Source organism: Erinaceus europaeus, chromosome 9 (assembly GCF_950295315.1).
Source record: "Erinaceus europaeus chromosome 9, mEriEur2.1, whole genome shotgun sequence".
Classification (NCBI taxonomy): Eukaryota; Metazoa; Chordata; class Mammalia; order Eulipotyphla; family Erinaceidae; genus Erinaceus; species Erinaceus europaeus.
In genome coordinates this window covers 21,911,805-21,983,360 of record NC_080170.1, presented here as the reverse complement: position 1 = coordinate 21,983,360, position 71,556 = coordinate 21,911,805, and the positions used below count along the sequence as shown (strand labels likewise).

The window sequence follows — 71,556 nt, the reverse complement described above, 5'->3', positions numbered from 1 at the left end:
TTTCTTCTTCCCCACCCCCCCCCCCCCTTTTACCAGAGCACTGCTCAGTCCTGGTTTATGGTGGTGATGGGATTGAACCTGGGGCCTTTGGTGCCTCAGGCATGAAAGTCTTTTTGCATAATGGTTATGCTGTCTTCCCAGCCCCCTTCTCTTCCTTTCTGAAGTTACACCTACACCTGTGACTACTTCAGAATGTCTGGAAAGAACAAATTTTTTTCCTCTCCAGGGTTATCGTTGGGGCTCATGAATCTACTGCTCCTGGAGGCCATTTTTTCCTTCATTTTATTGGCTAGGACAGAGGGAAATTGAGAAGGGGAAGGGGTGATAGAAAGAGGGAGAGATTTTCTGAGCTGTGAGAAAAAGGGAAAAAAAGGAAAGGGGGAGAGAAAGGTGACACCTGCAGATGGGGAGCTCGGGACTCAAACCGGAGTCCTTGAGGGAATCCCTGCATTTCCTACTAAGCGCACTTAACCTGGTGCACCACCGCCTGGCCCCGAAAGAATAATCTTTATGAGAAACTGGACCTTTTAGTCCAGTTCCCACTGGAGGTGGTCTAGAGAACATGTTAATCACCTGAGGCCAATGATTTACCAACCATGCCTGTGTAATACAGTCCCTAAACATAATCCTAACCAGTGAGATTTGGGAAGCTTCCAGATCGATGAGCACAGCTATGGGCCAGGAAGGCAGCTCACCCCCTCCCCGAGGGCCTGGGGACCCTTCTGGACCTCATCCTGTGTACTTCTGCATCTGACTGTTAGCATTATGATAGACCTCTTATTTTGGATTTAATTCGCTCTTATTGAGTTTCCTAAGGTTGAAATCTACATGATCAGCTTTAAAAAGCTTTCTTTCTATTCCAGACCACTTTATTGGGGGGGGGGGTACTGATTTTCAGACTGTTGTTGTCTGAGGTGTACAGTTTCACGTCTTCATTATAGGTGTCAGCACCACACCCTCCACCAAGTTGCCAATTCCTCCCCATAATCTCTCCACCCCTACCCTCTACTCTCCTGGGATCTGCTGCAATGGACCATAGCTGATTCACTCTGTATTTTCGTTGTCTTTAAGTCCCAGGAAGTGACAGTTCATCATTTTCTTTAATGAACAAGACCCTTCTATTTTATTTTATTTATTTATTTATTTATTTGTTTGTTTGTTTTGCCTCCAGGGTTATTGCTGGGGCTCACTGTCTACACTGTGAATCCACTGCTCCTGGAGGCCATTTTTTCCATTTTGTTGCCCTTGTTGTTATTGTTGTTGTTGGATAGGACAGAGAGAAATCAAGAGAGGAGGGAAAGATAGAGAGGGGGAAGGGGAAGAGAAAGAGAAAGGGGGAAGAGAAAGAGAAAGGGGGAAGAGAAAGAGAAAGGGGGAAGACCTGCTTCACCTCTTGTGAAGTGACCCCCTGTAGGTGGGGAGCCAGGGGCTTGAACCGGGATCCTTAACACCCATCCTTGCACTTCGCGCCATGTGTGCTTAGCCCACTGTGCTACCTCCCAGTCCCTTCATTTTATTTTGTTAGAGGGTGAGAGACAGAAAGAAAGACACCTGCAGTACCGCTTCTGCTCTGACATTTTTCCCCTCAGGTAGGGACTGGGGGCTTGAACCCAGGTCCTAGTACATGGTAAAATGTTCAGTCTACCAGGGGGGATGCCATCACTGGACCTCTCTCTCATCAAATTTTTCACTTCAACTTGACCTGTTTTGCATTGCCTCTTGTCTTGTTTTAGAGGAGATAAAATAAAGAGCTGGGTAGCACTAAACAATAGTCAAGTAAGGCGTTCAGTGCTTTTCTTCTCAGATTTGGTCCAAATTTGTTAACACTACCCAAGTCCACCTTGAATTTCTTGCCACAGGCCCGTGGGCCCTCTTGTGTTCATAGGCTCTTGTGGTTTTGTAATACTTGGTGCTTCCTCCCACAACTGTACATCATCCAGTTTTCTATGGAACTAAGAAAGCCCCTTCTCAGACAGCAGAGTTCACTCTCAGGTGCATAATTCTAGGAACCAGATACAAAGTTGGGCTAAAAAGTCCAAAGGCAGACAAAATTAGCAGATGCTCTGAGTAACGAACAAGGTGTGGAATGCGTTTTCATAATGGCCGCCTCCGGAGCGTATAAATAGGAATGTCTCTTCCCTCCGGCCTCCCCTCGCCATCTGTTATCTGTGCCAGGCAGTCAGTAATTGCTGTATGTGACCCTTGTTGTGGGTAACAGGGACGACACTGTGCCTTGCAGCTTTCTCTGCTTTCTCCGGTCTTCTGGAAGCTGTGGCTGCAAGGTTTGTATAGATCCCAAGATGGCAGAGCAGGATTTCCCTGGCTCTTGTAACTAAATACAAACAAATCACTCTCCCTCCCTATTGGGAAATAAAGTTATAAATAACAAGTGGGAGCAGTCCTTCATCAGAGAGGCTGTGGTTACTAGGAAACAGGCCCTGCAGACTGGCTCTCTGTTGTCATTGCGTATCCATATGGTACTGAGTAGATGCTCTGGTTGTCTGTCTTTGGCCTCTCAAATAGTAGATCTCAGGTATACAGTCCTGGCTTGTGAAAGTCTCCTGTTTCTGTGCATTTTAAAGGGCCAAGACTTGGATGCTGATTTGACAGCTTTGTCTTCGACTTGCTCTGTGTCTTCAGGTGAATTACTTCATTTCTCTGGTCCTCAGTTTAATTCTCAGCAGTAGATGAGAAGGCTGGGTTGTATAGACCAGCTGTAACTGACAGGCCAGCAAATACAGCCTGCCCTCTGCTTATGTACAATCTACAAACTAAGAATGACTTGTACATTACAAAAATGTATAAGGGGGCCAGGCAGTAGCATACTGGGTTAAGCGCACATAGTGCGAAGCACAAGGACATATGCAAGGATCTCAGTTCAAGCCGTTGGCTCCCCACTTGGAGTGGTGTTGCTTCACAAGTGGTGAAGCAGGTCTGTAGGTGTTTGTCCTTCTCTCGCCCTCTCTTTCTCCCCTTTTCCCTCTCTATTCTCTCTGTCCTATCTAACAACAGCAACAATAACAGCAACAACAATGGGGAAAAAATGATGGCCACCAGGAGCAGTGGATTTGTGGTGCAGGCACTGAGTCTCAGCAATAACCCTGGATGCAAAAAAAAAAACAAAACATACGTGTTTACTTTAAAAGATTTATTAATTTTAATTCAAGAGAGATGAGAGAGCTGAACATTACTCCACTTTGACAGATGGCAGTACCAGGAACTGAACCCAGACCCTAGAGGCTCCAAGTATGTTTGAGTGTACTATCACTGCACAATCCTCCATGTCATGGACTGTCTTATAAAATACCATGAACATTCTGAGAGTATGGATCGACCAGTCAACGCCCATGTTCAGCAGGGAAGCAATTACAGAAGCCAGACCTTCCACCTTCTGCCTCCTACAATGACCTTGGGTCCATACTCCCAGACGGATAGAGAATGGGAAAGCTATCAGGGGAAGGGATGGGGTACAGAGTTCTGGTGGTGGGAATTGTGTGGAGTTGTACCCCTCTTGTCCTATGGTTTTGTTAATGTCTCCTTTTTTAAATAAATAAATAAATAAATAAATACCATGGACATTACATGGCATTCAACTTTTGGTCTTTAGAGTTTTATTAGAACTTTTTAATTTAATTTTTTTTACATCTTTATTTTGTTTATTGAATAGAGACAGCCAGAAATTAAGAGGGAAAGAGGTGATAGAGAGGGAGAGACAGAGAGATACCTGTAGCCCTGCTTCACCACTCACAAAGCTTTCCCCCTGCAGGTGGGGATTGGGGGCTTGAACCAGGACCTTGTGCATTGTAACATGTGCGCTCAACCAGGTGCAGCACCACCCAGCCCAAGACATTTATTTGTTAAAGTGCTATTTGTTTTGAGCACTTGACCAGCGATATCCATAATGACTACCATTTGATCCTTTATAGAAGATCTTTGCCAACCCTCAAGCTTGACCATCTCTGAGACACCTGTAATTCTGTTTTATAAGAGGACTAGTTCTTTACATAGTTCTTTCTTTTTCTTTTTTGAAATATTTTTATTTATTTATTATTGGATAGAAACAGAGAGAAATTGAGAGGGGAGAGGAAGATAGAGAGAGACAGACACATGCAGACCTGCTTTATCACTTGTGAAGCTTTCCCTCCTGCAGGTGGGGACCAGGGGCTTGAACCTGAGCCTTTGTACACTGCAATGTGTGAGCTTAACCAGGTGTGCCCCCGACTGTCTGGCCCCATACATAGTTCTTTATCTAAACTTAAAAAAAAATCTTAATAATTAATTAATTAATTAATTTCTTGACAGATATTGAGAGGGAAGAGGGAGACAGACAGGAAGAAAAAGAAATACCTGTGACACTGCCCTACTGTTTATGCAACTTCCTCCCTGAAGGTGAGGACCAGGAGTTTGAACCTGGGTCCTTGCACATGGTCAAGTGTGCACTTTATCAGATATGCCACCACCATGCCTCAGTTCCTTAAAAAAAAAGTAAGATGGGCCAGGTGGGGGCACACCTGGTTGAGACCATGTGTTACAATGTGCAAGGACCCAGGTTCAGACTCCCAGTCCCAACCTGCCGGGGGGAAAGCTTTGCGAGTGGTGAAGCAGTGCTGCAGGTGTCTCTCTGTCTCTTCTCCTCTCTGTCTCCCTTTGCTCTCTCAATTTCTGGCTGTCTCTATCCAATAAATAAATAAAGATAATTTTAAAAAGGTAAGATCTTTTTATTGAGGTAATGTTGATTCCTAAGACTGTTGTCACAGGATGACAGTTTCCCATATTCCTAAGATAGGTGTCAGCACACTTCACTTTCCAACATCTCATCTTCCCCCATTATAGATCCCCAACGCACTTTATTTTTTAAAAATATTTTTATTGTTAATAAGAGTTTGTTACAAGATGCTAAGAACACAATGTGTAGAGAGTCGGGCGGTAGCACAGGGGGTTAAGCGCACGTGGCGAAAAGTACAAGGACTGGCGGAAGGATCCCGGTTCGAGCCTCTGTCTCCCCACCTGCAGGGGAGTCCCTTCACAGGTGGTGAAGCAGGTCTGCAGGTGTCTATCTTCTCTCCCTTCTCTGTCTTCCCCTCCTCTCTCCATTTCTCTCTGACTAACAACGACGACACCAATAACAACAACAATAATAACTACAACAACAATAAAAAGACAAAAAGGGCAACAAAAGGGAAAATAATAAAATAAAGTAAAGTAAAAGAAAAAAGAACACAATGTGTAGTTCCACACTACACCCACCACCAGAGTTCTGTATCCCTCCCTCCCACCTCCCAAAGGTAACCACCACAGTTCTCACAAGTCTTACAAATAGTTTGCTTGCTTCTGATCTGTTTGGATTTTTTTTGACAAGTTTATGTAAATCAGATTTCTAGATGCCACACAAGAGTGAAACCATCTGGTAGACCTCTTTGCTTGTTTTGCTAAGCACAGTCACTTCCAGTTCTGTCCATTTTGTCCCAAAGGACACAATATCATTTTTTTTATTATTGCAGAGTAGAATTCTATGAAATATATATCTCATAACTTCCTTTTGTTTTACCCCCAGGGTTATCGCTGGGGCTTTGTGCCAGCATTGTGAATCCACTGCTCCTGGAGGCTATTTTTTTTCCTTTTGTTGCCCTTGTTGCCGTAACTTCTTTAGCCAGTCATCTGATGATGGGCATTTAGGCTTCCACTATTTGACTACTGTGGATAATGCAGCTATGAACATGAGAGTGCATATATGACTTCTAATTAGTGCTTGAGTGTCGGTTAGGCATATGCCTAAGCATGATGTTGCTGGGTCATAAGGTAATTACAGTTTTATTATTTTAAGGATATGGAGTCTTCCCAAGGGTGTGTGTGTGCCAGTCTGCATTCCCACCAGCAGTGTAGCAGAGTTCCCTTTTCTCCACAGTCTCTCCAACACCTGTCACTTCCTGGTGTGTTGACGCAAGCCGTTCTCTCAGGTGTGAGGCAGTATCTCAGTGTAGTTTTCATTTCCACTTCTCTGATGATAAGTGAAGTGGAGCATTTCTCCATGTGTATCTCTTTTCTGGAAAACTGTCTGTTTAGTTCTTTGACCCACTTTTTTATTGGGCTACTTATGCTTCTTTTGTAGATCTGTGCCAGTTGTGTATAGATGTTTGATATCAGTCGCTTATCTGATGTGTGATGTATAAATATCTTCTCCCATTTACTGGGTTGCCTGGTTATCCTTGTAGTTTGCTTTCAATGTGTAGAAGCTTTTTAGTCTCATGTAATCTCATTTATTTATTCTTGCTTTCATTCCCCATGCCCAGGGGGTTGAGTTTCCAAATACATTTTTGATGTGAAGGTCCTGCAAAGTTTCATAGAATTTTTTTCTTCTATAAATTTTAGAGTTTCTGGTCTAATATCTAGACCTTTAACCCACTTTGATTTGACCCTGGTGTGTGGTGTTAGGTGCTGGTCTAGTCTGACTTTTCTACATGTGGCTGGCCAATTTTCCCAGCATCATCTGTTGAAGTGGCCTTCTTTACCACATTGAATGGTTTTGACCCTTTGTCATATCTTAGGTGGCTGTATATGTGTGGGCTCATTTCTGGGCTTTTAATTCTGCTCCATTGATCAAAGTGTCCATTTTTATTTCAGTACTATGCTGTTTTGATTACTACTTCTTTGTAGTATAAACTGAAATTTGGGAGTGTGATACCTCCATATTTCCCCTCTTTTTTCTCAGAAGTGCCATGGCAGTTCATGGCCTTTTGACAAGTTGTTAAATTTGCATGAAAAATGCCAGTGGAATTTTGACAGGTATTGCATTGAAATTGTAGATTGCTTTTGGTAGAATGGCCATTTTAATGATGTTTATTTTTCCAATCCAGGAGCAAGGAATGTGCTTCTACTTCTGTGAGTCCTCTATTTCTCTTAGAAATGTCCTATAGTTGTTTTTTTTTTTTTTCCTCCAGGGTTATCACTGGGACTCGGTTCTGGCACTACAAATCCACTGCTCCTGGAGGCCATTTTTTTCATTTTATTAGATAGGTAGGATAGAGAGAAATTGAGAGTGGGAGGGGGAGAAAGAGAGGGAGAGTGACAGAGAGACACTTGCAGACCTGTTTCGCCACTTGTAAAGTTACACCCTTCACCCTACTCCTGGCAGGTGGGAAGCCAGGAGCTCAAACCGGGATCCTTGCAAGTGTCCTTGCGTGTGTCCTTGCACTTAGTACTATGTGCACTTAATCTGGTGCAACACTGCCCAGCCCCTGAAATGTCATATAGTTTTCATCGTAAAGGTCTTTTTTTACCTCTTTTGTGAGATTCACCCAAGGTATTTTATCTTTTTGGGTTTGATTGTAAATGGAATTGAGTCTTTAATTTCCCTTTCCTCTGACTCCTTGCTTGTATATAGAAATGCCACAGATTTATGTGTATTGATTTTGTATCTTGCTACTCTCCTGAATCTGTTATTTCTAGTAGTTTAGGGGGCTCTCTAGGTATAACATCATGTCATCAGCAAATAGCGATAGATTGATTTATTCTTTTCTAATCTGTATGCCTCTGATATCTCTTTCTTGTCTGATTGTGGTGGTTAGAACTTCCAGAACTATGTTGAATAACAATGGAGATAGTGGACATCCTTGTCTATTTCTCGATTTTAGGGGGAAAGCTTTTAGCTTTCCCCCATTGAGAATGATGTTAGCTGTGGGTCTGTCATAAATGGTTTTTATTATGTTGAGGAATTGTCGTTTTATCCCCAGTTTCTAGGGGGCCTTTATCATAATATTCATGTATGGTTCTTTGTATCTCCCCATCTTCAGATGTAATTTCATATCTTTCTTTCCTGATTGCTTTGTGAGTCTAGCCAGTGGTTTATCTGTTTTATTTATCATTTCAAAGAACGAGCTATTGACTTCATTAATATTTTGGATTATCTTTCTGGATTCTATTGCATTAATTTCTGCTCTGATTTTGACTGTTTCCTTCTTCCAGCTGGACTTTGTTGCTCCTTTTTTGAGTTGACTCAGTTGTGATGGTAGGTAGCTTACTTGAGATCTTTGCTGTTTTTTAAATATGGGCCTGTGTGTTGCTATATAAGTCCCTGTTAGGACAGCTTTTGCTGCATCCCACAGGCCCTGATAGTTGGTTTCTTCATTTTCATTGTTCTCCAAGTAATTTTAATTTCTCTTTTGATTTCTTCAGTGACCCATGTATTACTCAGAAGTGTATTGTTCAGTTTCAATAGTTTGGGAGTATTTCTTTGTTTCTTTTTCTGGGTGATTTCTAACCTCACTGCCTCATGGTCAGAAAAGATACTTTTTATGATTTTAATATCCACATATTATTAAGGCTGTCTTTGTGCTCCAACACATGGCCAATACTTGAGAATGTTCCATGGGCACTTGAAAAGAATGTATATTCTTTTTTGGTGGGACGAAGGGTTCCAGCTGTGTCTGTTAAGTTCATCTTATCTATGACTTCATTTAAGGCCTCCATTTTTTTAATGACTTTTTGTCCTGATGATCTGTCCCTTGCTGTGAGTGGTGTGTTGAGGTTTCCAGATAATACTATGCTGCTGTTGATATCTCCCTTAAGGTCAGTAAGTACTTTCCTTACATATTTGGGTGCACACATATTGGGAACATGTATATTGACGATGGTTATGTCTTCCTGTTGAATTGATCCTTTGACCAATATGTAGTGTCCGTATTTGTCGCTTTTCATCTTCTTTGCTGGAAGTATGGTGGTTATGTCTTCTAGAATTGATATTCTCTTCTCCACCTGATTAAGTCTACTCCCAAGGCCTCTTACCTCAACCTCAACTGTAGTCAAAGTGTCCTGTAGGCCCTGCAGTTCGGTTTGGATCTTTTCCCCCTGTACTTTGGAATTCTTTGCTAAAATGATCACTGAGTTCTTGATTTTTAACTTTAGTTTCTTGAAATGACCTCAAAGTGAGTTTTCTGAACTGTCTTCATCATTTTTTTTTTTTTCTAGATCTGTGCCTGCCTGGTCCTTTGGGCTTTCTGTCATTGCTGTCTTGTGTATTTCTCAGTTTTCACATTTAATGTGGCTTTTGTAGTTGTGCCAGCAGGAGGTGCTGTGGCTAAGGTGTTCAATTTCCATGTTTTTATGTCCTGGTGATGGGGAGGAGATTTTACGGAGTCACCAGGCTGGGTCATTGTCCTAGATGTCAATACACAGGGTGAGGGAGCTATTCACAGGACTAAGAAGCCATGTTCAGGGACAGCAGGCACCAAAGTGGTAGATTGGCAGTTGAGGTGCTTCCCTTCTGAGTTTAAGCAACAAAAAACTGTTAGAAAAAAATATCACCAATTGACAACTGTATCTACTTGAGTTTCCAATGCTGTTGCCCCACGGACGCTGGAATAGCAGCAGGGAGACCCTGCATTTCTATATGGAATTTATGTGGATCCTTCCGGAAAAAAAATGCTCCTGAGGTAATTGGGAGAATTTAAACACTGTCTGTGTGGTAGCAATAAAGAATTAGGTGTGATAATGGCATTATGATTATGTACATATTTTAAAAGTCCTCATCCTGAGATGCATATTTCAATGTCTACCACTGAAATGATGGAATATCTGGGATCTGCTTAAAAAAATAAAATATGTGAGGTGAGTCTGTAGTGAAGGAGGCCAAGCAGAGGAGACAGAATTGGTTAGGAGTTGGGGGCTGAAGATATGTCAGAGCAGAGAGGGCTTCATCATATTACTTTCTCTAAGCCTGCATATATTTGAGATTTTCCATAATAAAAAGTTTAAAAAGTTAAAAATATTTAATGTTTGTAATCAGTGATTAAAAATGGATACTTTAAAGAAATTTGGTCCATGAAAAAAATCTTGCATAAGTGCCAAAAATATATAATTACAGTAATTTTAGCTGTGCTCAGGAAATACCTGGGAGAAAGTTTCCCTGTGAGAAAAGAAAAAAATCTTTGAAGAGGAGTGGCTCTGTTAAAAGTTCCAAGCTTTTGGAAAATTTTTACCAACCGTTTTATTGTTGGTGCACAATACATTGAACATTTTTAAGTAGAGAAATAAAGGCGGAATAAGAATGGCAATGACTAGCAGAGACACACCTTGCTATGCACAAGGACCAGGTTTAAGCTACTGGCATGGCATGGGAGCACCATGCACAGAGGAAGCTTCATGAATAGTAGGACAGTGCTGTATTGTCTCCCCTCCCCTCCCTTCCCTCCTCCCCTCCCTTCCCCTCCTCTCCTCTCCCTCTCTCTTTTTGCCTCTAGGGTCGTGGATGAGGCTTGGGGCTGGCATTATGAATCCACCTCTCCAGATGACTATGCTTTTTCCTTCCTTCCTTCCTTCCTTCCTTCCTTCCTTCCTTCCTTCCTTCCTTCCTTTCTTCTTTCCTCCCTCCCTCCCTCCATTCTTTCTTTTGTTCTTTCTTTCTTCCCCACTTTTCCCAACAGGATAGAGAGAATTGAAAGGGAAGGGGGAGATAGAGAAGGAGATAGACACCTGCAGACCTATTTCCCTTCCTTCCTTCCTTCCTTCCTTCCTTCCTTCCTTCCTCCCTTCCTTCCTCCCTTCCTTCCTTCCTTCCTCCCTTCCTTCCTCCCTTCCTTCCTTCCTTCCTTCCTTCTTTCCTCCCTTCCTTCCTTTCTCCCTTCCTTCTTTCCCTCCTTCCCTCCCTCCTTTCTTTCCTCCTTTCTTTCCCCCCCATTTTATTTAATAGAATAGAGAGAAATTGAGAGGGAAGACGGAATAGAGGAGAGAGATAGACAGCTGCAGACCTGCTTCACTACTTGTGAAGAACCCCCCCTGCAGGGGGGCAGCCAGGGGTTTAAACCTAGATCCTTGTGCAGGTCCTTGCACTTAGTACTATGTGCTTTTAACTGAGTATGCCACACCCAGCCCCCTCTCCTCTTCTCTCTATCTCTCCTCCATTTATTTCTGAGAGAGGCGGGGTGGGGAGGGGGTACACCACTAATTCCCATAAAATACACTGACTTTTTCTTTTATGCTTTTAGCCTGTATATCAGTCCTGGAGACATTGAGCATTTTCTGGCACTTGCTATGATACTGTGTACAATGCATTTTCTCTGGGGCTCAAGCCCCAGTCCTTTTGCATGGTCATGTGTGTGCTCAACCAAGTGCACCACTGCCCTGCCCCAGGACAGTATCTCTAAAAGGAAGTCACAGAATTTACGCATACCACTTTTTTTTTTGCCTCCACGGTTATCGTTGGGCTTGGTGCCTGCAATAGAAATCCATTGCTCCTGGAGGACTCCCCCCCCCATTTTTGTTGCCCTTGTTGTTGTATTTATTGTTATTGTTGTCATTGCTGCTGTTGGGTGGGGCAGAGAGAAATGGAGAGAGGAGGGGACGACAGAGAGGGGGAGAAGAAGACAGACACCTGCAGACCTGCTTTGCCGCTTGTGAAGCGACCCCGCTGCAGGTGGGGAGCCAGGGGCTCGAACTGGGATCCTTGCGCAGGTCTGTGCGCTTTGTGCCATGTGCGCTTAGCCAGCTGCGCTACCGCCAGGCCCCTGCATACCACTTTTATTCACATCTCATAGGCCAGAATTATGAAGTGTCTAGTTTGATGGGGGCTGGAAATGTAGCCCCTAACCATTCTGCCATTCATTCTACTGAGAATGTTTTTGCAGTCTAGTGTGTGTCTGTGTGTGTGGGGGGGCAGTTGGGGAGATACTGGGCAGCTCTTGCCAGGGGTGCCTTATAGTATTGTTAGTCTGAGGATTCCAGGATTCCAGCACAGCTTCCTTTTGTTCCAATCCGTTTCTTGTCTTTCCCTCTTCTCTTGCAGTCTTCCTCTTTTCCTTACTTCCTTATCAGAAGCTTCCTCGTGGTTCTATCCAGACACCCACTCACCTGTTGTTGACACATTCCTAGTCATGCAACTACTTGTCCCTGCCCCACTTACACCATGCATTTGGGTTTGTTATTCAAAAAGCACAGGGCCTGAGTCCTGCCTCCTTTATTCCATCTGTGACCTGAGGCAAGTTATCCCAGCTTTGCGGGGGGGGGGGGGAGCAAATACAGAAGCCCGACCTCCCACCTTCTGCACCCCATAATGATCCTGGGTCCATACTCCCAAAGGAATAAATAGGAAAGCTATCAGGGGAGGGGAGGGGATGGGATACGGAGTTCTGGTGGTGGGAATTGTGAGTTGTACCCCTCTTAACCTATGGTCTTTTTTTATATATAAAAAAAGACTCATCTTCCTCACTTGGATGAAGGGCCCACTCTGTAAAAACTATGAGACTCCACAGAGAGTCGTGTGGAAGGGCTCTGACCTCCAACAACTGTCAGATGTGGTACCACAGGTCGAGCCACAGACTGTACCTGCTCAACCACTCTGCTGGTTACCTGGCTGTAATTTATTGACTACTCTTCATATACCCCTGTAGTTCTAGAATGACAACAAGGCTTGTAGTTCTAGAATGACAGCAAGGTTGTTTAGTTAGTTATGCAGTGACAGAATGAACCCAAAGCCTCATGCATATGCTTCAGTGCGTTGCTTCTCTAACCCAATTTTGTTGTTCTGTGTTTTCTTAGAGACAGGGTGGGGGAGAGACACCAATATGTCACTTCACCATCCCTGGAACTTCCTGTGTCTGTGTTCCCATATGGTGCTGGGGTCCAAACCCAGGCTCTCACACATTGTAAAGTTTAGATTCCACCTCACTCTAAAAAGCTTTAAGTAAGTTGTAAAATAGTCTATAATTTCTGAAGTAGAAGACACAGGGAAACAAGTCTTTAACACTGTAAAAGCATCAGCATGGCCAGTCTAGCCAGGAGTAAGGCTAGTTGTGATGCCACATGCACCTTTGAAATCCTAGATATGGAGAGTGGGCAGTGATGCTCAGTAGAGCACACATGTTACTAATCATAAGGACCTAAGTTCAAGTCCCTGCTCCCCTCCTGTGGGGGTGGGGGGTAGGAGGCTTCATGAGTGGTGAAGCAGTGCTGTAGATGTTTCTCTTTCTCTCCCTCCCTACCACCCCTTCCTCTCAATTCTGTTCTCCCCCACCCCTTCTCCCCCCCTATATATACATATATATGTGTATATATATATATTTAAACCAGAAGAGGTAGATTCCTTTTGTAGGCACCAAGCTCCAACAATAATCCAGGTGGAAATAAACAAATATTTTGTTTTTGTTTTAATGTACATGGATGAAGGAGCATTGCTCAAATCAACCTTTTTGCTATGGAGAAATTTTATACAGGTAAGAGGAGGAGTTAGAAAGGTGGGTTTTAGAATGAACCAGGTTGAGTCTTAAGAAGATCTTAAGTTACTGTTTGTCCTAAAGGCAAAAGACAGGCAGGTAACAGTAGGTGTGAGTCTTACATCAAATCGTGTGTGAGGTCATAAAATCATCTGTCCTTCTCAGTCAGTGTCTTGCTGCCATATTAGGAGCCCTGTCCTTTTGTGGACATGGTTCCAGAGACCAGATAATGGGGTGACAGTACCCTCTACTGAAACAACCAACAGCAGTTCTCTGGAAGAAGAGTGCATCCTAATACTAAGACCCAAGGGAAATTTCTCTAGGAATCCGCCCTGGATGCTCTGTTGTTAGAATACAGGCCTACATCCCAAAACACCTTTCAAATGAGGCTGTGACCTTGCATTCCAGTGGTCCAGCCTTTGTTAGTTCATTTCCATTTCCAGGAATAACTCGGGGGCGAGGATGCCCATGGAAAAGTCAATCCCTGAAGCTTTATTCTGCAAAGATATTAAACACACAGTAAGGTGTGGCTATTGATCCTGCAGGTGTCTGGTGAGATAAAGAACTTTAATGCGCTTTACAGAGTAGCTGAAAGCAAGGCAGGAGGGAGATAAGAAGGCTTGATGTCAGCCTCTTGTAGAGAAGTGTGTTTGTCAACCTGATCAGAACAACCTCAGCACAGACCATTTGCCTTACACAGCCTCTTACGTGCTTTGGGGTTGACCACATGACTGGTGAGGAAAACCAGAGGAAGTGTGGAAATATTATATCATATTCGAGTAGGATAATTAAGCCCTGAAACATAACTAGTTTGCTTACTCAATCAAAATCCTCTAGAGCCTCTGCTCCACCCCCCCACCCTTTGCTTTTTAATTTAATTTAATTTAATATTTGCAATATTTGATTTTGCTGTTTGTTTTCTTTTCCCACCAGAGTTACTACTGGGGCTTGGTACCTGCTTGACCTCACTGATCCTGGCAGGATCTTTTTCCCTTTTTCTTTTTTGATAGAAGGTGAGATATATAGAGAGATAGAGAAAGAGAGAGGAGAGGGAGACAGGACGCCTGCAGTATTGCTCCATCACTTGTGAAGCACACCCCTTCTGGTGGGGACCAAGGGCTTGAACCTAGATCCCTGAGTATAGCAGGGTGTGCTCTCTATGGGTGATCCACCACTGAGTCTTACTTGTTTATTTTTAAGGAATGACTGGTCAACTGGGAGATCTGAGAAGGAGATATAAAGAAAAGAAACTAAGTTGTGTTTTCATGCTTTTACTTACTGCATTTCAATTTAGTTCTCTGATTTTAGAAAGCAGTGCACTGGGTTAGAAGGTAAAAGGAAATTTGGTTAGTTATTATAAGGAAAATAAAAAGCGGGCCAAGCGGTAGCGCAGTGAGTTAAGTACAGATACCGCCAAGCATAAGGACTAGCGTGAGGATCCAGTTCGATCCCCGGGCTCCCCACCTGCAGGTGGTGAAGCAGGTCTTCCCCTCCTCTTTCAATTTCTCTCTGTCCTATCCAACAACAATGACAGCAATGACAATAATAATGACAATAACAATAAACAACAAGGGCAACAAAATGGGGAAAAAATGGCCTCCAGGAGCAGTGGATTTGTAGTGCAGGCACCGAGCCTCAGGAGGCAATAAATAAATAAATAAATAAATAAATAAATAACCTAGAACAAAAAAACCTTTGAAGTAAAAATTAATATGTAGGATAGAAAGTCATATATATTTTTTAAGATTTGTATTAGTGAGAGAGAGAGACTAGGAGAAAGCTATCAGAACACTGCTCAGTGCTGGCTTAACAGTGTTGCTAGAGATTGAACCTGAGACCTCTGGGGACTCAGGCATGAAAGGCTAGGATGCTAAGGGCTTTGTTGTCTTCCTGGTCACAAGAATCAAATGATATTTTTTTTTTAGCCATGATAGGCAGTTTTGAGGTGTTTGCCAAGTCCACAGCTTCTGCTGTCAACTCTCCTGCTACATACACCACATACATATATTCACAAATACTAACACACAATACACCACTTAACACACCTCAAACCATGCCCACCACACCCTCATCGTCCGCATGCAGCCATGCCCCACAGCCAGTAACCACACTGTCAGGTGTGTGGAACAAGAAGGAACATCTTTTTTAAAAAAAGTTATTTAAGATTCTGAGATTATTTATTCTGCCTCTATAGGGTTATCTCTCTGGGGCTCAGTACCTGCACTATGAATCCACTGCTTCTGATAGCCTTTTTTTTTTTTTTTTAATAGGAAAGAGAAATTGAGAGAGGAAGGGGGATAGACAGGGAGAAAGATACCTGCAGACCTGCTTCACCACTTATGAAGTGCCCCCCCCCTCCCCCCCGCAGGTGGGGAGCCAGGGGCTCAAACCAGGATCTTTGCATGGGTCCTTGCAATTTGCACTATGGGCACTTAACATGGTGCCCCACTGCCCGGCCCCCTAAGGAGGAACATCTGACCAAGGGAGGCAGATGCTGCTGAGGCTGCCCACAGCATCTTCTCTCTCTTTACTTCTCGTGCATTTATACTCCCACTTTTGCATTTTGCTTAAGTGGGTTTTGGTTTCCTCTAATTAAATGTTTCCTGACCAAGACATTAAGAAAATGGAAATTAAGAAAATGGGCATTAAGAAAATTACCGGGAGTCGGCCGGTAAGCGCACATGGCGCAAAGCATAGGGACCAGTGTAAAGATCCTGGCTGGAACCTGGGCTCCCCAGCTGCAGGGGAGTCGCTTCACAGGCGGTGAAGCAGGTCTGCAGGTGTCTGTCTTTCTCTCCCCCTCTCTGTGTTCCCCTCCTCTCTCCATTTCTCTCTGTCCTATCCAACAAGGACGACATCAACAATAACAACAATAACTACAATGATAAAACAAGGGCAACAAAATAAATAAATAAATATTTAAAAAATATTAAAAATTATTTATTAAAAAAAGAAAATGGAAAGCCTTTCTCTTCTCTGAGGTAAAAGGAAAGAAGACCAGTTGATATAGCACAAATACATTTTATGCTTTTGTGTATTTATGTATTTACAGAAGGAACTGTTTTGGGGGGAAGGGGGAGCCCATATTTGTTTCCCCAGCATTTAAAGTTTGTCAGGCATTATCTCAACAAAGAATTGAGAGAGCATGATTTTCAGGAATTTTAAAACTTATTTGAGAAAATTAAGAACATTCACATGTTAGAACATGAGAGAGAGAGAAGCCGAGTTGCTACTTACATGATGATCTGAACAGAAAAAGAGAGTGAGAAAAGACCACATATCTCCTTTTTTTTAAAATTACTTATAAAATGGAAATATTGACAAGACTATAGGATAAGAGGGGTACATTTCCACACTATGCCCACCCCCAAAACTCCATATCCAATCCCCTCCCTTGATAGCTTCGCTGTTCTTTATTCCTCTGGGAGTATGGACCCAGGATCATTGTGGAGTGCAGAAGGTGGGAGGTCTCCTTTTTAAAACCCAAGTCCCACCTCCACTTTTCCAAGCCACACCTGTCATTTTCTGGGTGGTAGCCTCCAGGTATCTCAGGTTCCTCAACAGAACTAGTAGACATGTTTTATGAGAAAGAGGATTGTTAAAGAGAAAAAAAAAAAAAAAAACAGAGCAGGGAGATAGCATAATGATAGCAAAAAAAGACTCTTGCCTGAGGTTTCTTTGAGTTCCCAGGTTCACTCCCCAGCACCACCATAAGCCCGAGCTGAGCAGTGCCCTGGGGAAAACAAAACAAAACCCAAAGCACAAAGTTTCCAGTTTGGTACTAACAAGTGATGCTGGCTGCCACCCCCAGGCCTCTTTCTTTTTCTTTTTGTTCCCTTGTACTTGAGAGACATCTGCCTGGTCTGTGTGTGGGTGGGGTGGGGTGGGGTGTGTGTGTGGGGGGAGGAAATGAGGCACTATAGTGAACTTCAGACTGATGCCAAGTTTGTTTTTTACTGACTAGGTTAGGTGTAAACTGGAATCCGATTCACTATGACAAAATAATTTCATTTTGACTCCAGTTAGGAAGTTTCTGGAGCTGGAGGTGGGTGGGTGGTTGGTCCTAGTCTCTGGGGCGGGGGGGGGGGGGGGACGGCTCACCTGAGTGAGCACACGACTTGCTGTGCATGAGGTTCTGAGTTCAGTTCCTAGCATCACATGGAAGCACCATGGGGGAGATTCACAGAGGATGGTGTGATGCCTTAGTCTTCCTCTCCTTCTGCATTCCTCTTCTTTCTCTCTCCCGAAAGAAAGAAAGAAAATACAAAAGGAAGAAAGGACCAAAAAAAAGAAAAAAGATAGAAAAAAGAAAAGAGTGAAAAAAAGAAAAAGATAGAAAAAAGAAAAGAGTGAGAGAGAGAGAGAAAGAAAGAAAGAAAGAAAGAAAGAAAGAAAGAAAGAAAGAAAGGAAGGGAGAAAGAAAGAAATGACTGTTCAGTGTCATGAGGCCCTGGGTTTATCTCTGCTAAACAAAACAAACAAACAAACAAACAGAAGCCCATTCTCATCTTTCTCCAGAGCCAAAGACTGCTGGCGCCCAGCTTTCCTCGTTGCCCACAAGACACAGCCCAAGCAGCCAGCAGAGAGCACATCTGTCAGCTCCAATATTTTGCTCAGACTTTGAGCAAAGAAGGGAGAAAACAGTGGTGCAGGAGGGGCCTGACAGCTGGGCATTCCACAACCTGGGCAGGGCTGGGGGTTTTCTCTCCCTCCCTCTCCTGTGCAGCTCTTTCAGATACATCCAAAACATTCCTAGCTTCATTTCTGTACTTATTCGTTTATTTATTTATTCACTTTTGTTGCCCTTGTTGTTTTATTGTTGTAGTTATTATTGTTATTGATGTCATCATTGTTGGAGGGGGAGAGAAAGATAGACTCCTGTTGGGAAATTGTGCAGATGTGGTTGACGTTGGCAGGGCTCACAAAGCACCCTACATTCCCTGATACTACGGCTAGTCCTTTTATTATCTACGTATCAATCTTCTGCTTTGTCTTACAAAGTTTCCTTCCTAATTCCCCGCAGGGTATTGCTAATCCTGCCAGTTGAACCCCTAGCAACAGTTGCTGGGGAGGTTCATACCATTCCCAGCCCCTTTCTCCACCCCTCTCCTAACCGTGTATGGTATTGTCAAGCCACTTCCGGTGGTTCTCTTTTGGGGTCCCGAGCTGGAGGAGGGCGGGCAGGCAGACAGGGAAGCTGACGCCGGCCATTGTGGTTGGCACCATGTGGCTTAACCAGGTGTGCCATTGCCCAACTCTGGGGTGTTTGCATGAATGAAGATTTGCGTTGCTTTGCTGCCACAAGCTTAGTCCCTAGGTCATCTCTCTCTCACACCTCGCTAGCCCGACAGACACCTGCAGACCTGCTTCACCACCTGTGAAGCGACTCCCCTGCAGGTGGGGATCCGGGGGCTCCAACCAGGATCCTTACAAGGTCCTTGCACTTTGTGCCACATGCGCTTAACATGCTGCGCTACCACTGGACTCCCTTATTCATTTATTTTACCAGAGCACTTCTCAGCTCTGGTTTATGGTGGTATAGGGGGTTGAACCTAGGATTTTGGAGCCTCAGTTATGAAAGTCTTTTTGCATAACCACTATTCAAGAAGGCAAATTAATTAATTAATTAATTATAAAAGCAGCACTTCACATGTGTGATTTCTTCTCTGGACTATTTTTTCATTAATATGCATATATGTGATTGTTGGAAAAGTCATGGCATAGTTTTCTGTGCAAAAATACTACACACGCACACACACATATTGAAAGAGAGAGACATTATAGCACTGGGGCTTCCTCTGTTGCAGTAGCTCTTCCCATGTGCTGTTGGGGCTTGAACTTGGGTTGTGCACACGGCAAGGCACCATCCTACCTAGTGAGCTGCATCTCTGGCCCAACTGGCATTGTTTAAGTACACAATTTTGTGGAAATTAGAACTCTAGGGTAATCATTGATCTTTTAGCAATTTATATGGTTTAGGAATCTTGATGAATCTGGCAAACATTTCAAACTCTGTTTTTAGTAATAAATTGGAGCTTTGAAAAGAAAATCAGAGTGGGGGTGGGGTGTGGGCTGGACCAACATATTACCATGCACAAAGATCCGGGTTCCAGCCTCCACTCCCCACCTGTAGGGAGGATGCCTCATGAGTAGTGAAGCAGGTCTGCAGACATGTGTCCTTCTCTCTCCCTCTCTGTCTCCCCTTCCCTCTCAACTTCTCTCTTTCTTTTCTCTCTTTCTTTCTTTCTTTTTTTTTTTTTTTTTTGCCTACAGAGTTATTGCTGGGGGCTCAGTGCTTACACTATGAATCTACCACTTCTGGAGGCCAATTTTTTTAAAAATAATTTTTATTTATAAAAAGGAAACACCGATAAAAACCATAGGATAAGAGGGGTAAAACTCCACACAATTCCCACCACCAGAACTCCGTATCTCATCCCCTCCCCTGATAGCTTTCCTATTCTTTTTCCTATTCTTTAGTCCTCTGGGAGCATGGACTAAAGGACATTATGAGATGCAGAAGGCGGAAGGTCTGGCTTCTGTAATTCTTCCCCACTGAACATGGGCGTTGACAGGTCAATCCATACTCTCAACCTGCCTCTCTCTTTCCCTGGTGGGGCGGGTCTCTGGGGAAGTAGGGCTCCAGGACACATTGGTGGGGTCGTCTGCCCAGGGAATTCCTTTTGGCATCCTGATAGCCTCTAGAACCTGGTGGCTGAAAAGAGAGTTAACATATAAAGTCAAACAAATTGTTGACTAATCATGAACCGAAAGGCTGGAATAGTGCAGATGAAGATTTTGGGGGTTCCGTTTTGTAGATAGTTAGTGGGCATATTTTAGTTACATTCCAAAGGGCCCATGACTTTACTAGTGGTTTTTTTATTTTTAAGTTTTTTGCCTGATCCTGACATCTTATACGCAGGTGGACCCAAGTTATTGTCTGGAGAGATGATGTTATGGCTGGAAAAAGGACCAGAAGGCTGGATCAGGGAAGAGAGTAGCTCTCAAATATGGGAAAGGTGTATAAATAAAATATTGTTGACTGTAGACCCTATAGATTTGATCTGATCTGGTGGAGATCAATTTTTTAACCATTTTATTATACAGGACAGAGAGGAACTGAGGGGGGAGGAAGAGATAGAGAGGGAGAGAGACAGAGAGACACCTGCATCCCTGCTTCACCACTTGTGAAGTTTTACCCCTGCAGGTGGGGAGCCCAGGGCTTGAACTGGGATCCTTGCATGTGGCCTTGAGCTTTGTACTATGTGCTCTTAACCCAGTGCGCTACTGCCCAGCCCCCCCCCCCCCCCCTCCAATTTCTCTCTGTCCTGTCAAATAAAAAAGTAGAAGGGAAAACAAAGGAAAATGGTCACCAGGAGCTATGGATCTGTAGTGCCGGCACTGAGCCCCTGCAATAACTAGACAGACAGACAGATAGATCGATAGATAGATAGATCGATCAAGAGAGTCCTGAAAAATGTTCTTCTCTACTCTCAACCGAAGCTCGGGAATTTTTTTTTCCTCGACTCAGTTTTCTGCAAAACATTCTCACCCCCAGCCTAGGTCCCTCTTCACCGTCGTGCACCTGATGGTGAACCCGAAAGCCTCCCCCCTCCCCTCCAGAGTCCTTTACTTTGATGCAATACACCAAACAAGTCCAGGTTCTACTTGTGTTTCCCTTTTCTGTTTTCATTTCTCAACTTCTGTCTATGAGTGAGATCACCCCATATTCATCCTTCCTTTATTTTTATTGGGGGATTAATGTTTTACAGTCTCCAATAAATACAATAGTTTGTACATGCATAACATTTCTCAGTTTTACACATAACAGTACAACCCCCAACTAGGTCCTCTGTCATCCTTTTCCAGGACCCGAACTCTCCCCTCCTTCCTCTTTTTGGTTTATCTCACTTAACATGATTCCTTCAAGTTCCATTTGAAATGAGGTAAAGAAGGTGAATTCATCATTCTTTTTTGTTTTTCTTTTCCTCCAGGGTTATTGCTGGGGTTTGGTGCCTGTACTGTGAATGCACTGCTCCTGTGGCTATCTTTTCAATTTTTTGGATAGGGCAGAGAGAAACTGAGAGGGAGAGGGGGGATAGAGAAGGAGAGAGACAGAGAGACACCTGCATCCCTGCTTCACCGCTTGTGAGGAGACTCCCCTGCAGGTGGGGAGCCAGGGGCTTGAACTGGAATCCTAGCATGGGTCCTTGTGCCTCATGCTGCTATGTGTGTTTAACCCAGTGCTCCACCCCCAGTCCCTTGAATCCATCATTATTTATAGCTGAGCAGTGTTCCATTGTGTGTATATACCATAACTTTCTTAGATACTCATCTATTGCTGGACACCTAGGTTGCTTCCAGGTTTTGGCTATTCTAAATTGTGCTGATAGGAATATAGGTGTACACCAGAACTGGCCTCTCTGTGAGCCCTCACAGAAGCCATGACAAAGAGGGTGGGGTGTAACGCCAGATCAAACACTGAGCACCCTACAGCACAGACTCCAGAATGCCTCCAGAGAAGCCACTGTGACCAAAGCAGGTAGAAGCACCAGGCAAGCAGTGTGGGGCTGGTCTTGAAGCAGCCTTTCTGTAACAACTCAGACTGGATAGAGTTGGAAGAAGGTTGTTAAGGAAGACAGAAATTAAGACTAAAGCCCCTCCTGGGTTCTAGTTCAAGGGCACAGTGGTGTTGGGTAGATGGGACCCTGGGGCAGAGAACCTTGGTGACGTGTAGCGTACACAGAGGTGTGGGCCTCCCTCTTGCAAGCCTTGCTCCCTCTGCACTTGTCTCCTTTTATTTCCGCTGCCCCAGGAGTGTGGCTTGCAGGCTTCCCACAGGGAGGGTGCACCTCCAAGGCCTTAGGATGGTTTTTCTGACACTCTTTTTGCCAGTTTTCCCCCCTGCTTTAGGGAGCCCTCACGTTCTCTGAGCCTATACCACTTGGAAATGGGCAACCAACCGTGACCTTGTGCTTGCTGCCCCAAGCCAGCAGGGGGCGCCAAGTCCCTGGGGGACTGTAGACTGCCCCTTGGGAGTAGTAAAGGCTGCGTGAAGAATGTTCCCTGAGGTCTTTGGTCCCCAGAGAGCAAGCCACATAAGGACTTCCTGGTCACATGGTTCTTTAAAAATTACTCTTAGGGGAGTCGGGTGGTAGCGCAGTGGGTTAAGCACATGTGGCGCAAAGTGCAAGGACCGGAGTAAGGATTCTGGTTCGAGCCCCGACTCCCCACCTGCAGGGGAGTCACTTCACAGGTGGTGAAGCAGGTCTGCAGGTGTCTATCTTTCTCTCCCACTCTCTGTCTTCCCCTCCTCTCTCCATTTCTCTCTGTCCTATCCAATAACAACAATAACTACAACAATAAAAAAACAAGGGCAACAAAAGGGAAAATAAATAAATAAAATAAAATAAAATTTAAAAATTACTCTTAGGTCTTTGTGACAGGAGAGGGGTCACCACTGGGCCCTCCTCCCACACCCCAGGTTGTGCCTCCTTTGATTTCTGTGTGCGATAGTGTTGGCAGTGACCTGCATCCCTGCCAGGACTTCCTATTCCAGGAAGCATTGAGCGTTGTCCATTGGCCTGCTATGTTCTCAGATTTTTCAGAAAGCATTCCAGGTTGCCTTTCTTCTACAGAACAGAGAACAACCAGAGGCTTGATTCCTAAAGAAAGCAAGATGGTCTTAGAAGGAATTTTACAACCCTGGGGGGGGGGGATGTGTCAATGGAGAACTGCAGGCCAGTCACAACCCCCCCCCCCCATGGTGGACCTGGCTGCTCAGCTCCCTTCTCAGCACCAGTGCTTCTGCATTTAACCCTTTCAGCTGAAGACCTTCTGAACAGGGCAGGTGTGGCCCACTCCCAAATCAAACATTGCCCTTATCCTTAGGCCCTCGATCTTCTAGAAACTCACCGCGTGTTTTCTTGGAGGAAAGTGGAAGCAGCAGTCTGGAATTTGAGGGACTATTCTAATGTCAGGATGTGAGCTCAGATTACCGTCAGAGCAAGTGTTTCTCTGGTACAAAGCATCTGCTGATCCAAGAGGAAAGGTGTGTGTGTGTGTGTGTGTGTGTGTGTGTGTGTGTGTGTGTGTGTGTGTGTGTGTGTGTGTGTGTATTTTTCAAGTGAGTGCTTTCAAGGACCTTATATGGGAGGATTCTGTTGTTTTCTGCTTCTTGAGCGTTTTCACTGGGCAGCAGGCGGAGAGGGGAAAGTTCATTTGCAAGGCCAGTCATGCCCTATGGTCAGCTGCAGGTCAGTTTCACGAATAATTGGGAAAAAGTGGACTTGAGCTATGCTTTGTGATAGCCAGATCAAAACCCCAGATGACACAGCGAGGCCATCATAATCCCAGAATGTAACATCATTTCCATAATTGGAAATTAATGCCTGAATCTCTAAACTTAGAAACAACAGCCCCAGGAAGTCGTTTTGCATCCAGTTTACTAGAAAGAGTCATTTTTCATGATTTCTCAGTGATCCCAGCCACTGTGACCTTTGCAAGTGTTGCATTTTTTCCTTTTTCGTCTTAAGAGATTTGCAAATGTTGACCAACAGGTGTGGACAGCAAGCCTGTGATTTCAAGGAACGTTTGTAGAAAGTTACGTGGATATGTTTTTATCAGTGCTCACTTAACATCCTGTCCCTTCTGGAAGGTGAGTCCACCCTTTTCCTGGTATCTGGCAGTCAGCTTCTGGAGAAAGTAGGCATACTATTTGCTTGTATTGAAATACATTCCACATGCCTCTCAACTCATTGCTAGAGGAGACATTTGTGTTTTGATATGTTTATGGAGTTATAGCCTATTTATTCCAGTCAATTCCTGGGCTCCCCAGGTTAAACATTTTTGTATCAGGTAGAATGACCTTCTAGAGTCTTCCCTCTGTCCTTCCTTTTCAGTTGCTACCAGTACATAAACATTTATGTCCTAGACATTATTATGTCCAAACATTTGTAAACATTATTGTGAGGGTGTGAATGCTTTAACCTGTGCATCTAAGAGGAAGGGCAGAATTATCCATGTCCATGTGATCAGAGCAAGTTCATGCCCTTACTTGGGAATTTGCAGAAACGTTTGCCTTTTAGTACATTAGATCTGCAGCTACATTGCTTGTCTCCGTGTCTTTAGATTTTACAAAAGGGAACTGGAAGCCAGCAAGTCGTATTAGGAGCCCATTCAGAAAATGAACAAAAAAGCAAATGAAAACAACCCAGAATGAAGTGGTGTATTTTTCACTTTGTGTTTTGTAGGCGTAAGTCCCTTCTTTATAATTGGCAATTTTTTCTGAGAGGTGGTGGATTTTCACCTCCGAGGCAAACAATACCATGACAAGACAGCCACAGGAGCCTGCAAGAGAGGGGGACAGATAATCACTGATTGGAAGGCACAGGGATGGGGGTCAGTGTGCACACAAGAACACATCTTTACTATCACGCTCATTTGCATCCCTCTGCAAAAATAGATCGCATCAAATTCATTGTCTTGAGCCTGCTTTTCCAACTGATGGTTGGACTTTGCTTGGACTGTGCACACAGCAGAGGGGCAGGGTGGGGGTGGGGGAGAAGGGCAGCATCAAAGTCATCTTGCAAAGACTGGGAGATGTTCCTCTTTGCTTGATGAGAAGGTGAACTTCTGGGAACCTTACAGGCAAAATGGTGGAATCAGGCTACAAATGTGACTTCAGGAGAGGCAGACACATACTCACCCGCACATCACAGCTGAGAATAAATGGCAGCTCTCAGGAGAAGGGCCCCAGGGCTGCCAGCAGAAGGGTTTCCATGTCTCTCCCAGAACCCTCGTAATTACTCGGGGGTTTCTCTGAGCAAAAGGAGCCATGATGAGATGCTTAAGCTGCCAGTACCTGTTCTCCTGCTTTGTAATGGAACTTAGGCTTTTTAGTCTGGACCTGTAAGTGGCTGTCTCCACTAAAGGTTATGCGCCATGGCCGAGGTCAGCTGGGATGTAAGAGTGTCCTTGAAATACACTAAGTCCTCACTGGAGTTCATCGATAGCTGCCTGGTAATTGGGACTTTCAGCAAAATAGCATAATGAAAGCGGGTCCTCTGACAATGTCTTTCCCTTCACCATCAGCCTGCTTTTAATTATTCATGTCAACATAACAACAAAACCTGGTTAAAAAAAAGGTTATGTTGTTTGAGGGTCTAATGTTTATGTGTGCTAGTGGCCTGCCTTTATTCTCTCCTTCTCTTTGCTGTAACTGAATTATAGATGCAATGGCTGGCATCCAGCAGACCTTTTGAACCAGGTGGCCTCACATGCTATCAAAAAGTAAGAAAGGAGGGATAGGGATCCCAGACACTCAGAACCACTATCCCAGACCTGAACCTCTAGGTTTTTCTATGAGAGTAAAATAAACATCTGTTAATGCACCATTAGTATTATTGCCCCTGGCCTGTCACTCTCCAGTGGCTAAGTTAACCTTAACGGTGGAGCTTTGGTCTGAGTTCCCAGGAGAGGTATACTCACTGCTGACATACCTGGAATCTTTCCTGAAATGGTCCTCTCCACTGAAAATGGTGATCCTGGGGTGGGTGGGTGGCACAGGAGAGCAAATGTGTGGCAGGAGAGGTGGGGGGTGGGGGCAGGCACACAGGGGTGAGCACAACTCTAAGGGTTTTCACAGCAAGGCTGATGTCCCATAGTGTGTGTGTGTGTGTGGGGGGGGGTTTTCAGTCCATTAATAGATGAGATCAGGTGTGTTTAGGGTGGTATGGCCATAGACCATTAATAGAAGTCTTATGAAATACTTTCCTGACTTAGGTCAAGTCAGTCTGTGCTTCTGTCCTAATTCTTCCCCCTGACTATGTGATACTAGGCCAATTTTTAATCTCCATGCCTCAGTTTCCTTTTCCTTGTAATCTGGCTAATAGCTGGCAAGATAGCTCACCTAGGAGGGTGCCTGCTTTATCCTATGCATGACCTCAGTTTGAGCCTGGTTCCCATCACACTGGGAGAAGTCTCAGTGCTGTGGTCTTTCCCTTCTTCTACTTTAGAACCTCACCTGGGACTGGCCCCGGTCGTTTGATCATGATTAAAGTACACCTCTGTACATAATTAAATGGTATGATTTCCTTGAACCTTCCCACTGGCCTCAGAACAAGAGTAGAGAAGACGCCTTTGTAAAATTGGCCTACTTTTGTATTCTGAGCTTAAAACCAGAGCTCTCCCCTTGGTAAAACTACATTATTCCTTTATTGTGAGATCGAACAAAAACCCTGAAATGCTATTCCCGCAATGCTGTTTGCTCTTTATCTTTTCTTTGAAAATTGTGGAGAAGATGCCACTGCTTTCACCATAAGATCTTTCTTTGTGGGAGGTGATGGTGAGTTTCAGGAGTGAAAGGCTTTGTTTCCTTAGTGTTTGAAAGGAAAATTCCAGCTTGGTTTCCTTTTCAACTTGTTAAATACTTTAAAGGTATGCCTTTGTTAAGGAGAGAGCGTGGTAGTGAGCCTTCATTCCAAATTTCTGAAGTAAAACATTCTTTGAGGGTATCCTAGGACTCGCAGCCTCTATGTTGTAGCAAATGTTTGGCATGTTCTAGCTCTGGAGACGGTTCATACAGGCTGGGAGTTAGAAGAACGGCCTTCAAGTCCAATCTGGATTCTGAACTTGACCGTGAGGTCCACTCTACCATTGCAGTGAGAGTACCGAAGCCAGGCTGAGTTTTTGCTAGCCCTTTGTTACCAGAGAGATGTGGAGTGGAACAGCTCAGCTGGAATTTAGGATTTATTTGGCTTCTTTCTGTTGATGGCTCTAAAAGAGACACAGGAATGTATGTATCCAAGGAGACAGAGGAAGAGGCTCTTTGTGGTCTGCCTGCCATGGTCATCGGGAAAGGAGTGGAAACAGGACCCAGCACTCACCTAGGATGACCCTAGGCTCCAATCTGGGCTTCATGCCATGGCTCTCACATTCATTTTAATTTTTTTCAGTAAACAAAATAGTAATACCCAGCACCCCTCCTCAACCCCCCCTCTATTTTTCTCTCACTCCCACCTTCTTCTCTCCTGGTGACCTCAGTTGACAGTTTTCATCAACTCGTTTTTGTTCTGCCTTGTCCACCCACCAGTCTTATTTCCTTGTGTGGCACACACAGGCGACTTCACCCAGTCAGTATCTTGTCTGTCTCCTTCTGAGTTATTTCGCTTTGTATAATCCCCTCAAGTTCTTTCTGTTGACTGAAAATGGCAAAGTTGCATATTTTTACAAGGTGAATAGTAGCCCATTGCATGCATAGACCTGCTGGGTCTTCTTTATCTAGTCATCTGTTGATAGACTCTCTGGTTATCTCCATATATTAGCAGTTGTAAAACAAAGCCAAATGCTATGATAGCAGTTGAGGAAATAGCTCAGCTGGTAGGGCATAGGACTTGCATGCCTAAGGCTTCTGGCTCTCATTTCAGCACCGTATGTGCCAGGGTGGCGTAGTTGCTGTCTTTCTCCTATTCTCATGTGAACTGGACCCCAAGGTTTGGGATTTCCTCCCCACACCAGCCTCAGCCATCTTCAGTATACCCCTTCCCTGGATCACTCCTGGCAATCTTTTTTTTCTCTTTGATTGAGGGTGAGAGGTGGAGAGGAAAAGAGAGAAAGAAGGAGAGACACCTATAGCACTGACCTGTTTTTCCTCAAGTTTCCCTCCCGCAGGTAGAAGTGTGTGTGTGTGTGTGGGGGGGTCTTTGTGCACAGTAATGTGGGCATTCTACCAGGTGTGCCACCACATGGACCCAGGTTTTCTCACACTTGTTATGATGGGATGATAAAGTGTCTCAGGCTCATAAAAGATGACACAGCATGGCTGTGTCTCAAGAGCTTCGGAGAGACCCTTGTAAAGTTTCTGGAATGTACTATAACTCAGCAAATGTTTGTGTGAAGTGAATGAACAAGTGACCAGGGATGGTCTGGCGGTGGCACAATGGGTTGAGCGCACATAGAGTGAAACACAAGGACCCGCGCAAAGATCCTGGTTCGAGCCTCCAGCTCCCCGCCTGCAGGGGGAGAGCTTTACATGTGGTGAAGCAGACCTGGTTTGAGCCTCCAGCTCCCCGCCTGCAGGGGGAGAGCTTTACATGTGGTGAAGCAGACCTGGTTCGAGCCTCCAGCTCCCCGCCTGCAGGGGGAGAGCTTTACATGTGGTGAAGCAGACCTGCAGGAGTCTTTCTGTCTCTCTCCCTCTCTATCTCCCCAGCCCCTCTCAGTCTCTTTCTGTCCTAGCCAATAAAAATGAAAAACGGCTGGCAGGAGCAGTAGATTCATAGTGCCAGCACTGAGCCCCATCAAAAACCTGGAAGCAAAAAACAAAAACAAAACAAAAAACAGGTCTGAGGGGTGGGGGAGGGAGGGTATAGCTCTTATTTTTCCTCTGACAGACAAGAATGGAGAAGAGTGAATAATATTTGCTAAAGTCTGCTTCCTAGAATGAGTACCCCCTCCATTATATTTTTTCAGTGTTTAGACAGGTGCTATGCGGACCTTCAGACTCTTGCCTGTGGTCTCACAAATGTTGGGATTAGCCTTCAGGAACCCGCCCTTTCTGGGTTTTCTACAGACATCAAGAGCTGGAATTCTGGGGGACCCTTGGGAGAGCCCCTCCCCCTGTCTGTCCCTCTGCTTAGCTCCACTACTTCCACACAGAACAGGCTGAGTGCTGCAGGACTTCCGGATCCTGTTGCAAAGCCTCGGATGTAACCAGCCACAGGCCCTGGGGTCTGCCACCATAGTCTCTCTTCCTCAAAGACCTACAGCCATGATCCTCTCATGACATCAAGACTTCGCTTTCCCCCACATCTAGCTGGTAAAGTGTTTTTTTTTTAAATTTTTTATTTCAGTGACTTTGATCACTGAGTTAATTTCTGACTGAATAGCAGAGCTGAGTTACAGGGTTGTCACACCATGAATTATCAGTCAATTATGAAACGTTTATAATGGGTGTGACACAGCAAGCTCCCGACTCCTCTGGCAGCAGCCGGGATGGGGGTGGGAGTGTCTCCAGCCCTGACAATATGTGGTAGTGGGATTAAAGTCACAGCCTCTTGCCGCCCCCCCCCCCCCATCTGACTCCTGCAGGTTCTGTGGATGAGAACTTCCTGCCAGGATCTGCTGGGGTCCAGGGTACCGTGATTTCTCTAGAAATGTGTCCTCAAAGGGAGAAAAATAAATCTGAAACCTTCTTCTCCCATCACTAAGATTTTATTTGGGCAACTAATCGGTGAGAATTCCAATTATATTGAAGGGAATGACCAACATTTCCAGAGAGCTGACATGTCATCTTTTACACTCCCTTTGAGATGACAAATATTAGAGACTTTCCATTTCCTCTGCAGAATGACAGATTGATCATTTCCTTCCTTAAGGAGTCCTGAGAGGTGATAAATGAGAGTGGGGAAGCAGTGACATTGCAGGTGCGGGTGCTAATTTTCTGTCAAATTATGCAGTTGCACTAAAAGTCAGGTATTAAGGGTGAGGTTGCCGACAGAGATGTTTTCTGCCTCCACACAGCTCACCAACCAAAGACGACCTAGAACATGGGGCAGCAAGGCAAATAAGACCTCAGGTAGATGGTGTAGCGGTGACAGAGGGCAGAGTGCTACCAGGTGGTTCTAAAAGGGGGTGAGTGAAGGAACACTACCTACTGGCTAGATCCAGCCTTTTCTCTGCATCTTCTGTGGTAGAGAGTTGAAGACCGACTGCCCAGCTGCAGTTTTGAGAAGGATGTCTTCAGCCGAAAACTAAGTCTAGACACACACTTTCCCCCCCCCCCTTTATTTCTAATTTGATCTGATTTCAGAAAAGGAGAAAGTCATTTGTTACCGGGGCAGATAGAGCTGCTTGTTTCATTTGGCAGATTTTCCCCGGGCACTGACTGCATGGTTGGGGCAGGAGAGTACTGTGTGGAGCAGAGTGGAGAAGGGTCCTTGCTGGGGTGGGGGAATGGGGACACAGGAGCTAAGGAGGAGGCAGTACGGTGCATTGGAACATGCGAAGGAGAGACAAGGAGGGGAGATGACAGTCAAGGAGAGCCCCAGAGTGGACATGTCAGTGTCTCTTGAAGGACGTCAGGGAGAAGGGGGTTATTGTGGAGGAGTTGTTCACAAGGCTGAGACAAGGGTTTGTGTGGAGCAAGGAAAAGACCAAGGCAGAAATGAGCAGAAGGTGAGCCCTGTGTGTGTGATCATGCACATGTAAGCATGTGTACATGTATGTGAACATATGTGTGTACCCACGAGTGCATGCATCTATGTGAATGCACATTTGGGTTTGTGTGCATGCAAGGACAGATGTGCACATGCATGTGTGTGTGTGAGTGAGTGTGTGTGTTTCTGGGGTAGACATATCAAGTGGGGCTTGGAGTGTACTGCAAGCTCTTGGGTTTCGACTCTGGATGAGACAGAAGGGAAGACACATGTACAGCTCTGAACAAGACTGGAGTCTCTTGGGAACTGCGATTGAACCAGATCAAGTGTGTCTTTGCACAAAGTCACGGGTGGACAAAATTAGCCACTTGTGTGACCTGGAGCACAACCCTCTCTCTGTATCACTCTTGAGCCATCTCCTATCCCTTCCCCGCCTCCTCAACCTACTTCCCCGACAAAAATCTTTATCCTTGCCATCACAGACGGACTAATATTCTTTTCCTTCTGTGACTTCCTTTCTGAAGCCTGTGCCGAGAAACTGGTAGACTTGTTTTCATTTTTGCTGACTTTTCCTACCACCCCTCTGTTGACATCTCTTGCCTTGGTCAGTTTGAACCTGGGCATCCCTGTATCCCTCAGACTCCTAACAACAGCTCCTCCATAAGGATCAAAGTATGAACGGGATGCAGGTTGCTTTTTCACCACCAGTTGCTGGATAAATGCTCTAGATGTACTCCAGAGGCCAGAGTATCAGCAATCAGGAAGCTGTGTATAAGAGGAGCAATCTTCAGGTTTTTTGTACTGATATTTATTTTCTTGTCTTTGTGATTCACGTATGACTGTGCTTATTTATGCTCCACACCATGATGGGAATTAGCATAACTAACTAGACCCATATTAAGAGCATCTCCCATTAAAGAAAGTCAGTCACTTGATTGCCTTATTTGGCCCAACTTGAACATGATGGCATATACAAAACAACACATAATAAATGCAGTCTGCAAGAAGTCCACATTTGGGTGGTTTTCATCACCACCAAAAACATCTAAGGAAATAACATGGCATAGCATTCTCAGAGAGTAGAGTGGTCACAGAACTAGGATGTTCTGCCATCCACTGATGGCAAGCAACTCATTTAACTGCCCTCCTCTTTATGCCAACCAGGGCAAGACTCTACTGCCACCTGAGAAACTTCTAGAATTATATATATAAAATATATATTACAGTGGTCTGGGAGGTGGCACAGTGATAAGGCTTTGGACTCTCAAGCATGAGGTCCCGAGTTTGATCCCCAGCAGCACATGTGCCAGAGTGATGTCTGGTTCTTTCTCTCTCCTCCTCTCTCATAAATAAATAAAATCTTTAAAAAGATAAATTTTAAAAAGGCATATTACACACACACACACACATTCTTTTATTTATTTTTTTTAATTTGCCTCCAGGGTTATTGATGAGGCTTGGTGCCTGCAGTGGATGAATCCACTGCTACTGGAGGCTATTTTTTCCCTTGTTGTTTATAATTGTTGTTGTTATTATTGTTATTGTTGTTGGGTAGGACAGAGAGAAATCGAGAAAGGAGGGAAGACAGAGAGGGGGAGAGAAAGATAGACACCTGCAGACCTGCTTCACCTCTTGTAAAGCGATACCCCCTGCAGGTGGTGAGCCTGGGGGGCGTTCAAACTGGGATCCTTACGCTGGTCCTTGTGCTTTGCACCATGTGTGCTTAACCCGCTGCACTTACCACCTGGTCCCACACACACATACGTTCTAAAGTGACTCCCGTGGGGGTCTCTACTCAGTCCTCTCTTTTTTGGCTCTTTCCTTGCTTCACTTGAGTTTATCCCTGTCCTACTAAATCAAGCTTCAGGGGAATGTGCTTTACACTGTTTTTCTCATTCCACCTCTCCCTCGGTTCATTCTGGCAGGTGGCCTCCTTCTCATAACGTCCACTATGGAGCCATGCTCTTGAGTCACCCCATTATGGAGGTCTCCATCCAGGACCCTCTGGCCTCCTGGTTTTCCTTCCTCCTCTCTAGACACACCTACACAGTGTCCTTTGCAGCTCTGCCTCCTCCTCAACCCCCACATTCACTGATGGTGTTCTTCAGGGACTGGTCTTAGGCCAGATTTTTTTCTCCATCTGTATTCTTTCTCTGGATGATCTCATCCATTTTCATTGCTTTAATGAACTCCTAAATTTATGTCTTTCATCTAGGCCTCTTCTCTGCACTTCTCCAGACTCATATATCCAGCTGTCTGCTTGACGTCTCCACTTGGACATCCCAGAGGCTTTCAAACTTGACGTGCCCCAAATAGAACACTTGGTTTCCAGTGCCAAGATCCTCTCCCCACCCTACCTCCCACCCCTGCCCCCACCACCACTTTCCCCCTAAACTCTAAGCCTATTCTTTCTAGTGTCTTAATTCATCTTGGTTAATGCCACCACCGTCTACTAATGGCCTAGACCTCCTGTAGAATATTTTGGATCTACTTTCAAAATGACATTGGAATCCATTCATCTCTCTCTGTCTTCAGTGCAACTCCCCAGTTTTTCACCAGGTATTTCTTAGGACAAAAACCCGCTACCAGGCATCTTTTTAAAAAGAGCCTTTTTAAAAAGCTTTTCATCTCAATTTGAATACATTCTAAAAGATTTATGGGAGGACCAGCATGCATGGGCATCAGCCACTCTGAGTTTTACTTGGCCCCCTCCTTCCTCTTTCCTTGGAGTCCTCAAGAATCCTTCTTCTCTTCTGGGGAGATCTCTGAGGGTCTTCAGCTCCTGGTTACCTTTAGCATTCAGCTCCTTGAGTGGCCTTCCACTGCCACAACATCAAATGCCCTCCTCCCTTCCTCTTCTTCTCTATCATAGAAGCCTATGCCCCCAACCCCCTTTGGGTGTGCTGTGTGTCCTTTCATAATCTCCACACTTTTTTATCTGATCCTTCCCGAGGAAAGCGGTGCTTTGTGCCTGCCGCATTGTACTGGCACATAGGGTACCGGGGTTTGCTGAGCTGTGGCGTGTTCCCATATCAGGGATTCTAGCCTCATTAGAATTCATCTGAGAGACAGCTCAGCAGGTAGGGTGCCTGCCTGCATGTGACCCAGATTCAAGCCCCAGCATCACACAGGACATACGGTGGTTGCAGAGGATGCCGGTGTCCAGTCCCCATGCCCCTGAGATTCCACTTTAATTAGTGTGGAATAAGCTGAGTCAACTGCATTTTTGGGAAGTTCTTTAGGTGAGGGGCCTGGCTGTGGTGCACCTGGCAGAGCACACACGTTACCATGTGCAAGGACCTGGGTTCAATCCCCTGAGCCCTACTGACAAGGGGAGAACTTCATGAGTGGTGGGGCAGTGCTACAAGCGTCTTTCCTTCCCTCCTCCCATACACACACTTTCACTCTCTTCCCCCCCCCCCATCTCTCTCCCTCTCTCCTCCTTCTCCTCTCGCTATCTCTATAAAAGAAAAAGGGAAACTTTTTTTGGGGGGACACTGACAGCAGTGGAGTTGTTTAGGTACCAAGTCCCAGCATAATTCTGGTGGCAAAAAAAGAAAGACAAGGGTAGGGGGAGAGAGACAGTGAAAGAGAGAAGAGGAGAGGGCAAAGGAGAGGAGGGGGAGGGGAGGGAGGAGGGGAAGGAAAGGAGGAGAAAGGAGGAGAGGAGAGGGGTAGGAAGGAGAGGAGAGGAAAGGAGAAGAGAGGGGAGGGGAGAGGGGAGGGGAGGGGAGGGGAGGGGAGGGGAGAGGAGAGGAGAGGAGAGGAGAGGAGAGGAGAGGAGAGGAGAGGAGAGGAGAGGAGAGGAGAGGAAAGGAAAGGAAAGGAAAGGAAAGGAAAGGAAAGGAAAGGAAAGGAAAGGAAAGGAAAGGAAAGGAAAGGAAAGGAAAGGAAACCCTTCAGGTGACTTGAACATGCAGTCTGGGAAGAGAATCACTTCCTAGGATTAACTGTGAGGAACCATTAATCCCACCTTGGGGGCAGGTTTCTCAGACCTAATTTATATTTGACATGGGAAAGAGCAGATTCAGCAACTGACTGCATGGGCTCCAGGAGACAGTGATAAGGCTGGGAAAGTCACAGGGAAAAAGGCTGAGAAATCCGAATTCACTCCCAGGTCTCAATGGGGCTATAAGACTGAGCTGTGTGGTGCCTAGACCCGTGGTGTTGGCCAGCTGACTCACTCCATCCCCATTCCATTTTTTTTTAAAGGGTAAATTAATTATTTTATTGTTCCTTAGACTTAATGGGAGTTGAGCATATAATCTTCATATCTGGTGTTTATTTTTTGTAGATAAAAAAATTACAGCCGATGAGATTGTTATGAGATCATGACTAGATGAATTCATTAATGGTAGCTTCAAGTTTTTCCTTATTAGTGCCAGAAAATTCACCCAGCTTTTGTCCCTTTTGAAAGAACTGGAAGGTTGGCATACATCTGACATCATACTCTGAGGCAACATCCTGACAGTGATCCACAGCTACTTCAAGGAACACCACATCCGAATACTTTTCACCAAGGGAATGAAAGAAAGGCTTGATCATTTTGCAAGGCCCATAGCATGTGACTGAGAAGTCTACTCCTACTAGTTTACCTCCTGCAGAATACAGGGCTTCCTGAAAAGCAGACTTGCTCTCGACCTGCTTCACTACCGTGGTGGCGGGGTGCACGCAGCAGGCTGAGCGCCGATGCCTCCATCCCCATTCCTACCCAGTGTGGCAGTACTGCAAGAAGCACAACTTCGTTACTGTGGTGTGGAAGGCCCGACAGACAGTTGGGAAGGCCTCTCCCCCATCCCTGTCTTTGTGCCTCAAGATGCCAGACTTTGGGTTCCATCCAAGAAGGAGGTAGACAGAAAAGGACACAGTTCTGGAATGATGTCAGCACTCGGAAAAGGAGACTGTTCAAGTCCTGGGACTGACTTTAGACAAGAGAAAGGAGATCTGAGAAGGAAGGTTTTCTGCTGAGGAAAATGACCAGACAGAGAGACAGGAGAGGGGACTTTGTGGGAGAGACCTCCCTGGGTGTTTCTAAGGGGCTGTGACTCACACTGGACTCAAGGATCTGGTATTATGGTCTCTGGGCCCAGAGTGTGTGCTTTGCTGGCTCACAATGAGAATGCTTGTGATAAAGGTTGGATGATTCCTAATCTGTAATTGAGCAGGAGGGAATCCATTTTCATTTTTAATTTAACAAGCCTCTCTATGACCTTCATGCTGAGCTTTTCCCATGTTATTTCTTTTTTTTTAAAAAAAATTTACTTATGTATTTATTCCCTTTTGTTACCTTTATTGTCTTATTGTTGTAGTTACTATTGTTGTTGTTATTGTTGGAGAGAAGACACAGAGAAATGGAGAAATAGAGAGAGAGGAAGACAGAGAGGGGGAGAGAAAGATAGACACCTGCAGACCTGCTTCACCGCCTCTGAAGCGACTCCCCTACAGGCAGGGAACCTGAGGCTTGAACAGGGATCCTTACGCAGGTCCTTGTGCTTTGCTGTCACCTGGGCTTAACCTGCTGCGTTACCACCGGACTCCCTCCATATTATTTCTATTTAGCTATAGTCACTTAGGAAATAAATCTTTTCACTGTGTGTGTGTCTGATAAACCTGGGGCCAGCTGCAGATGGAAAACACAGGACAGACCAGAAATGTCCTTGACAGAGGTCTCTTAGGCCCAACACAAAGACCTCCTGACGCAAGACTTGTGACATAATTAGCAAGTTGAACCCAGTGACCACAGGTGCCAGAGAGACAACCCTATCACCTTTACCAGCACACTACCTCTTTCCTAGCTCCCCACCCTCTCCTCCTTATAGAACCTTTAAGTTCTACCCTGAGAGTAAGAGGGTTTTTAGAGACTTGATTCTGCCATCTTCTCAGGTTGCTAGCACTGAAATAAACCCATTTTTCCTCCCACTAATACTTGAATATTGACTTTCAGGCAATGAAGAGCTATTCAGTAACCACCCTACTTAAACAAGGGTTTGGAGCTGGGGTCTAATGAATATTCAAGCTCCAGACATACATTTCCCAGACTCCAGGGTTTTGCAGCATTGTGGGTGAATTTCAGGGGAATGAAGGCATTCATCTGTGATTCAGGAGTGGCCAGTTACTCTCAGGTCACAAATCCTTACTTAATTTGACCCTAAAACAGGCTTCATTGCCGTAGACAGTTTTTTTCTTAATTGTGGAAAATTTTGATTTTTAAAAAATCAGGGATTTACAAAAGCAGATGACCTGGGAGCATGCAACCTTTATCTTCTGCAGGACACAGATATAAAGCTGACTCTTTTTTTTTCTCCCTCCTCCTCTCATCCACAAACCTTTACTAAGCACTCACTTTTGCAAAATTTCAAAGATAAATATGATAGAGAGCAAAAGACAGAATCTATTTGTTCCTGAATCTATTTGTGTGTCCACACTTTCTTTGCATTAAACTTGGTTGAAGACAGAGATAAGATCCAGGACTTGAATTGAATTCTGCATTCTCTGAATCATCTTGTTTTTCAAACACTGTTAGTTTGGTCCTCCCTTAGAACCGTCAAACCATTTGTCTTCTAAATGGGCTGTTCTTTGGCATTTCATTCAGAAGCAGGAGTGTTAGATGGCAGGCCCAGTTAATAAGCTCTTGCGTCTTGTCTTCAAACAGTTCTTTTCTCTGCTTTGTGCTGCTGGGTTAAGACTCCCAGGCTGCCTTTCAGCCCGGGGTCTGCTGTCCACTGGGATCTGCCAGTAGAGGGCGCCTAAGAGTCTGGGTGTGAGGAGGAGGGTCTGCCTGTCTTCATTCTGCCCCTGGCAATTTTGATTTCCCTCTCCCTCTCCTTCTCTTCCTGTCCACACCCTGCATTATTATTTTGCTCTTTGCCCAGGTTGCAAAATCCTTATCTTTTGGACATTCTATCACATAGCTCTCGGATTCCTGTCCTGCTGTTCTTATTCCACCCCCTTTGAATCCTGATTTCTCTAACCTGTGCTAAGTGATGAAACTAACATCTCCTTCTGGCTTTCAAGTCTGCAGATAAATATTGAATTGTTTACTGTGTGCAGAGCCACATTCTGGACTCTTTGGCAGAGATACAAAAAATGAGAAAGAGTTAGATACTGTCTGCCCTCCAAGGGCTCGCTTCTATACATTGGAATCTGTAATTTGCTTGCGGGAGATAGGGAGAAAATCTTCGCAGAACCCAACTGGGAAGAGACCTACATTGGTTGGATGAATCATTTGATTAGAAAGATGTGGATGGGTAAGACCCCAAGATGTGTATCTTAGATAATCATAGGGAGAAGTCTTCTAAGAGAGAGCATGGTTAATTAGGAGACTTTGTTTCCTAAAGTGGAAGCAGTGCAGGGCTGTGGATGGAGTTGGATTGTGTGTGGGAGAAGATAGATAGGGTCAAATGAAGGCCTGAGGACTGATGGCTCCTTCTTCAGGGGAGAATAAAACAATCTAATAGATATTGCCAATGCCTTGTTAGCTGGTATAAGTTGTAATCTTTCTGTAATTGTGAAACTTTTTATAAAATAACTTGCTTCCTGGAGAATGTGACAAAGATAGGAGTCTTTTTTTTTTTTTTTTTTTTTTTTGCAAAATGAGAGTAGAGAGAAATCAGAATCCTAGGAGTTAATGGTATTCTTTCTTTCTTTTTCTTTCTTTCCCTTTCTTTCTTTCTTTCTTTCTTTCTTTCCTGCTTCTTTCTTTTGGTGAATATACTCCAAGCACCCTGTGGCACTGACTAAATTTGACATTCTTTCCAATCAGTCTTTGTTGAGTAGGACTTGTTTATCGATGAATGAATTTCTAGGTTGAGAGTTTTCTTTGGCTGGATGCACTTAGCATTGCACAAGATACCTTCAGGCCTGATTATGCCAGTGCATATGTGATAGAATGCTATCCCTTTACTCTGTGGGAATGATTTTAATTTTTGTTTTTCTGATTATGAATAAGTGAATGCATGTTATTGGATATTTGGAGATAATGCAAACTATGAGAAAATATAATAATCACGATAACCCCACCATTATAACCACTATCAACAGAATAAACTCTCTCTAAATTCACCCTGTGGGCACATGTATGGAGACTGTGTTACCCCTGTAGGACACATTCTCATTCAGTTAGTAAAAGATAGACCACAGCACCTTTCCTGTGATGCTGGGGCTTGCTGCATGTACAGCAATGCAGGCACCCTACCAGGTGAGCTGTCTTTCTGACCCACAATCTATATTTCTATATATTCTCTATTTGTATACATATCGTCACATTAGGTTCATGCTTATAAAATTTTAGATACTGCCCACTTAAGCCCACTGTGTAATGGAATCACTTGTCTTTGTGACTAAAAAATATAATTTAGAAAGGGGGAGATGACCCAGCAGCAGGGTGTATGCCTTGTGTGCATGAGACTCGGGGCACTTGATCTCCAGCACTATGTGAAGGCATCAGAGACAGAACTCGTGGCATTCTGTGGATGGTGGAGTGGTGTGTTACAGACTCTTCATCGTCATAAAATAGAATAAAATAGGGGGTCGGGCAGTAGCACAGCAGGTTAAGCGCATGTGGTGTAAAGCGCAAGGACCCTTGTGAGAATCCTGGCTAGAGCCTCCGGCTCCCCACCTGTGGGGGGGAGGGTCACTTCACAAGCAGTGAAGCAGGTCTGTAGGGGTCTATCTTTCTCTTCCCCCTTTGTCTCCCCTCCTCTCTCGATTTCTCTCTGTCCTATCCAACAACAACAACATCAATGGCAAAAATAACAAGGGCAACAAAATGGGAAAAATGGCCCCCAGGAGCAGTGGATTCGTAGTGTAGGCACCGAGCTCCAGCAATAACCCTGGAGGAAAAAAAATAGAATAAAATACAAGAAAAATTGGACCAGGAAAGTCATGGAGCACATGCATGAGACCCTGAGTTTGATCTGTAGCACTACGTTAAAAATCATATATATGTAAAACTTATTCTGAGCACCATAGATAGTCATTCAATTAGACTACATAATGTTTTTGTTTGTTTGTTTTCCCAGAGCACTACTCGACTCTGGTTTATGATGGTGCGGAGATTAAACTTGGGACCTCAGAGCCTCAGGCATGAGAATCTGTTTGCAGAACCATAATGATGCTATCTCTCCCACCCTAACTACAATGTGTATTTATTAAATTTCTTTTTTTTTGGGGGGGGCAGTTGTATTTCTCCCACTTGTTGCTGTCATATATAATGCTGCAGAGAACATCCCTGCCTGTGTGTGTTGTGTGTGTGTGTGTATGTATAACAACTTTATACATCTACATGATGTTTATGCTCTCTCTCTCTCTCTCTCTCTATATATATATATATATATCTTTCTCTCTCTTGATTAGAGCACTGCTCAGTTCTGGCTATTGGTGTTATTGGGGAAAGAATCTGCAAGTCCCGTGAGCTACTGCTGTGCTATTTCCTAGCACTGCAGTTTTATATTTGGCTAGATTTATCATTTGACAGATTGAGGGACATTCCAGGGGTAGTTCTGTACTTACCAGCAATAAAACTCAAGAGATACAGCCCCAGCGGACCATGCAATGTTTCAAAGGGCTTGCCAAATGCATTGTACATAAAGAAGGCTGTCCCCACCATGGTCAACACGACCAGGATTACGGAAAAGAGGATGACACTGACGTGGATGCTCACTGGGATGGCTTTGAGCAACTCTGGGAAAACTGAGGAGGAAAGAGAGATGAGAAGAAATGTCATAGGTGCCCTCTGCACGTGTGATTAAAAAACTAAATCCTCTTTCTTTTTTAACTTCAAAAACCACTCAAATCCTTCAGATAAATACATTATCACTTACTCATTTATAAGGGTGTTGTGAAAAGGCTTAAACATGGGATTATTTTGTAGAAATCACCAGTAAAATGAGCTAAGGACAGCCTCTGCTTCTGCCCTTAGTCACATGTAATTACTTACATAATAGGGAAGTATATGTTTTGATGACCAAACTTTTAATGACTTTTTTCTGGGTAGTCACTTTTTTTTTTTTTTGGTAATCTATTTTAACTTGTAATGACATTTTCAGTTTGAGGATATCTGAGGATATCTGGAGGAGCACAATATCAGAGACTTCTGTATTTCTTTTACTACAAGAAAAATGGTTTCTGGGCTGGGGAGATAGCATAATGGTTATGCAAAAGACTTTCTTTTATTTTTTTTTCTTGCCTCCAGGGTTATTGCTGGGGCTCGGTGCCTGCACCATGAATCCACTGCTCCTGGAGACTATTTTTCTCCTTTTGTTGCCCTTGTTGTTTTATCATTGTTGTGGTTATTAATATTGTTGTTGTTGTCATCATCGTTGCATAGGACAGAGAGAAATCGAGAGAGGAGGGGAGGCAGAGAGGGGGAGAGAAAGATAGACACCTGCAGACCTGCTTCACCACCTGTGAAGTGATTCCCCTGCAGGTGGGGAGCTGGGGGCTTGAACCGGGATCCCTACACCAGTCCTTGCACTTCGTGCCACGTACATGCAAAAGACTTTCAAGCCTGAGGCTCCAGAGTCCCAGGTTCAGTCCCCAGCACCACCATAAGCCAGAGCTGAGCAGTGCTCTGGTAGCTCTGTGTATCTTTCTCTCTGTATCCTTCTTTCACTAAAAATAAAATATTAAAAAAAAAAAAGAAAGAAAAATGGTCTCTAGCCCACACCAAGATGAAAAGAATGGGGTGTTTCCAGTTAACTTCAATATTTTGATGGAGCACAAACTGTGGGAAAAGAATTTCTGGTGATACAAGAAATATTTTCCATTTAGAAAACACGCCAAATCTATTTCTAGATTTTGTGTTCAGGGCAAAGTTGTTCTTGTTCGTAGAGGAAATGAAATTCTTTATAAATGTGAGGTTTCCTCTCTTATCTGGTGAGGCATTGGCAAACCTGGCTGGGGAAGTTCAATCGAGTCCATTTTATAGTTCTCCATTTATTATGTTCCTGCCTTCTTTCTGGAGTACCTACCACGTGCTAGAGTCTAGCTGCTGGAAGTTGAGCCATGGAAGAAGATGGAGAAGGTCCAGAGGAATAGGGTTAGGGTTAGGGTTGGAGAAATAGTGGTTGACACATGAGCACAGCCTCTCATCTCCCAAAGGGAGGTGTCTGTATACCACTCCTACCACCCATCCCAATCTTTCTGCATTATTGCCCCTGCCCACTGTCCCCACCCCACCTCTCACTGAATGAACACGAACCCCTTTGTGGCATTCACAGTCTAACAGGAGAAGACAGGAAGAGAACGTTCCACGGGAGAGGAAGTGGTCCTCCTGCAAATGCATGTCCCACGGTCACAGTGCTCTACTCCGTGAGGAAGTTGACTGGCCCAGAGCAGATCTTCACCAACGCCAGCTGTAACCTGCCTTGTACTAGCAGGTGAGGCATATCCTTTCAATGAGTGTACCCTAGGTCATGGGCGCCCTGGCGCTTGTCACTCCTCACTCAAGAGTCTGTGGGCAGGTCATTTAGCTGCTGAGGCCTAGTTGTACCATATTTCCTTTATCTTCTCACAGTAAGAGAAATGCATATTAAAATGTTGAGATGCCACTTTCCACAAATTATATTTATAGATATCAAAATACTTTAACAGTGTCCATTGTTAACTGGGGTATAGGAGTGTGACCCTGGATATTTTTCTTGGCGGTGTAAATTGGTACGATCTTCTTCAAGGTATTTGGACAGTCCCCTGGAAGGCATTAAAATATACAGACATCCTGGCTCAGTATTTTACTTTATGTATCTAGTAGGAATACCATGGGAGCCATACAATGACTGTACAAAATGAAGCTAATCTATAAGAAAAGGTACGGTACTGTCATCAGAATGTGATGTTGGATGAAAAAACACAGAGAAATATGTGTGATTCTGCCATTTAGGGAGAAGCCTAGGGGAATTTACATAATAACAGATACTTGTTTAAGTATTTTATTTATCTCAATTTTCTCTTCTTTTTTTATTGTTTGTATTGCCACCAGGGTTATTGCTGGTACTCAGTGCTGGCACTATGAATCCACGGCTCCTGGTGGCCATTTTTCCCCTCTTTCATTCTTTTCCTCTCTCTTTCTTTTTTCTGCATTTTTTTTTTTTACTAGATAGGTCAGAGAGAAACAGAGAGGATGGGCAGATGGAGAGAGGGAGAGAAAGACAGACATCTGAGGACCTGCTTCACTGCTTGTGAAGCAGACCCCTGCAGACAGGGAGCGGGGGCTCAAACCCAGGTCCTAACATCTGCTAACATGTGTGCTTAACCAGGTGCTCTACCGCCCGACACTCCTCCCCCCCAGGTTTAATTTTCTCTATAGCCCTATGAGATAAGTACTATTTTTTGGCAGTGGGACTTCACATTTGTACAATTCTGCCACTCCTAGAGGAGCCAGTCTCCCTCCCCTCCTCTCTCACTTCCTTTTATTATAAATTCAGGTAGAGGTAGAGGGGAAGAGAGAGAAAAGGCATCATAGCACAACCCCACTGTTCACTGTTTCACCTTTCATGAAATATCCACTAGTGCTATGCTTGATGCTCTCATATGGCACTAGGGTTCAAATCCCGGTGGTCACACATGATAAAGTGCCCTACTAAGTGAGCTAGATCTTGGCCCCAAGACAGGTACTATTATTGATCCCACTTACAAGAATAAAAACTAGGGTTGGCTGCCATATAGAATGTCTAAGGTTTGAACTTAGCAATTGGCACTGTAGAGGTCTCAGCTCCTGTCCTCGCCCTTAACCAGCATGCTACATCCGCCCGAGGGTCCAGCATTCTTGTTTAGGCAGAGACAGACTTTAGAAGGCCAAACCTGAAACCCGCAACTCATTTCTTAGGAGGAAGCTTAAGGGATATTTCATTATTTCTTGTATTGTTTGTGATAGGGGGACAGTCTGCCTCTCTGTATCTATTCTTTGGATACATACATTTTTAATTATCAGAAAGATAAATAAGCACACAGTGGGCTGGTGAAATAGCTCACTAGAACAATGCCCTGCTTTGCCAAGTGTGTGACCCAGGCTCAAGTCTGGTCTCCACTGCATGGAAGGGAGCTTCAGCGCGATGGTCTGTTTTACCCTTCCTTCCTCTCTGCCTCTCTATATTTCTATCTAAAATAAAATAAAATAAAAAATAAACAGATACGCAAAAGTTGCCTTAATGTCTAGACTGAAAGAAAATTCAGGGCCTGGGTGGTGGCACACCTGGTTGAGTGCACATGTTACAATGCACAAGGACCCAGGTTCGAGCCCCCGGTCCCCACCTGCAGGGGGAAAGCTTTGCAAGTGGTAAAGCAGGGCTGCAGGTGTCTGTCACTCCCCCCTCACTATTTCCCCCTTCCCTCTCAATTTCTGGCTATCTCTATCCAATAAATAAATAAAGATAATAAAAAAATTTTGAAAAAAGAAAGAAAATTCAAAGAGATATTAAGAAAGTGGCTTGTGATTTGACCAAAGCATTTATAAAATTTATTTTAGGAAGATAACCTGGGAAAATTGCACATAGTCTGAGTATTGGATAATATTATATGACTTTTATTGATTTTGTTGTTGCTATGTATATGGTATTGTGGTTATGGTGTGTGTGTGTGTGTATGCGTGTGTATGCGTGTGTGTGTGTGTGTGTGTGTGTGTATCCAGGGCATCCATGGTGCAGTAGCACCTCCAACATGGTACTGGGATTTGAATCTAGACCATGCAACATGCAAGACACATGTCCTACCTGGTGAGCTATCACTCAGTTCCCCACCCTTGAGTTTCTTCTCTTTAGTGAAAACTCATAGTCTGTAATGACCAGCTAGAATAACAGGCCCCTGTTTCTTAACCAACACTAATGTGACTTCCAGAGCAGCTATGTGAGTACTGGCAGATGTCTCTCTAGTGACACTGGGTGTCGGCGATCTAGGAGGGAGACTGGTTAGGTCCTTCTGTTCCTTCAGGTTTAAGATGACGCTACAAAGACGGGATTTGAACACTTTGGTCTGTGTAGGGACTCATGTTAACCCATAAAGTCCTTCTAGCCTATAGAAATCCCTTGGCTACTTGCTGACAAATGACCGGGAGCTGCTTCTCCAGACGGGCAGCTGGTGCGATGTGAGTAGTTTGGGGCTGGTCTGTTTGTTCAGAGCCACACTCCCTTTTCCTTTCTCATCACTGTTTTTCCCACTCTGTTTATGAGCCACTGCTTCAGTCAAGGTCTCCTTGGTTTTAAATAACTGCAGAATCCTTAATTGTCCTTCTTTTCTCTCCATCATTTCAAGGCCAAATTTCATCAGAGAGCAACTGATTGCATCAAAGAGCAGTAAATGGAGCCACCAAAATTTTAGATGGTGTTGCCTAAACTGCAGGCACTTTGCCTATGCTGCATAGATCAGAACACTGAATTCTTACAAAATCTGAGGCATAGAACTGATCAGAACACTGGATTCTTACAAAACCTGAGGCATAGAACTTGTAACTTTTAAAAAAATATCTTATTTATTTATTTTTAAAATTTTTTATTACCTTTACTTACTGGATAGAGACCGCCAGAAATCAAGGGGGAAGGGGTGATAGAGAGGGAGAGAGACAGAGAGACACCTGCGGCACGCTTCACTACTTGCAAAGATATCCCCCTGGGGGCTCGAACCTGGGTCCTTGCGCACTGTAATACGTGCGCTCAACTAGGTGCGCCACCACCCGGCCCCTTATTTATTTATTAATGAGAAAGATAGGAGAGAACCAGACATCACTTTGGTACATGTGCTGCAGGGGATTGAATTTAGAACCTCATGCTTGAGCGTCCAATGCTTTTCCCACCGTGCCATCTCCGAAACCACAGAGAACTTTTAACTTTTTAAATTTATCTGGAGAGACAGAGAGAGGGAGAGAGAGAGTTGCCAGGCACTAACACACATATAATTTATTTATTTGAAGACTAGGGTTTTTCCATCTCTTTTTATTTCAGACAGAGACAGAGAGAGAAACAGAGAAGAGAGACACCATATCCCTGGCACTCTTTTCCCCAGTGTTGTGCTGCCTGGACAGCACACACATGGGATACGTGTGGCATAGCATGGCACATGTTTGACTGGGTGGACTATCTCCCAGCCCCACTTTTAAGATCAAAGTAAAATTAACACAAAAGTTAGAACAAAATTCTCCATTTTTATGAAATGGTTTGGTGAGTTTTGAGAGATTATGCGGTTGCCATCATTGATAGAGAACTGAGACAGAGACAATTTCACCATTCAAAATACTTCCTTTCCCTTCAGTAGTCAGCCTGCCCTATCCCAGCGCTTGCATGAGTGACTTTATAGAAACTTCCAGGTGTGTGTGTGTGTGGGGGGGGAATACAGGTCTAACAAGGATGACAGAGGGCCTGGTGGGGGTTGTATTGTTATATGGAAAACTGGGAAATGTTATGCAAGTACAAACTATTGTATTTACTGTCAAATGTAAAGCATTAATTCCCCAATAAAGAAATTAAAAAGAAAAGAAAAAAAGAAAAAGAAACTGCCAGGTATTTTCCAACATGGCTGCACTGTTTCAACTCCCCACCCACAAGGCATGAGTCATGGTTGTTCCACATTCTTGCCAGCACTTGGCAGGGGTTTTAAAAGTTGTACTCATTTGATATGTGTGCAGTTTATCTCACTGTCATTTTAATTTGCATTTTCCAAACAACAAAGACTATTGAGCACCTTTGATAAGTTTACCATCCATGTGTATGTCTTGGTGAAGTATTTGTTCCTAGTCCTTGTGGGGATTCTTTTCTTTTCTTTTAACTGAGTTTTAAAATGTTTTTATGGGGCTTAGTGGTAGCACACTTGGTTGAGTGCACGTGTTAAATGTGCAAGGACCCAGGTTCAAGCTCCCAGTTCCCACCTATAAGGGGGAAGCCTCACAAGTTGTAAAGCAGCACTGCAGGTGTCTCTCTGTTTCCCCCCCCCCCTTCCTTCTTGATTTCTGGCTGTCTCTATCCAAACAATAAATATAGTAAAAAAAAAAAAAAAAAGACCCTTTCAGGACCAAGTTTCTTTTTTATCTGGGCGGGGGGTGTAGGGTAGTGTTAAGGATTATCACTCGCTGAAGCTCAGCACCTATACAGTGACTCCACTGCCCACTGTTAATCACAATTAGTACATATGTAACCTCAAAAAAAAAAAAAAACAATGACCCCTCTTGATAGTCATATTTTCCCCCATTTCTTTGGTAGAGGGGAAGAGAAGGAGAGAGATAAAAGGAGAGACACCTGCAGCACTGCTCCACTGCCTGTGAAGTTTCTCCTCTGCAGGGGAAGGTCAGGGGCTTGAATCTGGGTTCTTGAACCTAGTAATGTTTACGCCCTTCAGGGGTTGCCGCTGCCCAACGACATATTGTTGTATTCTTTGCAGGAAAGAATTCTCACAAGCTCTTCATTGGAGAAGTAATTCACAAGTATTCTCTCCACATCTGTGACTTGTCTTTGCATTCTCTTATCAGTGTCTTTTGAAGAGCAGTTACTTTTATGAAGTCCAGCTTATCAGCTTTTTCTTTTGTGTTTCATGTTTTTGATGCCATAGCTAAGAAGCATTTGTCTAATACAAGGTCACAAATGTTTTAACTTTTGTTCTTTTTCAGGGTCTATTTTAGTTTTAGGTTTATTTAAGTCTATGATTCAGTTTGCAAGGTTAATTTTTTGCATATGAAATATCTCATTGTTTTAGTACTTAAAAGGTTGAACATATTGGTGTATTACACCAAAGTAAAAGACTCCAGGGTGGATGGGGTGGGAGGAGGCTTGAGGTCCTGGAACATGATGGCAGAGGACCTAGTGGAGGTTGTATTATTATGTGGAAAACTGGGAAATGTTATGCATGTGCAAACTATTATATTTACTGTTGACTATAAAACATTAATCCCCCAATAAAGAATTTTTTAAAAAAGGTTGAGCATAGGCTTAACATATGACTGCCAATCCCATCCCCAGATGTTTGCCTAAGAGAATTATAGACATATGTCCACACAAAAATCTGTATGCAAATGTTTACAGTGGCTTTAGTTATGTTCACCCCAAACTGAAAATAATCAACTTTTTCTCAAATGGTAAGTGGATAAACAAACTATGGTCCATCCTTATAAAAAATACTGCTTGTTAACAAAAAGGAACAGACAACAGCTTGGATAAAGCTGAAATAAATATATCATACTAAGTGGGGGGAAAAAACCTAGACTCAAAGGCTGTGAATTTTATGATTACATTGACGTGACATTTTGGATAAACCAAAATAGTAAGGACAGAAAGCATATTAGTAGTAGCCCATCGCTGGGATTGTAGAGAGTAGATTAACCAAAACAAGGTGCTGGGGACACCTACTTGGGGGATGGTGATATAGGTGTTCTGTGTTTTGATAGTGGAAGAATGCAAATGTTGCTGTACTTAGGCAACATTCACAGCTGTGTGTAACTGGAAGGAGTGAATTTTAGTATAAATCACAACTAAGTAAACCTGATGAAAACAAAAAGCAAGTAGGAATATTAAGATGTGATCTGAATAGTGTTTTCCAGACACAAGAGAAAGACTATATCTGCTAAAATGACCATTTGGCTCAGTGGGAGGACACACTTACTGAAAGGAAGTCTGACAGGGGTATGTCAGATCAGAGTCAGGCCCCCAGAGGTTGTCTATGTGGGACCTGGAGCAGGTGAATGGTCCCTGTTCCACTCTCTGTAAAAGGGAAATCTTCAAAGGGGAATCTAGGAAAAGGCCAGATATTTAAATGACGCCTCCAGATGGAAGCCTTGCACAATTATGTTGCCTTGAGTTTCTTCTTTTTAAAATGTGTTTATTTTATTTTACTTTATTTATTTATTGGGTAGATACAGTCAGAAATTGAGAGGGGAGGGGGAGATAGAGAGGAAGAGAGACAGAATGACATCTGCAGCCCTGCTTCAGCACTCACAAAGTTCCCCCTGCAGGTGGGGACTGGGGGCTTGAACCTGGGTCCTTGTGCATTGTAACATGTGCGCTCAACCAGGTGTGTCACCACCCAGCCCCGCCTTGAGTTTCTTTTAATAACCTAACAGACCGGACTAAATACATTGTGTCCTGGTGCCAGAGAGACTACCCAGCACATGAACCCCTTTACCTTCACCAATATATTATCCTGTTCCCTAAGTTCCCTTCCCTATATAACCCTTCAGCCTGAGAGTCAGAGAGTTTTTTCTGAGACTTTAGTCCACCATCTATTCTGGATGCTAGACCCTGAAAACACACCTACTTTCTTCTCACCAACACTTGCTTCTTGCATACTGGCATTCTGACAGTGAACACCAGACCTTGGCATTCAGTAGCATCACAGCAAGCGACAATACTCCAGATGGTGGCTGTATCCTGGAATGGAGATTCTAGAGTTGATCTCTGAAGAGTAGCTCACAAGCTAGAGAGATCTAAACCTGTGTCTTTTGAACTTGTTTGTTATTTAAGCATAACCCTCTCATACTGACTGATGGACCTGTACATCTGACAAGGAGACAGTTATCTAAGAAGCACTTTTGCTAAGTTTCTGAGTGGCTTGTGAATAGTATCTGTGGTCCTTCCCTTCATACCCCCAGAGTCTGAACGGTTGTGTGGGCACATGACAGGCTGTGCTTGATCTTTGTTGGGGGAGGGGAGGATGGTGAAGGCACGTGGACCCTGAAACTTAGAATGTGTGTCTTTGATGCAGATTCATGCTGCTTTCACTAGATCGGTGGAGGGCAGTAAGAATGAGATAATCTATTTGTTTTTACTAACTGCTCAGAATGTTCCTTTATTGCCATTAATCCGTGTTTTATTTGATATTTCTGAATGTATGGCTTTCATTTCAATTGCCTTAAAATTTATTTTATTTCTCTCTGCTGGGTACATATTTTGTCCTAAAACTTTGTTCTCTCTCTCTCTCTCTCTCTCTCTTACTTTCTGTCTCTCTCTCTCTCTCTCTCTCTCTCTCTCATCTAATACTGATTTCAATCTTTTTTTTTTTTGCCTCCAGGGTTATTGCTGGGGCTTAGTGCCTGCATCACAAATCCACTGCTCCTGGAGGCTATTTTTTTCCCATTTTGTTGCCCTTGTGTTGTTGTTGTTGCTGTTATTGTTGTTATTGATGTCATTGTTGTTGGACAGGACAGAGAGAAATGGAGAGAGGAGGGGAAGACAGAGAGGGAGAGAGAAAGACAGACACCTGCAGACCTGCATCACTACTTGTGAAGCGACCCTCCTACAGATGCGGAGCTGGGGGCTCAAACTGGGATCCTTACTTCGGTCCTTGTGCTTAGAGTCACGTGCACTTAACCCACTGCTCTACTGCCCGACTCCCTACTGATTTCAATCTTAACAGTCATAGCTTTTATCCTACAATTCTTTAAAGCAAGAATTAGTCATCCCAATCTAGACATAGAGTTAGGCATGAGTATATTAAATGGTTGGAATACAAGCGCCCGAAAGCAAGAAAAGTGGAAGAGTTGACAAAATGGAAGGCAGATAACCAAAGCTGGAAGACACAGAGCTTTTGGCATTGCAAGTCTGTCATTTACTATGAACCTGGGCCTTGGTGCCTTGGTTCCTACTGCCATACATGTAGATGGCAGTAGGAACACACACACACACACACACACACACACACACACACACACACACACACCTGTGAGGGATACAAGTGATATTGTTTATTTGAAAACCCTTTGAAATTTTTAAGCAATTGCACTTTTTTTTTTGTCATGACGAGAATGGTAGAAGAGTTGTATTTCCATTAGAGTGGGAAGCATAAGAACCCAGTGAAGTGTCTCCATTTTTCAGATCAGGAGCAATCATTGAGGGTGAATGCAGAGGTCAGAGTACACATCTGTACATTGGGAGGAAAGAGCTTGCCTTCAATTCCATGGAATCTGAGTGTCTGTCTTGTGATGCATATTCTTACTGACCAATGGATGACTGCTGGTGGGAATGAGCTGGGAACTTTGGATGTGTGGCTGATTACATGGCCCCCTAGCATACACTCTCCTCAGCACCATTTTCATCCCTATGTCCCTTGTGTGAAATTTTTTTGGACATTCTCTGTAATGGCTTGTTTGAAATGTTTGAGTTTTCTCTCTCTCTCTCTCTGTGTGTGTGTGTGTGTGTGTGTGTGTGTGTGTGTGTGTGTGTGTGTATGTGTGTGTGTGTGGTGGGGGGAAGCCCAGCTTCTAGAGTATAGAAATAACTTGCAGACTGGAGGCTCTAGTTTGATATCCAATGCAGCATATGCTGTAGTGTGTCTCTTTCATGTGAAATTATATCATATGAAATTTGGGGAAACTGAGAACTCAGAATCTCAGCTTGAGTTTGGCCCCCAAATCAACCACTGTGTGGAAACAATGCTAAATAGGCCTCCTTCTTCTTCTGGCCTTGCCCAGCCCTGGCACTGAGGGTTCTGAACCCACCTTACTTGTGCCTACCTTCTTTAGGTCTCAAGCTGCATAGTAGAATCACCCAGGGGAACCTCTAAACTATTCTACTGCTCAGAGTCCTCCTCAAAAGACCCTGATCCAATTGCCTGGGATGGAACATGAGAGTTTTAAAGACTCCTTGTTGAGAGAAGGTCCTGTTTTCTTTATCATCTTATTCTTCTCCACAGAAAAGGAGCATGAAGAAAAGAAGCTTCCTTTGGCCCTCGGGTGCTCAGCTGTTCATTTTCTTGAGAGGGAATGAGAGGGGAGATTTCTCTTGCAGACGTGCTCTGTTCTGACTCTCCTGTCAGCCCATCTGTTGCCAGTCATTATGAGAATCCAGTGAAGGTGTTCCCTGACCTCAGCTCAGCATTCCTTTCCTTTCAGGTTCCTGTCAGTTCACACCTGGGGGCTGAGCTGGGCTCACAATGGCCGCATGGTTAGGAAGGGAGAAATCCGTGACCCCAGCTCACAAAAGCAAAGGTGGAGACTCGGTGACCCGATAGAACCATTTAGGATGCAATTTTCTCAGCTCCACACAGGCCTGCATTCCTGTGAGCAGAAGTGGATCTACCTGACTCCAACCTACTCGCTCACTGAGGTAGCCCTGCCAGCGGGTCTTCATCACCCATGCTGGTTCAGGGAGCAGCTGCATGGACACATCTGTGTCTCTGATAACAGAACCTATTTAACTGCTCTGAACCCACAGGGTATGATTAGGTCAGGCTAATAATGCTTGGGAATGGCTCTGCTGTGTTTATAACATGTGGAGAAGAGGCCATGTAGAAAACCCGCATAAATTAGCTTGCCAGGTACCTAGACTGCAACCAGGCAGGTCTATTACCTGTAATCAAAGTGCATTGTGCTCCAGTCCGTCTAGAGGGTGAGGCACATGACTAAATTAAAGGCTAGCGTGCCACTGTTTGGTTGATAGAAAAGCTTTTTTTAAAATATGCTTAAGACTTTGTGAAACCCTTGATATATCTCAAAGATCAAAAGGATCTTTTGTTTTAAAAAATATTTATTTATGAGGCTGGGGAGATAGCTCATTGTGTATGCAAAAGGTTTTCACACCTGAAGCTCTGAGTCTGCAGGTTTAATCCCCAGCACTACCATAAGCGCTACCATAAACAAGCAGCAGTGCTCTGGCTTCTCTCTTCAACAAATAAAATATTTAATTATGTTTGGGTGTCTGTCTGTGTCTGTGTATGAGAGAGAAAAAGACAGACAAGGGCACCATTCAGCTCTGCCATATGATGGTGCCAGGGATTGAACCTAGGGCCTCAGGCACGAAAGTCTTGTGTTCTAACACTGAGTTATCTCCCCAGCCCCTGATTTCATTTTTAATTAGATTTAAGTTTATGCTCAAAGTCTTGCTCCTCTCTCTCTCTCTCTTTTTACAGAGGTGTAGAGAGAAGTGGGGAGGGAAGGGGGATAAAAAAAAAAGGGGGAGAGAGATACCTGCAGTATTGCTCCACCAGTCATGAAGCTTCCCCCTTGCATGTGGGGACCAGGGACTTGAACCTGGGTCCTGGGTCCTTGGGGATGTGATGTGTGTACTCTCTGGAGTACCTTCTCCAGAGTGCACCACTGCCTAGCCCCTTCATGCTCAAATTCTATCTCATTGATTCTTTTTTTTTTTTTTCCTCCAGGGTTATCACTGGGGCTTGGTGCCTGCACCATGAATGCACTGCTCCTGGAGGCTATTTTTTTCCCTTTTGTTGCCCTTGTTTTTTTATCGTTGTTATAGTTACTATTGATCTCATTATTGTTGGATAGGACAAAGAGAAATGGAGAGAGGAGAGGAAGACAGAAAGGAGAAAAGGCAGACACCTGCAGACCTGCTTCACTGCTTGTGAAGCGATCTCCCTGCAGGTGGGGAACCAGGGGATCAAACTTGGATCCTTATGTGGGTCCTTGTGCTTGGCTATATGTGCACTTAACCTGCTGCACTGCCGCCTGGCCTCCTATCTCATTGATTCTTAACACAATACTGTTCACTTTGAAATAAGTCAAATGCTACATATCTGCTTTTTGTCTTTAGAGAGAGAGAGAGTAAAACTATTCATACATCCTCAGTAAGAGCCTCTCACCTTGGCCATTGCTGTAATGGGATCATTGTTGTAGCGCTAGGAACTAACTTAACTTTGAATATTGCACCATGAGGAATTTCACTGGCAGCTGACCACATGTGTAGTCATAAATCTGACTCCCGCATGAACTATCAGCATCACACTGAAGCAGTTACATGACCCAAAGGTTAGCCATAAGCATGAAGCCTGTTGACCTTATGTTATTAAACAGGCTTGTCTGGACTATTTTGCCTCCCAAAGTTCAAAGACTGACCTTTGGCTTAGACATCAGGGCCACTGAAATGTGAATTACAGAGACAATGAATGAGTTTAAATCTCAAGGTCAAGTACCATCACACAGATATAGGAGAAATAGCTCTTGAGGGGTGCCAATTTCATTTCTAATTTAATTTTTTCACAGTGCAGAGATTGAACCCAGGGTGTCATATATGCACATTACCACTGAACCATCTCCCAGATCCAGCTTCCCCCCTCCTTTTTGTTGCCCTTGTTGTTTATCATTGTTGTTGTTGTTATTATTGTTGTTGCTGTCATTGTTGTTGGATAGGACAGAGAGAAATTGAGAGAAACAGGGAAGACAGGGGGAGAGACAGACAGACACCTGCAGACCTGCTTCACCACTTATGAAGCAACCTCCCTGCAGGTGGGGAGCCGGGGCCTAGAGCTGGGATCCTTACACCAGTCCTTGTGCTTTGCAGTCATGTGCGCTTAACCGGGTGTGCTACCGTCGGACCCCCTGGTCCAGCTTTTTTCCTTCGCCTCCTCCTCCACTTCCTCCTCCTCGCTCCCTCTTCCTCCCCCTCTTCCCATCCTCCTCTCCTTCCTCCCCATCTCCTTCCCCTCTTCCTCTTCCCCCTCCCCCTCCTCCCCTTCCTCATCCTTCTTTTTTAGAATGAGAGGGAGAGATAGAGATGAGGTGGAATGGGGAGGACACAAAACAGTTCTCCACCGTCTGTGGAGTTCTTTTTGCTGCCCCTGTGTGTGGCGCCAGAGCCTCACACTTTTGAACTGGGCATTTTACTGCTGAGTCACCTTCCATTCTGGTCAATATCTTTTTTTTTTCTGCCAGGGTTATCACTGGGGCTCAGTGCCTGCACTATGAATCCATTGCTCCTGGAGGCCATTCCCCCCCCCCCCATAATTGTTGTTGTTGCTGTTATTATTGTTGTTGTTGGATAGGACAGAGAAAAATTGAGGAGAGGAAGACAGAAGGGGAGAGAAAGATAGACACCTGCAGACCTGCTTCACCACTTGCAAAGTGAGCCGCCCTTCCCCTTGCAGGTGGGGAGCCAGGGGTTTGAACCGGGATCCTTGCCAGTCTTGTGCTTCATACCATGTGCACTTAACCTGGTACACTACCACTTGGCCCCCAGTGTCACATTTTAAATGTTCATTTCTTTGTATTCCTTTTACACATTGTAAAGAGATAAAATCTGGCAGATGAGTAAGAATGATCTATTGTATGAATATAGATTTCAATCTCTCATCTGCCACCTACTAGTTCTGTGGCTTTGGGGAATTTTTGTGACCTCTCAGAGTTTCCAGTTTCTTTACTGCTCAAGAGGAATATTACCACAATTTCTCCCATGTAAGGACTGGAGACACAATATGAAGATGCTTGACATTTATAAGACAGTAAATCATTGGGAAGTTAAAATCAGGCATCTTTTTTTTCTCCCGGGTGTCTGAAAGTCCTTGGGGGAAAATGACCTAAGGAAAATTTGGAAACAGAGGATAAAGCTGGAGAGAAATTTGTGATAACAATTTTAGAGTCACCCTCCAGCACACGAGTTAAGTACCAAAAATCCCATTAAACACAGAACTTCAGAAACAGCCCCCACTTTATCTCATAAGTAAAGGCAGGCCAACAACTTCAAAGAGTAAAGAGAAAGTGTATGTGTGGTGTGTGGTGTGTGGTGTGTGGTGTGTGGTGTGTGTGTGTGTGTGTTTGCAGATTTTATACACTGTTGGATTTTTTTCCCCTGGTTCCTGGCTCCAGGGTACTGGAGGTGGTTGTTAGGAAACAGAAAGAAAAGTTCTTTTGCTAGATTAGGCAAAGAAAACACAAAGTTACTTTCCTCAAAAGCATTTTCCCATATCTCCTACCAACTCAGGGATGCAGTTTGCTTTTTAAATTCCCTCTCCTTTAAGTAAAGAAAACCCTTGGAGTGGTAAACATATGGATCATTCCTAACTGTTTGCCATCATCAGTTTGGGAAACTATATTCAGGAAGGGGGTCTTTCATTCTTTCTTTCTTTCTTTTTAGTGAAAATGGAAGAGGAATTTCTAGGGGAAGAGAGAAGGGGAGCAAAAAGTGGATGAAGTAGGAGGTGAACTCGCTGTCTTTTGCTCTCTCTCTGTCTCTGACTTGTCAGAACACCATCTTCATCGTCTAGGTGTTTACAGCTGCTCCTGCTCTTTGCAGTCTGTTACCTAGAAGTGCAAAAGCTCCTGTTGTTCATTTTTTCTCATTCTGTAAGCTACAATTCTCTACACTCGAAAAAGTGAAAAGTTATAGGTGATAACAAGAGAAATGAGACAGTCCCTTTGCTAATGAATTGCATTTGGATTCCGATAAATGGTAAGTGTTTCACAATACTTGGCTTTAAAAATCAGAGCTTTGATGACCACAAAGAGCACAGGCATCCCAAACTCACCCCTTCTGATCAAAGGATCCAAAATCAGTTGACTGATACTAAAAGGGTCATGTGATTGGTAAAGTTGGAAGAACTTTGTCTAGTATAGTCAGCCCTCATACAGGTCACAGAGCAGGCAAACTGGAAGAGAGGTGAGAAATTACCTAGTTTCATCACTCATTTCATAGATACAAGAACTAAAAAGCAACGAAGGCATGTGAGCTGCTCAAGTTCAATCTCCTGTGACCTTAGAAGAGCGCTAAGGACCCATGCAGACCCCGGTTGCTTTATCTCTGTAGTGTCAGCTTAGCAAGCATTTATTCAGGCCCTCTCTGTGATGTGCACTGTAGTAGGCCAGAATCTGAGAGAAAACCAGCAAGAACAATCCTCCACCCCACTCTTCTTGAGCTCAGGCTCTCCTTGCAGAGAAATACACATTCTTAGTACTTCTAATAGAAGATCTGAAATAGTGCAGACATTAAGATCTGGGACCAAAAGAGGAGGAAAGAATTAGTTGACCAAGAGAAGCTGAAGATTCTGTCTTAGCACTGGGGCTTCTTAAACGTTTCTATCTTGTATCCCCCTAATCACTACCCTCCCCCACAGTGGGTGTGTGTGGGAGGGGTGGGGGAGGCAGCATCTTTAGCTAAAAGATCCAAGCTAAAAGGCAAGAAAACTCGTGCATAGTGGGTATAGAAACCCTGATTTGTGAATAAGACATGAGCAAAATATGTTAGACCTTTTTTTATGAGTTTTTACTCATAAGGTTCAAATTCCAAATCTTTGAGAAGTATGACTAAAGTAGCAAGCTCCATAATTAGCTTTTTTTTTTTTTTGCGTTTCAGAAAAAAAAAATTCCATATGTTTTTAACAGCTTATTGAACTGTCTTGGCAATGAACAGATCAGTATATCTAGAAATGATTGATACCATATGATTCTTGGGTATCATATTTTGATGATGCATTGTACTATTTCAAACCACCAAAACAGAAAGCCACCCACACACAGTGAGCTCCAAAACTGCCAGTTTTTTTTTTTGTCTTGATGGCTACATTTAGAGTTTAAACATCATCATTAAAATGTTACAGGTGACAGATCAGGAAAAAAATTAAACCCACCAGTTGTATCATGTGGAAAAGGAAACAGCCCTTCATTATAATGAATGAAATTGTGTGCTAGGTATGAATGCTGGTGACCTCTAGAAAATGAACCACTGACCCAGAAATGGATGAGACTCAGCCAGGGGAAAGGAGGCAGAAGCTTTCCCAGTGTAACTACATGCTGGCAAGGAGGATTCTTGGTGTAGTTAACAGAGATGGTCAGGAGGGAACCTTTAGTAGAAGCACACATAACCAGGTCACATGAAGCATTTTCTGGTCCATTCTTCATTCTCATTTTATATAATCTATCTAGGCTTCAAAAGTCACACACACATTGTACATGAAAACAAGACAAAACACCTACAATAGAACCAACCAAAAGTCATTTAGGATATGAACACAGTTGATCTCAATTAACTTAGAGTAAATCTCTACCTAAGTAACCTGTTAAATTTGCATTGTAGGGGACCAGGTGGTGGCGCACTGGGTTAAGCGCACACAGTGTGAAGCGCGAGGACCCACGACAGAATCCCGGTTCAAGCCCCTGGCTCCACACCTGCAGGGAGGTCGCTTCACAAACAGTGAAGCAGGTCTTCCCTTCTATCTTCCCCTCCCCTCTCAATTTCTCTCTATTCTACCCCCCCAAAAAAAAAGGCCACAGGAGCAGTGGATTCATAGTGCAAGCACTGAGCTCAGCAAAAAAAAAAAAAAAGAGAGATTGCATTGTACTGTAGGATGACTCACAGATGGGTTGAAATGATTGCTGGTAAGCATCTGACATGTGGTGACTCTACTGAGATGTATAAAAATACGCTGTAGGCTTCAAGGTTTTCACAACAAAAAGGGTAAAATTAAAATGTTAATATTTAGGATTGGGTTAAAAACATGTTGTTAAACCTGTTTCCTTTTCCCTTTTCCCTACCATGGCGACTGGAACATTTGAAATATCTTACAAAGGGCTGAGCAGATAGCTCAACCTCTTAGAGCATAGAATTTGCATGCCTGAGGCCCTAGCAGCTACAGCTTGATCCCCAGTACACTTTATACCAGAGCCAAGCAATGTGCTGAGCTTTCTCTCCTCTCTCGTTTATAATAGATTAATAAATCTTTAAGAACTATAACTCCTCAATAATCTACCCTTACAACTTGCATTATGTTTGTGTTGGTCACTGCTGATCTAAACGTAAACTGCAGTAATAAGCAAGGCAGCATTTAGCAACCCGACTGAACTGAAACACAAAGTCACAGTGACTGTTTAGGATGTGGCCATGGGAAGATCTGGTCAGAAAGTGACTGATAACTTGGCCCTTACCTTCTCCTGGCCTCCCATACTGGAAAGTGTCTGCAAATTCAAAAGAAATTACTTATTAACTTTCTAAAGAGAACATGTTGGGTTTTTTTTTTTTGGGGGGAGTGTTGTGGGGCGGAGGGGTTGTCCCTAGGAAGTGGAAGTGGTTGTGATGAAGACATATGTTGGGTTCTGGAAGACAGAACAGAGCCATCCACCCCTAGAATCTCTGCTGGCTCTCTTAAGGCGGGAAGAAAGCCATTAAGAACATGAGTCGAGCCTCTTACTCTTTTCTGCTCAGAGTGGCGTGTGTGTGTGTGTGTGTGTGTGTGTGTGTGTGTGTGTGTGTGTGTGTTTCATTCCAGAGAATTCTCAGAGGACTCTTCTTCAAAAACATATTGAGGGGCCAGGTGATGGTGAACCTGTTTGAGTGCACATGTTACAATGTGCAAGGACCCAGGTTCGAGCCCCTAGTCCCCACCTGCAGGGAGAAGCTTCACAAATGGTGAAGCAGGGCTGCAGGTGTCTCTCTCTCTTTCACCCTCTCTATCCTTCCCTTCCCTCTCAATTTCTGATGGTCTCTATCCAATAAATAAATAAATAAATAAATATAATAAAAAATAAATCACAAATATATTGACCCAGGGGCTGAGCAGTGGCCCGTTTGGTTGAGTGCACACATTGCCGTGTGCACAGACCTGGGTTCAAACTCTTGGTTCCCACCTGCAGGGGACAAGCTCATTAGTGGTGAAGCAGTGCTGCAGGTGTCTCTTTCTCCCTTTCTGTCTAAGCCCCCTCAATTTTTCTCTGTCTTATCAAGTATAAGACAAACAAAGCAAAAAAAAAATTTAAATATGTTGATGGAACACCAGTAACAGGTGATGTAATGGGAGGGCAAACTCAGAGAATGCAAAGTGCCCTAAAGGATTGGGGAATTTGAATCCTGAGAGCACGTTCATTTAAATAATCACTGGATCTGTTTTTCTATGGCATCCAAACTTTCTCTCAAGTTCCTTTAAAAAGAGATTCTTTCACACCTAGGCAGAAAAAAAAAAAAGAAAAGAAAAAGTTGTATTGTGAGCATATTTCACTTGTGTTCATAGAAATGAAAGAAGTTTTCATGTATAGGGAGAAGATTGTCACCACGGTATTAGGTTTTCTTCATTAGGCTGGAGGTAGAGTTCACAGGACCAGGGGTACAAATACCAATCTCTGAGTTCAGTTTAAACCCCAAGAGCTCAGCAAAATAGGGACACCTATTAGGACCACTATATCATAAACAGAACCTGCACATAGATATCTAAAGTCACTCTCTGAATCACAGATGGATTAAGTGAAACCAAATAGATGTAGAGCTTATGGAGCAAGAATTGTTTAGAAAGCAGATTATTGTTTTGAAACAGATTATTGTTTTGTGGTGTGAGTAAAGTTCAGTCCCATTTCACTGTAGCAAATGCAAAGACCTCAGAAAATCCACTGTAAACACTCTGCTTTTGTCAAAATTAATTTGTAGGGAAGCTTTATTCATGCTTTAGCTGCTGATGACTCATGGTTAAATGATTTCGCTAGTTTCTTCCTTCCTTCCTTTCTGTCCTTTTTTTTTTTTTTTTTTGCTTAATACAGTTGCAAATCATGTGACATTCTGCTTTGTTCTCCTCCCACCCACCCTACCCCCAGAAAAGCTAAGCAAATCTAACAGTCCCATTTCCTTAATGAACTTAAACCATTCCGTGAAGGAGCCCGAATCCACTTCATCAAATCTAGTGGATGATAATTTCTTGAAAGCTGAATACTAATTCTTAGGTATTTTCGAAAAACTGTATGAAAATTCCTATCACTTAATAACCTCTGTGAGTTGAAGGTTGCTGTCCAATGACTGCTAAGAGGATCGAAGGAATGTTGCAGAAATATAAATAGGCCAGCACTGGAATTTAATTAGACACTGCATATGTTAATAATAAATTCAATTAATTTAGTCTTCTACCTATGCTGGAGGAAAAAAAAATACCCAGGCAAAATAATAGTTCATTTGAAATGCTTCAATTGGTAACCTCCTTTCCTGAAGAGTGATTTATGCAGTAATTTACTGGCTGTGTCTTCATAAGATTGTTCCAAACCAGTCCTTTTGAAATAATAATAATTTCTGAATGTGTGTTGCAAGAGATATAACAAATGACTTCTTATTAATTTTCATTTAATGAGTTGCCTATTCACATGGTAATTTTTTAAAAAATTCTCTTAAGATAAACAGGTTATAAATACTGCGGGTAACACTTCCATTTCACAAAAATTGTGACAGAAAAAATCTGTCTCATATTCTCTACATGATTTTAAGGTCAGTCAGTTGCAAATTTTCTACACTAAATAGGCATCTATTTCTTTCCCAGTGAGACAACAGATTATTTAAAATTTCTCTAGCCTGGTGATTCCAAATTGGTATTATACACACACACACACACACACACACACACACACTTTGTTGATAGAAATGGTTTTAGCGTGGACAGTAAGGAGCAGGCAGGAAATAAAATCCCAGACAGGTTAGGAAAACAGCTTGAATTGGTTAAGGAGGCCTTTATAAAGAACACAATATTATGATTGTTTCTCTTGTCTTCTTTGCTTCTCCCAGTCCCCCATTTTATAAAAAGATCCCATAATGTCTGACATAAATATTAATATTTAAGAAGAATTTTAATTGCTTATCTTTTCAAAAAGTTTAATTACACAGCAACTCATTAACTACATTCTGTCATAATAAAAATAGCAAGGATGAAATAATTAGCCAAATAAGAAGATTTAAAACTATTAATAGAAAGAGCAATTGCTTAGAAGAGTCTTAAGTATTTGAGATGGTTCACACCTGTTTTAAAAGTCCGGGTCCAGGCTTCTTAAAAGTATTCACTGCATGTTCAAAAGAGTGTGCTTTTGAAAATTTAAAGTATTCAGTAATTGAAATTCTGTTTACTTACATGAGAACCGAAAGGGCCTGGCTCCCAACCCACACTGCCTCACGCCCTCTCCATGGAAAAGTCCATACTGCATCTCTCCCATGAACTTGTCCAGCTCCTGCCCAGAGGCATTAACGAGCAGAGCTCCTGTTTTACAGAGGAAAGTGGCCTTGATCCACAATGGCGTCCCCAGGGCTGTCACAACTCCCAGGGCACACATGAAGCTTAACATTCCAGCCATGCAAAAAATGACTTTCTTCTGTTGGCTTGGCATGATGAGAAATCACTTCTGTGAGGGTGACGTTCAAAACCAAGCGCGCTGTGAATGACTCGAGGCCACTGCCCTTTTGGCTGCATTTATTCTGCAAGCTGAATACAGAGATCTTTCTGACTGAGAAAGCAACCTCAACACTGAGCGAACATAGTTCTGTCAGGTTACATGTCCGGATAAAGCTGCTTCATCACGTTTTTCGGGGCTTTCCTGCCTCTTTGCTCTAATTTGGACTCTTTGGTCTAAGAATGTGTAACAAGAAAACTCTTGCAAACTGCCTTGGAGAGTCTCCTCCTGCGTCACTTGGTAACAAAGGTCTAAGATAACAGATGGAATCCTCCCAGTAACTTGATCAATGTCTCCCCTACTCCCAGCCTTTTGTCTGATTGGGTGAATTGAAACTTTCAGAAAACAGGCTTTGTTTTCCTATGGTTAATTTTCAGCACCTGGACAAGTTCACTTACTGATTTGTTTTTGTTTTTCAGTGAGAGAAGAAGAGGAAATTTTGGCAGTATGAACAGACATATAACTACTGGGAATCAAGTGATTTTCAAAAATGTTGACTATAGTAAGAAAATTGCCGTGAACTGGGTTCTGGGTAGATAGGAGGTGTCCTGTCTACCTACTTGGGTCTGTCCTCCCAACTCCTCTTCTCTGAGATCAATGATTTACAGCTAAAATATCAACAGAGAATTGTGTTGACATTTTATTTGGAACACAACAAAGTGTTGAGATGCAGGTGCAATTACCTAGACTTTAAAATGTTCTCCTTTGTGGACTGGGAAGTAGCACAATGGATAAAGCACTCTCAAGTGTGGGATCCTGAGTTCAGTCCCCGGCAACACATATACCAGAGTGATATCTGGTTCTTTCTCTCCTCCTATGTTATTCATAAATAAACAAGTAAATGAACTTAAAAAAAAAAGTTCTCCTTTAAAACAGTTGCTTTAGGGAGCTGGGCAGTGGTGCAGTGGGTTAAGCGCACGTGGCACAAAGCACAAGGACCGGCATAAGAATCCTGGTTTGTTGTTGCGGTGGTCTGGTGTCGGGCTGCACCGCGGAGAAGAGAGCGGACGTCCAGAGCCAAGGGGTACACAAATCTTTATTATAGGATGGGGGGGGAGGTTTGGTTCAGACCACGTGGAGCCAGCCAGCAATGGCCGACCACGGGGGGGAGAGCAGGGAGCGAGACCTCAGAGAGGGAGAGCCGAGAGCCCAGAGAGAGCGAGAGGAGGGGTGAGGGGGCTTTTTATTGGGCGACAACCAGGGGTGACGTGTAGGGCCAGGACTGGTTGATAGGGGGCACTCTAGGATTTAGCTGGGCATAGAAAAACCTGGGGGCGGAGCCAGGACTGGTTGAAAGGGGGCACTCTAGGATTTAGCGGGGCATAGAAAAACCTGGGGGTGGAGACTGCATCAGAATAAGTCCTCAGCAACATCTCCTCCTATCCCTTTATATCTAAATGGACACAGTAAAGAAAAACGGGATGGAGCAGGCTTAAATGTTTTAGAGGAATGCCATGCTCAGGTGGGAAGATGTAGGACTTTCTGTGGAGGAGGGAAGGCTTAAATGGCTGCCAACCTTGTGAGATTTATGCGTCCTCCTGTGCTCAACCCCTCTTTAGAGAGAGAGACTTACCTGGAGAGACTCATCTCATAGGTTTAAGCGCAGCCTGCTCAACCATCTCTTCACAATATCTCTACATCTTTTCTATCTTTCTATCTAGTAATTGCATAAGATGTACAAAGTCTGTAAAAGACTATCATGGGGCAGAAACCTTTTGGGCATAACAAAATAGGAAGGGACAAGTAGGGGAGAAGTAAAAGCCAGTGTGGTGTGAAGGGAAGGATTGGTGTGTAAAGGAACATTCCCTGTTTGGGTGGGGAAAGGGGCAAGGGTACATAATGAGGGGGAGGCGGGAGGCATGACCCACCAAACAGAGGGGCTATTTGGCATTGTATAGTCCTCAAGGCAACAGTCTGTAAAGTCTATGAATTACTCAGGATCAGTCTATGAAAAACCAGCAGCGTGAAGGGAAATAAGCTGCTTCAAAATTGTGTAAAATGTATATAGGGTATGTCAGAAAGTCCGATACAAGTCTCAGTCTAAAGTAGATGGCTAGGGGAAGAATTGGCAGGGGATGCAACGCTGCATGAGGGAGGTCAGCCGCTGGAATGTTGCTCTTTTGTAGATAGCTAGCTGGAACTGCCAACACGTAACAAGCAGGTCAGAAGCAGGAACGGTAACCAGGCATGAAGAAAGTTCTGTCCTTGGAGTTCGTGTATCAGGTTCTTCAGATCACGTTGAGTGACATCTAGGGTTTCAGGGGGTGTGCCACGGTAGTCGTGCCATCTAGTGAGTGACGTCAGGGTGTGCAGGGGTTCAGATGGTTTTTCCGGGATTCCTGTGAAAGAAACACAAACAATCTGCTTCTCGTGGTTAATTTGAACTTGTAACAAGTTATAGGTTTGTTATAGTTGATACCTCGATGATTATAATTGGTTTAGAATCTCTTTATGATTTTATTTAAAGGTCATCTAATGTGACCTCCTGTAGCAGCCTCTACTGCAGGATCTAAGACCAATTTTAGCTAAAATATGTATTTTAAACAGACTCAAATTGCTTAGAGAGTTAATGCATATTCGTGACAATGATTTCAACGTGTACAGTGCCAGATTGATGCCAAATCTGTTGTGGATTAATTTCCACAAGATAGTTTACAGGGCACCTTTGGGGGCCCTTCAAAGGTGTCCTGTATATAAAATTTATATAGTTTAGTTTTGGGAATGAATAGACACGTTGAACATTTAGACTTTTACCTAAATAGTAAGTTACCTTAACAAATTAATTTTTACCTTGTCTGGTAAAAGTGTAGCTGTAGGGTTACACTTTTGACCGTTAAGTTAGTGTTACCAAACTTGAGACGTACCCATAAACATTTAGTTATAACAAACTGGAGGAAAAAGAACTTTTGTTATAAAAACACATTATTTAAAAACAATTTTAAATCTGTCCTTAGTCACACAGTTTAAGACTAAACACTTACATATATACCAAAACTATATATAAAATTCAAAAGAGGGAGAAAGAAAAAAATTTTGGAATGTTTCTGGACGTCTCCAGAAACTTTGGCTGCGTCCAGCATTTTTATATAAGGCCAATTACCTTTTAGAGTACTCCAAGCAGATGGGTCATGCAAAAAAAAGGTTTTTTTTTTGTTATTCAACACACTCACTCACAAAAACAACTGGCCAGTTATAACATAAGACATACAGGGAAAGGGTAGGAGAGAGGTCTCTGTGAGCCAGATTTTGCAGGTTCTGTCATGTCGTATTACGGGTCCTGGGATGTATCCTGCATCTGGTCCTCTTGTAGTATTTCTTGTTCTTCAGGAATAACAGCGCCATCCTGCGGGTATTGTCGGACATGGCGGGCAGGAACCCAGACAGGTTTAGAGAAATTTTGAGGGAAAATGCATGCGAAACCCCTTCCCATGGTCAATAATGGGTCAGGCCCTTTCCAAACTTTATCGAGTGGGTCTCTCCATTTGACCTTAATAGATGGGAGGGTAGATGGTGTTTGCCAGTGAAGAATAATAGGGGGTAAGGCTGAGTTATTGTAAATATTAAAGAGATTTAACATAGTTAAGGCTTTTGCTAGCTGGATATTGGGGGGATATGTTCCTCCTTTATCTTTATTTAGTTGAGCCTTCAGTGTTTGATGGGCCCTCTCGACAATGCCTTGTCCCTGTGGATTGTAGGGAATGCCCGTGGTATGAGTAATATTCCAGAGGGAACAAAAATCTTTAAATTGTTTGCTTGAAAACATAGGTGCATTGTCTGTTATCAAAAATAATGGGACCCCCATAACGGCAAAACAAGAGAGCATATGGCTTACAAGCTTTTTAGCACTTTCTCCTGTCTGAGCTGTAGCCCACATAAATTTAGAAAAGGTATCAATTGAGACAAACACATATTTTTGTTTGCCAAAGTTTGGTATGTGGGTGACATCAATTTGCCAAATGGCATTAGCTTTTAAACCTCGGGGATTAACCCCAAGGGTCTGGATAGCAGGTGTCTTTATGAGACTTGCACAAGAAGAGCATGTAGCAAGGATATGTTTTAACTGTGGTACAAGAACATCAGGGAATCGAGCTTGAAGGCCTTTAAGATTAACATGGGTTAGAGAGTGAAAATTAGCAGGATCAGAGACAGAGACTGGGAAAGTTCCTGTGGAGGCAAGGCGGTCAACTGCAGCATTCCCTTCGGACAGGGAACCAGGAAGAGGGCTGTGGGAACAAAGGTGTTGAATATACAGTGGTTGGGTTCGAGAACAGAGCATAGAGGCGATTTGAATCAAGAGAGGGGAAAGTGGGTTGTCATCAATTTTCACATACGAACGAGCAAGCCATGGAAGTAAGTTAACAGTATACACACTGTCAGAAAAAAGGTTGAAGGATTCTGGTACAGCTTTTAGTGCAAGAAAAACAGCATAAAGTTCTTTGTACTGAGGGGAATTATCAGGAAGCTCAGTAAAGAGAGGTTTAGGAGATTGTTTGTCTGGGTAATATATAAGGGCAGCAGCTCCCCTTTTTCCGCCATCAGTAAAGATTGTAGGAGCAGAGGGAATGGGATCCCGAGAGAAAAGTTTAGGTGCTAGTAGAGGCAGAAGAGGTAAAGAAGCTATCAATTTATTAGAAGGAAAATGGTTATCTATTTGTCCTGGAAACCCCACGAAGCTTATGGCAAAGCGGGGATGATGGCGTATAAGCCACTCTGTATCTGTGAGAGAAAAAGGCAGAATGATTAAATCCGGTTCTTTCCCTAAGACCTGCACAGACCTATTTCTCCCTTGGCGAACCATGAATGCTAACGCATCTATCTCAGTGAGGAGTCTTGGAGTTCCTCCTACTGGCGTGTGAAGCCATTCGAGAACCCCATGGTCTTGCCACAGTGCCCCTACTACTGTGGGGGTGGAATTGAAGATTAGAAGGTTTACCGGAGAGGAGGGGGAGAATCGAACAAGGTGCATGTCCTGGAGGGCCTGGTTAACCCTTTCCAGTGCCAAGGAGGCCTCAGGAGTTAACTTACGTTTTGAAGAGGGCTGTTTGTTTCCTTTCAACAGGTCAAACAGTGGTTGGAGGCAGCTTGTGGGCAGATAGAGATACTGCCTAAGGCAATTTAAATTTCCTAGAAAACTTTGTAAAGAAGCAAGAGTAAGGTTAGAAGGGAAGGTAACATTAGGTTTTAAGGGACGAATTTGCGTTAGAGAAATCTCTGAACCTAGGAAGGATATTGGAGGGATTAGCTGTATCTTCTCAGGGACTACATTAAGGCCGCTTTTCTTTAATGCAGGAATGAGAAAATCACGTAAGGCATAGAGATCTGTATCTGATTTTCCCCATATTAAAATATCATCTGTATAATGAAAAATATTAAGGCCCTTATGAATATATGGGACAAGGGCAGATTTAACAGCCTCGTGACAAATTGTAGGACTATTGGCCATACCCTGGGGCAGCACCACCCATTCAAATCTATCAGCAGGGCTGGCATTATTAATAGACGGAACAGAGAAGGCAAAACGTTTACAATCTCGCGGATGCAAGGGGATAGAGAAAAAACAATCTTGTATATCAATAGCTATGATTGGAATTCCCGTGGGAATTGCAGAAGCAAGAGGCAAACCCCTTTGGGGGGAGCCCCAGACCTGCATGGTTTTATTTACTGCACGGAGATCTTGAAGGAGGCGCCATTTTCCTGAGCGCTTTTTAATCACAAAGACAGGAGTATTCCATGGGCTTCGAGAATGACGAATGTGTCCCAAGGACAACTGCTCTCGGACGAGCTCTTTTAAAATTTTTAGCTTATCCCTAGGTAAAGGCCACTGTTCCACCCAGACAGGCTCATTAGAAAGCCAGCTTAAGCGGGGTGTTTGGCTACGAACAGTGGCATTTAGTATTGGGCGTGCTGAATAGACCTGGTATCGTGGGAATGAGTTTTACGCTCTGCAGAGGCGTCTGTGGATATCCTAACATTAAGACATTCCAGAAGATCCCTGCCCAGTAAGTTGGTGCTAATATTAGCTACCAAAGGGCGGAAGTGTCCGGTAGAACCTTCTGGGTCTTCCCACATAAGCGAGTTTCGTGTGCAAAATGCTCTTGTCATCCCTCCTATTCCATGTAAACTGGGTCCAGGGATGAGTTCCCAATCTTGGGGAACCTCTTCTTGCCTTAAAATCGTCTTTGCTGCCCCCGTGTCAATCAAAAATTTAAAAGGAATATTGCCAATCTTTACTGTCATAGAAGGGTGACCTTGTTCTAAAACAGGAGTGGTCCACAAAATCTCAGGCCCTGAATTTGTACCATTCAGGGGCGAACCATCTTTATGAAATTGGAACCAACAATCTCTCTTCCAATGAAACCCCTTACGACATTTTGGACAAACAGTACGTGGTCTCTGGCTCCCTGACTGAAAGCGGGGTTGCTCTGGCTGGAGGCGTGGTTTCCCTGACTGGAGGCGTGGTCGCAACTTATCAGGACATTGGTTACGCCAATGTCCTTGGCGACCGCACTGAAAGCAGGCCCCGTTTTGCTTACGTGGGGCAACTGCATAGACCTGCGTCGTAGCGGGTGCCCCATAATTGCCTGATGTAAGTTCCTGTGTCGCTAGAATCCAATTATCTGGGTGTAGGTGTTTAAGATTAAGGCATACCTGACGGAATTGTGGTGTCATGCCTTCCCAGACAATAGAACGCAGGAGTAGTGTGCGGACGTCAGGATTATAAACCTTTCTCTATAAGCTTCTCTTCACCCTTGAGATGAAGCTCGCCAATGACTCATCAGAGCCTTGGTGAAAAGAGTTAATGGGAGCTGATGGATCTACATCAGGTGTGGTCACCCTTTCCCATGCTTGTGTTGCACAGATGCATACCTGTTCAAAATAACCGGTTGGAAACCTGGCTTCTGCCTGCTGAGCTCCAGATTCATAAGCTCCTGCTCCAAACAAAGCATCAGAATTCCATTCTACCTGTTTGTTACTATTTTCCTGCAATTGCCTAGAGCACTCATCGCGGAAACATGCCTGCCACTGAAGATAGAGTGGGTCTGGGAGTGCAGCACGAGCCAGTTCTTTCCAGTCTTGTGGTGTATTTAAATGCTGGTAAAAGCTTCTCAAGACGGACTTGGTCCATGGAGAGTGCATACCGTCCTCCCTGACTGCTTGTCTGAGCGTTCCAAGTTCTTTCGAGGAATATGGCTGCCACGGCTGAGGGTTTTGTTTAGAAGGGGCCAAGTTTACTGGGAATGTGTGGATTTGGTCCGGTGGCGCGGGAGAGGGAGCTACAGAAGTGGAAAGTTCAGTAGAAACTGCTGTAGTGGCTGCAGGGGAGACTAAACGCATATCTACGGGGACAGAGCTCCTGGGGTGGACTGCACAAGCCCCCACCTACCCACCTGCCGGGGGGTCGCTTCACAGGCGGTGAAGCAGGTCTGCAAGTATCTATCTTTCTCTCCCCCTCTCTGTCTTCCCCTCCTCTCTCCATTTCTCTGTCCTATCCAACAATGACAACAGCAATAACAACAATAATAATAACAACAACAACGACAATAAACAACAAGGGCAACAAAAGGGGAAAAAAATAAATTTTTTAAAAATTTCAATAAATTTTTTTAAAAGTTTGAAAAAAAACAACAACAGTTGCTTTAGGGGCCAGGCAGTGGTGCACCTGGTTAAGCATATTACAGTGCACAAGGTCCCAGATTCAAGGCCTTGGTCCCCACCTGTAGGGGGAAAGCTTTACCAGTGGTGAAGTAGGGCTGTAGGTGTCTCTGTTTTCCTCTCCCTCTCCATCTCCCCCACTCCTCTCAGTTTCTCTCTCTATCCAATAATAAGTAAATACATAAATAAAAAACTTAAAAAAAATACAGTTGCTTTAGGACACTAGCAAGGGATTGTGAAGTAACAGAATCTGTACAGTAGAGAAGCGTATTATGAGGGTGAGAGGGATTGTGGTCAAAAGGGCCACTTTAAGAACTCAGGCACCCCACCAGAGGGACTTGGTGTGAAAGGCAAGAGACCGAGGCATGAGTAAGTGTACAGGTAGTAAGGTGAGCTTGGGTAAAGTGTCAAGATCTGGAAAGTGAAAGTTTAGAATGCAGTGAGAATTTTGTCATTCTCCATTTCCTATGAGATTCCTCCTATAAACAACTATAGGAGTGTGTGTGTGTGTGTGTGTGTGTGTGTGTGTGTGTGTGTGTGTACTTGAATGTTTATTATGTGTCACAGTACTAAGCTGGGTTTGACCTACAAATTCAACTTTTACTAAGAACTTAATATGTGTGGCATCTTGCCAAGTGGATTTCTTTTCTCCTTTTGCCCTTCCTTCCTTCCTTCCTTCCTTATTATTTTTATGAGCTCAGCTCAGATTTATGGTGGTGCTGGGGCGGGACCTTTGGTGCCTCAGGCATGAAAGTCTTTTTGCATAACCTTTATGCTATCCTCCCAGCCACCAACTGGTTTTCTTTAAGTATATTATTCAGTTCTCACAGTTACCATATAAAGTAGTGATGAGGCAGATGATAGTGATATTCTTGCTTTATAGACAAGAATACTATGACTCAGAGAGGTTACATTACTTATCCAAGAGAGAAGAGGGTAGTGCAACTGGCCCTCAAAGTCACATCTTCTAATTGTGAGCTCTAATATACCCAAGTATATCATTTACTGAGTATTGTGAAAATTTTTAATAATATATTGTACTTAACCTAATATGCTCCACATATTACTATTACAAATATTAAAAATATTACAAATGGACTTGATTATAACTTGTTAAAATAAAGTTTCTCTTTATAGAAGTACTTCACTGAGAGAGTCAGGCAGTAGCGCAGCGGGTTAAGCGCGTGTAGCGCAAAGCGCAAGGACCGGTCTAAGGATCCCGGTTCGAGCCCCCGGCTCCCCACCTGCAGGGGAGTCGCTTCACAGGCAGTGAAGCAGGTCTGCAGGTGTCTGTCTTTCTCTCCCCCTCTCTGTCTTCCCCTCCTCTCTCCATTTCTCTCTGTCCTATCCAACAATGACGACAGTAATAACTACAACAACAATGAAAAACAACAAGGGCAACAAAAAGGGAAAATAAACAAATAAAAAAAAAGAAGTACTGTTGTTGAGGTGGTCTGGTGTCGGGCTGCACCGCGGAGAAGAGAGTGGACGACCAGAGCAAAGGGGTACACAGATCTTTATTATAGGATGGGGGGGGGAGGTTTGGTTCAGACCACGTGGAGCCAGCCAGCAATGGCCGACCAGGGGGGGAGAGCAGGGAGCGAGACCTCAGAGAGGGAGAGCTGAGAGCCCAGAGAGAGAGAGGGGAGGGGTGAGGGGGCTTTTTATTGGGCGACAACCAGGGGTGCCGTGTAGGGCCAGGATTGGTTGAAAGGGGGCACGCTAGGATTTAGCGGGGCATAGAAAAACCTGGGGGCGGAGCCAGGATTGGTTGAAAGGGGGCACTCTAGGATTTAGCGGGGCATAGAAAAACCTGGGGGCGGAGACTGCATCAGAATAAGTCCTCAGCAACAAAGTACTTCACTGAATTAATGAGAACTGGATATTAGAGTTAAACTGTCATCAGTTTTCAGTTTTTAAGTTTATGTGCTATTTTAAGCAAAGTCCCTAACCTTGAAGAGATTGCAAGCCCCTTCAATCTGTGCTGGGTTGGACTGGAATATCAAGGGTAGTGTAGCCCCCTGTGAATTCTGTTTTAGGAACTAGAGAGCACAGATACCTGCAAAGAGAACTTTTCCAGTTGATCAAAAGCACATGCTTGTGCTAGTTCCCATTTGCTTAATCTTCCTGAAACCATGGCAGCTTAGAAGAAATTGATAAGATTTATGTCATACTACTGTTGGCTTACATGAGTGTCTAAGTTACCATGCTTTGACCATTACAGTTCTCCCTTGGAAAAAGCCAGAGGTTATCCTGTTAAAGAGAGACCACTAAGTGTAGGCCTGCTTCAAGTAAAGCAGCGTTCCTTCAGGGCCAGCACTTTAATCATAGCCACATATCAGGGCACACCCAAGATTCCAAACGGATACTTGAATTGTACAACACTAGAAAGTCTTTTTAGTTCATGTAACTGATACACAGAATCAATAGCTCATCACAGATTATTTGGCCTCCTGGTGAATTCATCATTACATCATCATCACGGTACAGTTGTTACCACTGTCCACTAGCAAAGCAGGGAGGGAGGGACACTTGTACCCCAGTTAGCAAATTATCTGGGGGCACATGTGTCATAAACATTCCAAGATCCTTAGTTTAAGATGTCTAGGAGCTAAGTTAATCAAACACACATGTGGTTTAATCTAAAGAGATGGAACATTTCTAGCCTGGGAGTAGAAGTGATCTACAACTTAAATCGGTGTTCTGAATACTTTTCTAGAAAGACCTGAGT

The 71,556-nt window shown here is 43.8% G+C and overlaps 2 protein-coding genes across 2 annotated transcripts; both read right to left on the bottom strand.

The window, feature by feature from the left end:
- Positions 1-23,630: 23,630 nt before the first annotated feature.
- Positions 23,631-61,231, bottom strand: CLRN1 (clarin 1). The gene is made up of 3 exons (XM_060197522.1): positions 60,857-61,231; positions 39,869-40,048; positions 23,631-24,551 (listed from the first exon to the last, which is right to left on the bottom strand). Exons 1-3 carry the CDS (start codon positions 61,107-61,109, stop codon positions 24,286-24,288), a joined length of 699 nt encoding a protein of 232 aa, XP_060053505.1. The 5' UTR covers positions 61,110-61,231; the 3' UTR covers positions 23,631-24,285.
- Positions 34,558-36,449, bottom strand: LOC103123303 (thioredoxin-like). Its single transcript, XM_060196945.1, has 2 exons — positions 36,387-36,449; positions 34,558-35,065 (listed from the first exon to the last, which is right to left on the bottom strand). Exons 1-2 carry the CDS (start codon positions 36,447-36,449, stop codon positions 34,694-34,696), a joined length of 435 nt encoding a protein of 144 aa, XP_060052928.1. The 3' UTR covers positions 34,558-34,693.
- Positions 61,232-71,556: the final 10,325 nt, after the last annotated feature.

Bases quoted from the DNA above. Each gene is read 5' to 3' on its own strand.
- LOC103123303 (XM_060196945.1), bottom strand. From the start codon at position 36,449: ATGAATGCCTTCATTCCCCTGAAATTCACCCACAATGCTGCAAAACCC. The intron at 35,066-36,386 runs GTATGTCTGGAG...CACACTGGGTAG, and splicing joins AACCCTGGAGTCTGGGAAAT to GAATGGGGATGGAGGCATCG.
- CLRN1 (XM_060197522.1), bottom strand. From the start codon at position 61,109: ATGCCAAGCCAACAGAAGAAAGTCATTTTTTGCATGGCTGGAATGTTA. The intron at 40,049-60,856 runs GTAAGTAAACAG...TTTCCTCCTCAG, and splicing joins CAGGCCCTTTCGGTTCTCAT to TTTTCCCAGAGTTGCTCAAA. The intron at 24,552-39,868 runs GTAAGTACAGAA...CCTCTCTTGCAG, and splicing joins TCTCTTGAGTTTTATTGCTG to GCTCCTGTGGCTGTCTTGTC.